The 60,948-nt window shown below is 41.9% G+C and overlaps 1 protein-coding gene and 2 long non-coding RNA genes across 10 annotated transcripts; 2 read left to right on the top strand and 1 right to left on the bottom strand.

The window, feature by feature from the left end:
* Positions 1-888: 888 nt before the first annotated feature.
* On the top strand, positions 889-4,733 carry LOC141373725 (uncharacterized). Its single transcript, XR_012380008.1, has 2 exons — positions 889-1,026; positions 4,422-4,733. It is a non-coding gene; the product is annotated as an uncharacterized lncRNA (long non-coding RNA).
* A 2,397-nt stretch (positions 4,734-7,130) lies between these two features.
* On the bottom strand, positions 7,131-36,630 carry MEX3C (mex-3 RNA binding family member C). 8 transcript variants are annotated; one of them, XM_073898176.1, is made up of 5 exons: positions 35,329-36,627; positions 17,770-18,974; positions 15,232-15,322; positions 15,063-15,096; positions 8,477-8,651 (listed from the first exon to the last, which is right to left on the bottom strand). In XM_073898176.1, the coding sequence occupies exons 1-5, from the start codon at positions 36,071-36,073 to the stop codon at positions 8,513-8,515; spliced, it is 2,214 nt and encodes a 737-aa protein (XP_073754277.1). In that variant the 5' UTR covers positions 36,074-36,627; the 3' UTR covers positions 8,477-8,512. The 8 variants fall into 8 exon arrangements, with proteins under 8 accessions (XP_073754275.1, XP_073754280.1, XP_073754276.1 ...); XM_073898177.1 differs by lacking the exon at positions 8,477-8,651 and adding an exon at positions 14,350-14,853; XM_073898174.1 differs by lacking the exons at positions 8,477-8,651; positions 15,063-15,096 and adding an exon at positions 7,131-7,574 and having other exon boundaries at positions 35,329-36,630.
* Positions 36,631-47,710: 11,080 nt separating this feature from the next.
* On the top strand, positions 47,711-53,515 carry LOC141373726 (uncharacterized). Its single transcript, XR_012380009.1, has 3 exons — positions 47,711-47,812; positions 50,342-50,477; positions 53,427-53,515. It is a non-coding gene; the product is annotated as an uncharacterized lncRNA (long non-coding RNA).
* Positions 53,516-60,948: the final 7,433 nt, after the last annotated feature.

Genomic DNA, 60,948 nt, shown 5'->3' with positions numbered 1-60,948 from the left:
TTAAGACATCGTTGAAAGGGAACCTGGGACTGGAGAGAACCGTGATATGGAAATCAGGGTGAGCAGCCCCTGGATGGCAGGGCTGACTTTTCTCACGTCAGCATGAGCTCGTTGTGAGCCAGGTTGTGAGGTACAAGTCACAGTGCTTCAAGCAGATCTGACCAAGAGATGGCCAAGTCTGAGATGGTCCGGAAGACCAAGCGACCTAGGACTTTACATCCATAGGCACTGGTGTTGACTGTTGCCTGGCTGACCAGAGAATAGCAAGACCTTTACAAATACTGTTAATTTCATCTTGATTTCACCCTTCTAAATCTTTTTTGTGGATGTTTTACCTTGTACGGAAAATGTAGTGTGTACGTAAATAGATAAAACTTACGAAATAAGATAACGAGAACTGGAGCGGAGGTGTGAACAGCACTTTGTCCCCAGGTAAGGGCGGGCGGGCGGGCAAACACTTGAGGATGGCTGATCTAGTTTTTCAAACTTGAGGTGCCTCAGAATTACCAGGAGGCTTGTTAAAACACAGGTCGCTTGGCCCACCTCCAAGGCCTCCGAGTCAATCCCTCTGGGGGTGGGACTTGAGAATCTGCGCTTCTAACAGGTCCCCAGGTGCTGTTGCTGCGTCTGGGGCCTGTGGGCTCTGTAGGAGCAGGCCCACCCGAGGGGAAGCAGACTGAGGGTGAGTGAGTCAGCCCTCCTCACGGTGAAAACCGGGGTCGCCCTGAAGACCAGGGAGAGCCACCTCCCAGCTGGCCACACACAGCCTGGAAGTCACCCTCAGGGACGGATTCCTTAGCCTGATGCCTGGCTTTGCAACCACATCTAGAAAGGGAGGAGCTAGAAACAGCGCTAAGGGAAGCTTCGGCTGCCTGGAGCAGGGGTGGGGGATGAGGGGCTTACAGCCCACCTACTTGCCTCACCTGAGGACACAGGGCTTGGAACTCTCGGGCTGTGCTGTCGCGGAGATCTGATGGCTTCCCTGCAGGGCCACTCGCTAGCTTTCGACTTCAAATCTTCAATAAGGTAAAGTACGGCAATGGGACAAAAATATCTTATTTTTCGCTCTCTTGCTGCCTTCTGAGAAGGGTGGGTATTGGCGGAGGAACTGAACTGCCCCTGGGGGAAGGGGCGGAGGCAGGACTTGGGTGGGGTGGACTGCTGGGTGGGGGGCAAAGGAGGAGGAAGCTGTGGTCGGCACTGGGGAGACTCGAGAAGGAAGCTGTGAGCAGTGTGTTGTGTGCATGGGGGGGGGTTCGGGCCCAGTACTACTCTTCTGTCCCCTCCATTCAACAGCAAGTAGGGCAGAGATGGGGCTGAGCCCCGCATCTCTCATCTGGTGGCAAAGGCCTGGTGCGGAGGTCCGGCCTGGCACAGTATGGTGGTTTTCCCCATCTCCCTCTGCTTTGGGCTCCCTCCCACAAACATTCACATCCAGTTTCTTTTTTATAAAACGCGTTTTTAATAGGGGGTCTCTCTTGAAAACTAGAAGCAGTAATACACCAAGGGATGTAGTTCCGATGACAGGATTTCAAGCTCAGGCTGCGTGGTAAAGAGTCAGTGTGCCTTATATTGGGCCCCCATCACATCCGTCCATAGGCCGTGTACTTCTGGGGGAAGGCCTACTGTCAGATCAGTTTTTTGCACCTGCCTACACTGGCTGCCAATGAAGAGTATTAGAATTCCAGCCCCAGGCATGCAGTCTGCGGGGAGAAGCCGAGCCCCCAGTGCAGCAGGGTGCTGGTGCTGACCTCTAGCCTGCTGACCAGCTAGGCGCTGGGGGGTGGGGGTGGGGTGGGGGCTGGGCTCCTTCCTTCCTCAGCACTCCTCATGGGGCCCAAGCTTTGTCTCTAGGGTAATTATGGAGCCTCCTTCACCCACAACGTAGTGCCCATAAGGAGCCAGTGAGAACAGTGTGGGATCCACGGGACCGGGGTCCAGATCCTCACCGCCACCCTCTTGTCCCAAGCCATGGGTGATGAAGGTGCCCACTGTGGATGGTGGTAAGGATGAGGTGAATGTGTGCAGAGTGCCAGGCCCTTTGAATGCTCCCTTGCAACCTTATTATGTGCTGATTCAATTTGACTAAATTCAAAAAGCCCTTGTGGATTACTGCATTGAAAGCTAAACTTGGAGGATCTTATCCCGGCTTCCTCAGAGTGACTGAAGGTGAGAGACATTAACTCATTCGTTGATTTGTTCGTGCACATGGAAATCTTTGAGTGCTGACTGCAGGTCAGACAATAAACTAATAAATGTATAAGACTAAAGAACAATAAAAGCCTCTCTGGGAGGGGCGCCTGGGTGGCTCAGTCGGTTAAGCATCTGCCTTCGGTTCAGGTCATGATCCCAGGGTCCTGGGATGGAGCGGGCACTACCAGTAGATGGAAGCCCATTTCCACCCATTTCCACCCCCAGGCAAAGCGGCAGAAGAATCACAAAGGGGCTGCCAGGCCTAAGGGCTCACAGTGAGACAGAGAAGAGGCTGAGGCTAGAGGTGTCTGAGTCGGGGTAAGGCTGCTGGTCCCTGCAGGAGCCCTTCTCTGCACACTTACCCCCTAGAGGCATCCTGGTGTGCTGAAGGCAGGGCTTTGGACTCAGCAGCATGCTCTCCGGCTTTGCGTTGGGAAAGTCATTTTATTTTATTTTATTTTATTAAGATTTTATTTATTTATTCAACAGAGAGAGAGAGAGAGACAGCGAGAGAGGGAACACAAGCAGGGGGAGTGGGAGAGGGAGAAGCAGGCTTCCCCGTGGAGCAGGGAGCCCGATGCGGGGCTCGATCCCAGGATCCTGGGATCATGACCGGAGCCGAAGGCAGCCGATTAACGACTGAGCCACCCAGGCGCCCCGGGAAAGTCATTTTAGTGCTCTGAGCCTCAGTTTTTCCATCTGTAAAATGGTGCTAATTACATCTCCTTATTCACTCTACTCGGGAGAACCAGATGAGATCATAAGAGGAAGTGCTTTTAGGACACCAGCATCTTCTACCCACTACCTACCCTGTGGCAGGTGGACGTGCCTGCGTCTTTTTAAAAACAACAAATCCTGGGTGGCTCAGTCGTTGGGCGTCTGCCTTCGGCTCAGGTCATGATCCCGGGGTCCTGGGATTGAGTCCTGCGTCGGGCTCCCTGCTTGGCGGGAAGCCTGCTTCTCCCTCTCCCACTCCCCCTGCTTGTGTTCCCTCTCTCGCTGTGTCTCTCTCTGTCAAATAAATAAATAAAATCTCTAAAAAAAAAAAAAAAAAACAACCAACAAATCAACAGCGAAACCCCTCAAATGTCACAGCAACATGGAGCAATCTGACCTTTCAGCCTCGTTACGGTGAGGCAAGGACCCCCACAGACGGATGGAGTGAGAGGAGAGCGCTGACTGTGGGTGAAGCTGGGTGTGCGCGGGTGGGGGGTGGACGCAGCTGGCTCACCTCACGCCAGCGTCAAAGCCACAGCTCCTGTGAGGCCTGAGAAGCTGCAGTGAGTGCCCCGGATGCAGTGGCTGCACAGGTGGCCAGTGGGCAACTTCCTTCCAGATGGGCCCAGGGGACGGCGGCAAGACAGCGAGGGCCAGACTGCAGAGGGGAGCACCTGCCTGCACCCCACCTCCCTGCCTGGGGTGCTAGGGGTTCTCCTGTGGTTTCCCCACCTCGTGCGTTCATCTGAGCCTTTACCCCGCCAAGTATAGCCACTGGCCCGAGGCACCTTGGAGCAGAGGTCTGGCCCTCTGCCTGCCTTTGCACGGCCTATGAGCTAAGGAGAGTTTTCACATGCTGAAACGGTGTGAAATTCTTTAAAAAAAAAAAAAAGAATAATATTTTGTGACATGCAGCAGTCATACAATTCAAATGTCAGTGTCCATAAATAGGGACTTGTTCCTTTGTTGTGTAGGCTTCAACCACTTTCACACTCCAGCGGCAGGGGTTGAGGAGGTGCGACAGGGGACACATGGCCTGCCAAACCGGAAATACTTACTATCTGGCCCTTTGCAGAGAAAGTGTGCCAACCTCTGACTTAGATCCTTCCTTCCAGGAGCATTTGAACTGTAATTGACTCTCCTGTCTTGAGCAGCCGAGGTGAAACTCTTAATGGTGGACTTTAGACGGCTATTTATGGCTAGTGGCTCCCTCCAGCTGAGTTTGCCAGGAGAAGGTGTGGGGAAAATTAGAGCCGCATAACAAAGAGGCAGCAGGATGGAAAAGAGAAGGCTGGAGTTTCTAATTCCGGCTTCAACTAACTAATAATTATGTGATCTGAGCAGAAAGGCTCCTCACGTCCTGGTGCTTTTCTCAGCCATTCAAAATCTGCCCTCTTGGCCTCAAACAGGAAGATAATAGCTGTGAAATGCTTTGCGATCTAAAGCAGCACTCAAATGCAAAGATCAGCCAGGCTCTAGAATCCTGATAAGGTACATTTCTTCCTCTCCAGGCGAAGGGGACAAAAGTGACTGCTCGAGTGTCGCAATCCTGTTCTCATCCATCCCAAGGCAAGATGCTTGGTTTGGCAACAAGACTATCATAGATCCTTGGCATCTGTGCAACTGACATTCAGTCATTCCCAAACCACCTGGAAGGCCCCCAACTGTCTACCTGTCATTTTGCTGAGACACAGAACTGAGCTACTCACTCGCTACTCACTGAGTGAATCTAGTGGATGGCCAAGCATCCTCATCCCAGGATGGCTCACCGTTCTCTTCTTGTTAGAACAGATGTAATAACTAATAAAGTGATTTAAAACTTCCTTTACAAATAAGTGCTCTGTATTCATGACGTTGGCCCTCTCAAAAGTCTGGGGAGGAACTCTCTAGGAGTGCTGTGGGTCCACAGTAAAGAGTTTATTTGCAATCAGGAGACTCTGGCCTGAGGCAGCCATGTCTAGATTTTGTCTACCATGCCTTTAAGAAAAACTCCAGGAAGTGGCTTCCTTTTATGGCAGTCCCACTTTCCGGTTCCTAGAAATAGCTGATTCCAACAGCACCTGATGATCACAAGTCACAAGTCACCTGAGGGGACCTGAGGCCAGGAATGGATGACAACCACATTTTATTCGGACACTGAAACACGTTGCAGTCCGAAGTGCAACCACACCCCACAACGGTCCCAAGTGTGCAACAGAATTTGCAGCTAATGTGTTCATTTCCATTCTGCTAACACACGTGTGCTCTTAAAAATGCAAACCCACACTGGAGCCCATGCCAAAGACAGTTGTGACAAATTTCATCACCTGGGTTTTCTCGTTTATAATAGCTAGCCCATGCTGGCGGGCGAATTGGCCAGTTGTGTGCTATTTTAAACCCTTCCTGCTCTTTTTCTCATTTGTGCCAAGGGCACACAAAGCTGCCCAGAAGGAAGGAATTCAATCAGCATTAGAAGAATGCACTGAAGTTCTGTTTCCTAAACCCCAGGGGAGATGTGAGTGGGAGGGGAGGACCCAGCTAGCCAAGGACAGAGTCCTTTTTATGTGTCTGTTTCCCCAGGCCAGGCGCTGGGCCCAGCTGACACATGCTAGTGGGAGGGAACCTTGAAGGGTGGCTGGTAGCAAGGAGAGGCCTGGGAAAGAGTGGGGACCCTGAGGGGGTGGAAACACTTCCTGAGGCTTCATCCTGGCCCAGAGTTTTCATCTGCTACCCTCAGAGTCCCATCCCTCTGCCTGGCCAGGTCCACCTGGTCCTGACAGAAAGGGCTGCAGGCAGGACTTGTCATCAGCCTGTCCTTACCTGGTCCTGACCCCCATCCAAGGCCAGAAACATTATGGAGCCATACTGTCTGTCTTGGGCCCTCCAGTCAAATACCTGGAGTGCTGGACTGAAGGTCACCCTTTTCTCTGATCCCCTTCCCTGGTCAGTCTCAGAATTAACACATTCTTTTCCCCTTTCCTCAGTCTCTTCCCCTTTTCTGAAATGATACACAGATACACTCAGGGAGCTGGCCGCACTCACCTCCGTGTGGCCAGCCCGCTGCCTGGGTTCATTCTGGAAGCTGAAGACTACACCGCCAGCCTGCCCTCAATTCTGAAGAGTGCTGTTCCTTAGCTCTGTATTGACGTGTGAGTGGGGATAGGAGTCGTCTACAGGCCCAAGTCCTCATAAGGCCCCAGGATGTCAAAGCACAGGGTTGCATTGTGGGAATGATAGGAGGGGAGGCAGCAATGTGGGATCAAGTCCACCCTAAAAGAGGCACCGCGTGGCGTTGTACCTGCTAAGGGGGTCAGGCTGGCCTTGCGGATAATAGGCTACTGTGTGTGAACCCCTGGTGCAGTGCCCACAAGTGCTAGAAGAAGATATACCAATGCCCAGGAGTGTCTGATTATTATGAACACCAGGGAATGGACCGGGATTTTTATGAAGTACTTTACACCCAGGGGACTTTGGGGGACCACAGTTCATATAAGCTATGAATTCAGAGACCTTTAAATGCTGAAACGTTTTGAGAAAAGGTAGGTTCCAGGTTGGCGCCATGGGAGGTTGTTCCAACCCCTTGGCCGGTGTGGGCTCAGCTTCCCCAGTCTGTTCTGGGATCAGAGTCTCCTGGGAGCCTCGTTTACGCCCTCATCTGCAAAATGGCGGAACTGCCCTACGTCATAGGATTGGTGGAAGCGTCAACTACAATCCTAGAAGGAACTCTTTCTAGAATGAAGTCATAAAAAAAAAGTGAGGCGTTGGACAGAGAGGCCAGAAGCCCCTCAAGTCTGAAGACTTGAGATGGAGAGAGTCTTTCCTTGGCTCGGGCTTCCCGTCCCCTGCTGTACTCCTCAGGGTCCTCCACCGTTTGTGCCATCTTTCCTGATCAAAACAGACTGTTACTCAAGTCCAAAGCTTTTTGTTCCTCTTTTGTGTTTAGAAGCAACGGCAGCTCGGCCGCTATGAAGCCCCTAAAGAGCCTGGCCACGGGGAAATCCACACACTGATTCCTATGAGAAGGGGTTCCCAGAGGCCCAAGGAAAATCATCTGTTGTGAAGCTGGAGGATTTCTTCTCACAACATAGTTTTGTAGACCATGAGAGCACAAAGGGTTCCTAAAGATCTCGATTCCACCTGCCTCGAACGAAAACACCAACCCGAGGGGTATGTGGTGAGAAACACCTAGGCGCATCGATTTCACTCTGCGAAGAGCATGTGGGGAGTTAAGTCATTTTAATATCAAATATGGATGTTGTTTTGGAAAATGCAAATTGCTCATTGATCAAGATTAAACACAAGGCTTCAAAGAAGTTTCGGACTTACAGCTTAAAGCAGTAATCCACAAGTCTGGCTTTGGAGGGTTCCACACCTCCTCACCCCCCACCACCTCAGCACACACAGGCCTGCTTCGCCCAGCCCCCAGGGTGAGGTCCGGGGCCTCAGTGCTTCTAAAAAGGCTCCCAGGTGGCTCTCATGTTCAGATGAAATTAAGCAGTGTAGGCTCGAGGGTGTGCTTGCTCTTGAAACTCTGGGTAGGAGGTGGAAAGGTCTGGAGCATACTCCCTCCACACTGGTTTCTGCTCCCTTTGTAGGTGAGCTACTGCTTTCTTCAAGATCCAAGTGATACAGAGACAGATCCATCAGGGAGCTTTGCTGTATCAGACGAGTGGTCGTATCGAGCCCTAGGATGAGGAAGCCCAGTGAGGTGAGCTCCAGATGGCCTTAGGGCAACGCAGCATGCCCTGTGACACCCGATATCCACCTGGCAAAAGGGACCAAGGAGTCACACTTAGGTGGCTTTTTCCATTTTTTGATGATGGGCAGTGAACTAAGAACATCTTACAATGCCCTGCAAAAGTAATATAGCAGCCCCTAACCCCTCCCAAGGTCTAGAAGTCGTGTTTCTGAAGACCTCTGCTTCCTTCATGGAACCAGGGTCAAATGGATAAACCACAGAAAAATGAGACTTCTCAGAAAGGTGCAGATGCCCTAACTTTTCAAGTAAAATCTTAGCACCCAGAATATAGATTTTTTTTTTTTTTTTTTTAGGCAGCTGAGTCCTTCATTGTTTGCTCCACAAACAGCATAGTATCTTTGACCAAATAGATTTTGAGGTGACTTGATGCGGCTCCCCGCCTCATGGACAGCCCATCCTAGGTGCCAGGTGAAACAGGGAGGACCTGGTGAGCTACAAAGCCAGCTGCTGGGGCACAGTGGTCTGGCATCTGTCAGCAGAGAGATCTCTGAGTCCCTGGAAAGGCCAAGAGAAGGCTTCATAAAGAAGGGGGCCTAAGGCTTATCCCAGTGGAAGGTAAACTGCTCGAGGGCAAGGAAGCAGTACAGAGCAGGGATGAAGGAGGGCCTCGGGGTCCCACCAATGGGGTGAACGCCAGTTCTGCCCCTCAGCATGTGACCTCAGGCAGGTGCATTCATCTGAGATGGTCTTCTCATCTGTAAAAGAGGGGGTACTCCCCTAGCAGAGTTTAAGGATTAAAGGCGACTATATAAATACTTCATAGCATGCTTCACTCAAATACTCATAAATGGTGGCTATTTTAACCATTTAAAAAGTTTTCCCGGGCTCCTGGGTGGCTCAGATGGTTGGGCGTCTGCCTTCGGCTCAGGTCGTGATCCCAGGGTCCTGGGATTGAGTCCCGCGTTGGGCTCCTTGCTCTGCAGGGAGTCTGCTTCTCCCTCTCCCTCTGCCTCTCCCCCTGCTTGTTCTCTCTCTGTCTCTCTCGCAAGTGAATAGATAAAATCTTAAAAAAAAAAAAAAGTTTTCCGTCATTGCGCATAGAATGTCTAGTACCTAGGATTTGCTCAGGTTGACTGGCTAAATGAGGGCTTGGTCGAATGTTTATCTAAAGCAATGCTTCTCCAATGGGGCAATTTTGCCCGTGTCTGAAGACATTTTGGATTGCTGCAATTGGGTGGATGTGTGCACGCGTGCGTGCTTTTGTACAACTAACAAGTAGGTAGAGAACAGGGATTTTCCTAAACATCCTACAATGCACAGGACAGCCCCAGCCTGCCCCACCCCCCAATTATTGCTCCAAATGTCAGTAGTGCTGAGGTGGAAACAAGGGAGAAGCTGGGGTTTGCCCACCCAGATGACGGGAAGGAGGGAAGCAAAGAGATTTACAAGTCTGGAATCTGGCAGCAAATGAAAACTCCTGCAAATATCGCTGGAAGAGGAATTCTCTTCTCAATAAGGGTTTAGCAGTCATGACATACATAGAGTTAAGTTAGAGAAACTGGATTCTGACTTAATACTCCGAGAGCAGTGGACTGACTTAAGCTCTTCGGTCAGATGTGAAAAAGCCATAGAAATAAGATGGGCAGAATGAGAAAGTAGTCGGAGGTGGCAGTGGGGTCGGAAAGAAAACAGGGCATCACATACTGTAATAGATGAGGTCCATCTGTCATTTTAAATCTTTTTAAAAAGATTTTGTTTTTAAGTTATCTCTCCACCCAGCGTGGGGCTCGAACTCAAAACCCCGAGATCAAAAGTTGCATGCTCCAACAACTGAGCTAGCCAGGCGCCCCGCATCCCTCTATTTTAATTTTTTTCCTGGGATAAGGCAAACTACATACTAAGAGACTATAAAGCACTAAGTAAAGGGAAGTTTCCATGATTCAGGAAAGACTAATTCCTTAGAACGTCAACAAAGGTATCTGGCGGATATCTACTCATCCTAGGGCCTTCAAGATGAAATTAAAAACCTAAGTAACAATCCTGACTTGAACACAGTTTCGGCCAATTTTTGATATTTCAATTGCTGGCAGAGCACTTTGGTGCTCAAGAGGAGTCCACACATCAATTCTGAAACTAGAATTGGTGCCTTAGCCCAGCCCAAGTCCCTCATGGTCATGATAGTTTGAGAATACAAAGTAACCCTATTGTATTAAGAAGTGCTATTGAAATCTTTGACTGGGGTGCCCAGGAATCCTGGAACCAGAGTTCAATGAAGAATGCTCACATCTCAGTTGTATAATCTTTCTGAAAATGCTTTTAGATTTGGGGATTTTTATCTTTACTTTAAGCTAGTTAAACTTTTAAGCTTCAGCTTTTTTCCCCTGCAAAATGGAAAGAAGCTTTTTTCCCCTGCACCCTAGGGCTGCAGGAAAGATGAAGTAAGATTACGCACCTGAGTTCACTTTGTACTGGATGGGTCACCCAACTAAAGGAAGTGTTTTTAAAACCCAAAGGTTTTTTACTTTTGGTTTACATCGCTCTTTAGCTGCACTTCCTATTTTCTCAGGGCTGTGCTGGGTTTTCAGAAGAAACAGAACAAAAGGGATGCTACTCAGGAATGCATTAGTCACCTCACAGCATCTCCAGAGCTTTGTTTCTGGAGTTTCATGCACTCCTCACAGCTTACTTATTCCCATTTTACAGATAAAGAAAATGAGACTCAAAGTATACAATCCACAAAATATGGGATGAGATGCCCTCTTATCAAAGCCAGAAAATAAGGGAACTTGAATTGAAACAGAATCCACAACTGAAAAATAAGCTTTGTGGGCCTAGTCCAGAAGCAGCTTCCAAGATGAAATGACCAGGAGAGCATGGGAAATGACTAAAAAATGAGATGTAGTCTACAAGGTGGCATGCTCAGTTCCTCTCAGTGTTCTACCGACAGACTTGGAGTCCATTTGATTCCATCTTTTACCTGGAAAGATCTACCTAAGGGTGTCCAAATGGTGATGGAAGGGATGGTGGAAGAATGTTATTCCTGGCAAAATTAAAAGAGGTAGGGTCAAGAGCTGAAGGAGGTCACCGAAAGGGTTGAGGAAATGGAATAACAGCAAGCAAGGCTGATCTACTAGTAAAGAAAGTAAAAGCGAAAGGACCATTTCTGTAATCCTTGACCACAATCTTTGACCTGAGGCTGTATTTTCCAGAAAGCACTTAGGAATCACCTGTTTGGGAAGAGAAAACATAAAATGTGATCCTGACTCGAGTCCTCACCGCAAGCTTCCAGGCATGAGAGTAAGATTTCTTTGGTTTTCATGTGGATCAAGAGAAGCCACTGGGATAGACCAGGAAAATGAGACACTTTTGGAGCTTGCTTCCTCAACTTCAAAATGAGATGGTGGCTTTCAGAATGCGAACCTTTTCCATGTACTGAAAAGACAAACCTGGGAAGGTATGTCTAGCTTCTAGACAACTGGGACTTCTAGAATTTTTTTTTTTTAATGCCAGTCATTTTTTTTTTTAAGATTTTATTTATTCATTCATGAGAGACAGAGGGAGAGAGAGAGAAGCAGAGGGAGAAGCAGGCTCCCAAGGAGCAGGGAGCCCGATGCGGGACCCGATCCCAGGACCCTGGGATCATGACCCGAGCCGAAGGCAGACACCCAACCATCTGAGCCACCCAGGCGCCCTGGGACTTCTAGAATTAAAAAGAAACATCCTAAGCCATACCACTGGTGACTTAACACGTGTGGAAAGAACGTACTTTCCAAGAAGTACAAATTTGGCAATGTATGGACTAACGGAGGAAAGCTCCACTGAACCCAAACCCAACCAAGAACCCATTCATAATCTATTTCTGGTTTTTATCAATAGTCAGATTCAGAAAAAAAGTCCCCAGCTGAGGTAGTAGAGACTGTTTTAAGAAAGTAGCTTTAAGAGCGGCTTTCAGACACCCACACAATTATTTTCACACATACGCAATTCTTAAAATTATTTCCAGCAAGTTCTTGCAGACTCCACCAACATGGAAGAAATGAACTGGCCTATCTCTCCTGTTTTTCTCTGTGGTTTTAAAGTCTTACTTTCAGAAGATTTTTCTTCACAAATGATATTAACCACTTCTTGATAATAAATAGGCCGGGCTATTTCTTATTAACTCTATTATCATATTCTTCTAATTGTCACCCAACAGTGAACCTTGAAGACTTTAAATAAAGGTTATTTACACATACATGGTCAGCATTAGTGAAATCCACAAGCTACCAATCCTTTTTGAAATCTTATTTTTCTAGTTGTAAATTTATCTTTAAAGTATGATGCCTAGTTTCCCTATTTCAGCACATTACATCTATGACTCAGGTAGATGTGAAATCACTACCCCATTCAGGTCACTTGTTATGATGTCTTGGTAAATCCCCTGAAATTGCAGCAACAGATAATGTCACAATTTCCAGTTTGCCTTTGATCTTGGGAAATGTCATGGAAGATACAAGCCTTGGCGCTTTGAAAGAGGAATACCTACAATTTAGTTCCCAGTTTCAAATACTAATTATTGCATTCTTACAGTGCCAGGATCACATTTTAAAAATCCTCTCGTTTCAATTAGTAGAGGCTAACTGCCATTGAGTTATCCAACAACATTCTAATTTAACAGCCCCTCCATCTGTCGCTGGGCATAGGTCATACCTATACTTTGAGGTTTTGTACAGCCGTTAAGCTGGTGAGAATGGCCTTCCCCACTTTGATATTCAATATTAATGTACGCAATAAATTATGCATAACACTGCTAGAGGCTTTGGGTAAACATTGAAATGTTGCTGGTAGGCACTGAACAAAGATTTATATAGTCTTGGCCAACTTCATGTCCCATTTCAAACTAGCAAGCGTCTTATTACCAAGCCAGTTCTTTTCAGTTTTTTGCTGTTGAATATTCAGCTATCATAGCTCCTTCTTAAGACTTTCATGTTTAAGACGTTTTATGCACACTCTGAGAGAGATTGGAGATTTATAATTTTAAAACACAAAAGCAGGGGCGCCTGGGTGGCTCAGTCGGTTAAGCGTCTGCCTTTGGCTCAGGTCATGATCCTGGAGTCCCGGGATCGAGTCCCGCATCGGGCTCCCTGCTCGGCGGGGAGTCTTCTCCCTCTGACCCTCTTCCCTCTCATGTGCTCTCTGTCTCTCATTCTCTCTCTCTCTCAAATAAATAAATAAAATCTTAAAAAAAAAAAAAACCACAAAGGCAGCAGGAACTCACTTAGGCGTCAGGTTTCAACACGTCCATTTTCCATTAGACCTTTTACAGAACACGCCAAAGGCCGAGAAATCTAGGGTTTCTCTTCAGCTGTTTTGTCCTACCAAGCCCCACCTCTCATCGGTGAACTCTACTTATTATCTGAAGTATCTAAACACTTACACTCCCTAAGGAAGTTCTCTTGCATTGGTGTACAAATGTGACCTTTAAAATGTAAAAGCAGACGAACATCACTACAGAGGGCGGCACAGAGAATCCCAAATGGCAAGAAAATAGAAGTCTCTCACAATTTTCAATTATTTTTCATGGTCAGCTTGAAGATCCTTTAAGGGAATAATTACGATATCCAAGAAGGAAAATATGGCAGTTTAAAGAAAACAGCTGTTCTTCTTTGGTGGGGGAGGGGCAGAGAGAGCATCTTAAGCAGGCTCTCCATCTCACAACTGAGATCATGACCTGAGCCAAAATCAAGAGTTGCACGCCTAACTGACTGAGCCACCCGGGCGCCCCAAGAAAACAGCTATTCTTAATCTTTGCTAACTGGAGTCTCATTAGGTTTTTCAATGTCCCTTCCTAATTCATCAGTGCTCCGCTGCCCAGTTACTCAATAACTAACAGGAAACGCTAAGTATGGACTAGCCATAAAACAGAAGGTTACTGCAGCTGAATTATGTTGTGGACGTATATTGTCATGAAAAAGATGCTCACTATATATTATAAACACCCCTCAATCCCCATTATTTACAAAAACTTTTGGAATGATAGAAGTAGAAATTTAAGTGGGACTGGGAATGGGGGGAGCATATTGAGAACCACTGTCTGGTTTTTAGGCGAAGAGAGCCACTGATAAGAATAACTGGGGAGGGTATGTGTTGTGGTGAGTGCTGGGTGTTAAGACTGATGAATCACAAATAATACATTATATGTTAATTAAAAAATAATTAAAAAAGGAATAATTTGGAGTGTAATAACATACCTGTACCTATTTTCAAAACCTAATTATTCTAGCCTTCTTTACTCTTGCTAAAAACCTGCTTTGCAAGGGAAACCCTTCGATAAAATCCCATATAGAAAGAATGACATGCCATTTTAACTGGGCTGCCAGCCAAACCAAGTACTTTCAGCTTAGCACCTACCCGGGGAAAATGGAAGCAGGTTACCTCCATTGTCCAAAAGTTTGCTTTGTACCACTTTACTTTTATGAAAGACCCACGTTACTATCCATTTTTGTTAACCAAAACAAATCTGAAGAGGATTTTCACTTTTTAACTGCTTCTTTGCTTTATGCCTTTTCAGCTTACAAAAGGTTTTATAGGAACATTTAATTTCAGATAATGGGGGAAACATGTAATGTCAAGTACTCAGCAGCTTTGCCTAATTCTTAACTATTCACACTGCAGATCATCCAGTGGTGTAGCAATTCCCTGGTAAGGCAGGTCCACAGGTTTCCTAGAGCCTCTCTACCCCAGTACTTCCCTATGCAAGAAAATGAACACAAAGGTCTGAGGAAAGGCCGCCCTAGACTTCGAACTTGGGGAAGTGCTTCTCAGTTTTGCTAATGTAAATTTCAGACAGTTTTGGCTTCCTCTGGCAAGGAAAGCCTCCAAAGTAAATTATTTCCAAGGTCCTCTGAAAGATCTTGACCTTATATTAGGTACAAGAAATTCATATTCATCGGTCATTCTATGTTGGAGTTGTATAAACACAGCAGCCCATCCTCTTGTCTGAGGAGGATGTTCCAAGACCCCCAGTGGATGCCTGAAACCATGATTAGTACCAAACCCTAAATGTACTGTTTTTCCCTATACATGCATCCTATGATAAAGTTGATTTATAAGAGTAAGAGATTTGTAAGAGATTAACAAGAATGATAAAATAAGGGGTGCCTGGGTGGCTCAGTCGTTGAGCGTCTGCCTTCGGCTCAGGTCATGATTCCCGGGTCCTGGGATCGAACCCCGCATCGGGCTTCTCCCCCACTCCTCCTGCTTGTGTTCCCTCTCTCGCTGTGTCTCTGTCAAATAAATAAATAAAATCTTAAAAAAAAAAGAATATAAAACAATTATAACAATATGCTGTAAAACAAATTATGTAAATGTGGTCTCTCTCTTTCTCTCTCAAAATATCACCCTTCTTGTGATGAGAAAATGCCTACATGATGAGATGAAGTGAGGGGAAGGACGCAGGTGTGGTGAAGCTGTTAGGCTACAGAGGGTCACCTACCTCCACACCGGACAGCAGCCGACCGTGTGGGTAACTGAAATGGCAGAAAGAAAAACTGCAGATCAGAGGGGCCGGATGACAGTCCTGTACCACACCCAAACATTTCTCCTTCATACTTGTGGGGGTTAATCCTAAAGCTAGCAAAGCAATTCTAGGGCAGCTATCTTACCCATCCTCAAATCTCTCCAGTCTTCTGGCGCAGCCGAGGAATTTCTGTCCAGCACCACCATGAAAAGACTCATTGTGGCTGTGTAACATCTCTAAGAATGAACAGAATTTTCGTTTCTTTAAAACATCTTAGAAAGGTCTTTATTCTTGCTTTGTAACAAATGGCAGTGATTTACTCCAATCAGTATCAAATCATTTCATTAATGGAGTAATACTTTTATCAACCACAAACCTTTCAGAAGGTACTTCATGACTGAAAGTTAAAAACTTGTACCTTCGCATCGGAAAGAAGTTCGTTTTCTAGATTTAATGATTAAAAAGACAAAAACCTGTAACAAACGGTAGAAACTGAGTCTATAAGGATTCAGGATTTTAGTTAACATAAATGTATAAAAAGTCATTATTTACAATTAGGTTAATAGTAATTGTGGTCGACTACACACACAAGCAACTAAACAATCTAAAACTAGCTAAATCTCTAATTTTACACTCATTTAAAGGAAAAGCTAAATTTGGATAGGAGCATAAGTGACCCATTTAACACTAAGAATACACTAAAAAAAAAAAAAAAAAAAAAATCACTCCAAGAATGAACACAGGGAGCTGGCTTAGGAGAGGGGAAACTTTGTAAAAGAAAATGTTCAAATTCTAGCAAATGGCTATCTTCCAGTCTAAACTAATGATTGCATGAAAAACACCAAGGAGAATACATTCAAGTTAATGGAAACAAGTCTTTATTAAGTAACTTTTAATATCAGAAAAATAAAACTCTTATAATTCTCTTTACAGCAAATATATAATATCAGTGCTTTGGCCATCTTAAGTTAAAGGCCCTTTATCATAAAATATATGGTTTTAAACTTTACTCAAATTGAATTTATAATCCCTATGACTTCCCTACATATACATAACAAAAGAGTGTAGTAAAATTAGCAAATACTAAACTATATTGATAATTTATCATTCTTAGTTTGTGGTTTTTAGAAACAGTACACGCACCTAATATATGTCGATTCCTTGGCTTATTAGTTGCAGTGTACAATGCAACAAAATACAAAATACATGCTTGGTGAACATTCGTTCATATCTACAAGACGGCAGCTAAAGATTAGGTTTCAATACTGACATTTAACTATCCTACAAGCAATTAGCATTACATCATAATATGCCATCAAGGCAATTTTTATACTGAAAAAAATCAAAATAAAAACCGTTATTTGTAAACTTTTATACGAAATGTAACTCTTCAAGTGGAAATAAAAAATAAAATTTGTCTATTTACTATTCAATACACATAGGATTTTCAATTTTTTGTTATATTGAGAAAAAAAGCTCTTTTGTGTTGGGAAAATAACGCTTCAAAAAATAATTAGTAGAAAAACCCACCAGTATATTGTTTTGTCCTTTCAATGCCAGCACAGATTTGGGAACATACTGAGGATGAAGTTATAGACATCCACAGGTGAAATGTAAAAGTGTTTCTTAGAGAAATCTTTCCTTGTGATTGGAAATAGTTTTGAAATGAAGTAAACTGATGGAAGGTCGTCACAGCGGCTTTTGTAAATTATGCTAAGGGCATTATTATCCCTCTCTCCCTCCCCCTCCCCTAAATTACTAAAAAATAAAAATATATTTCTAATGTGCAAGACATATGGATTGAACATAAAATGTTTCACATTTTGATCTATAGTCTAAAAATTAACAGCTTGATCAGACTAATGAATGGAATGTTCGCATCCTCAATTATTAGCCAATATAGGTGCATCCCAAAGCCCTTCCTGAAATGGGAAAACCCAGGTGGCCGTTTCCACATTCACCAAGGGAGGCAATGGGTAGGAATTCACAATCGACACAATTGCATTCCTGATCCACTGATCATACCAGCCGTGAGCATTCTGGGCGAGATGAAGGTCAATGTAGCAGTTTTTTGTCCCAAATTATAACCAGTGATCGAGTAAACTGCCATCAGCCCTATTATTACCAATAAGTAATCACAATGCATTAAAAAGTTACTTGCAATCCTGCAGAATTAGGCATAAGTTGTTGTAAAATAAAAAACGAACCTGTTTTGTCAAAACTGGCAGTGTAAAGAAGGCAGCACTGGAAGTGTCTGAATCATCTGTAATGCCAAGTACCCTCCATAAACTCTTAATGTGGCTAGGCTTTGGGACCCACGGTTTTGAAATCTAGACGTATAAACTTTTCTCATAGGCTCACACAACCTATGATTATCTTCACTCAGCCAAGCTGAACTTCAGTTTTAACGATTCTTACACAAGCTATGTCTCTGGGTCTACAGGATAGTATTAATAATTCAAACCAAACTAATAGACAAGAGACCACTTAGGTTTAGTGTTACCATAGCAGCCTTTTATAAGTTTACTAACAACTTTAGCCTAATCCCAATAAAGCCTGATAACAGTCATAAGAATTCATTAGGAAGTTTACTGGGGGTACCATTATACCCATGCCTTTACGAGTCCATATAGAGATATAGTATTTATGTATATATATATAGTTAAGAGTGAATTTGGATTGCCTGAGTAACAGCTGTCTGGCAAACTGGACATGATGGCGTTCTCTTTTCACAGATCTTGTTGGCACATTCCATGCAGAAGAGGTTGTGGCCACATGGAACTAGGGCAGCAATAACTTCATTCTCAAAGCAAATCACACAATCGTGCTTTCGTCTTGATTCTGGAGGTGAGCTAGAGGTGGAACCACCATTGGAAGAGGAGTAACTATTGGTACCATTAGAAAAAGCAGGGATGTATATCGGAAGGCCAACATGGTTGCCTGTACTAGGTGGGTCGCTCCTAACCCTCCGAGCAAGTGGGTGTTCAATGCTCTCAGGAAATGTAGGAGACAGACGAGGAGTAGATGGCTGACTTCCTCTACGCTGAGTCTTCATGTTACCAGAGGGATCACTCCCAAAGCCAGAGAGTGGGTTAACTGGTTCAAACGGAGTCCAGATAGTTTGAGCAGATGTTGGTAAAGAGTCAAAGGCAGGAGAATCAACTGCAAGATCTTCTGAGCCTACAGATGGTAGTGTATCTCCAAACCAAAAGTTTCCTGTGCTAAATGGGCTTGTTGGACTAAAGTCAGCCAGCCTATTGCTTCCAAAGTAGGAATCTGTGGAACCACTTCCCAGAGAACTGGAACTATCATTTCGATAATTGGATATCATTCTTGCGCGGCTGGGAGGAACTGGATTGGAGGAAAGCCACGCGGAGCCAAGAGTGCCACCTTCAAAGCTTACGTCGGTACCATTGTAATGGAAATCATTTTCTTCATTGAGTTCAATATAGTTTCCTGTACGCATGGCAATATGCATTTCTATTTCTTCTCGTGCTCGGTCAACATTTTCGGGCATCCCTGTCACTTCAAAGACAGGCTCCTTATCTCTGCTTGGAGTTACTATGTATGTGTGGGTCTGCTGCTGAATTCTCTTTATAGTTGCTCCTTTGGGCCCAACGACCAATCCTACCACGCGATAGGGGACCCTCACTTGAACGGTGGTTTGACCTGGAAGATTTGGACTACATGACAACCCTCCCAGGGCAGGACCATTTTTATTTCGAGATGCACGGATCATGGAGAAGTGTTCTGCAGCTGAGAGAATTTCTCTTTTGGCCATGGCAACATCTTCTTTCCGTCCAGTGACAACAAAAATGGGCTCTTCACCACGAACAGGTGTCTTGATATATGTGTTTGTCTTGGCTCTCAATGCTTTAATTTTACAACCTGTTAGAAAGAAAATATTTCACAAGAATCAACATCTATGTCAATAATTTTGATAAAGACAACTCACAGAAAGCTCCTTTCAAGCTAAATGTCTGCTTGTGGGCAGTTCTTTTTCTTTATCATAAAAACCTGTCACTAGATCATGAGAAAGCTTTCCTAACTCCACAAATGCTCCCCCATCCTCAGGCATATTTGTCTGCTGGTCTTTCACTTAGGAATAGGCGGCACCTCTACTGGGAGATCTTAGAAGTCACGCCTATTGTTTCCGTCTTGTTATTAGTCACTGCAAATGATGCACGGAATACTCTGTACAGGCAAGCTATACCATATGCAGGTCTGGCATTCAGAACAGTAATAATTAACTCCCTTGCAGGATGTTGGTGGCAAAGAAAAACCACTAATGCACATATAAGACATTGAATACCTACTGTCTCATTCAATCTATACAATAACCCTAAGAACTAGGTTACTTCACTCCTTTTATTGCTAAGGAAAGGGAAGCTTACAAGAACAGTTAAACCTACTCTAACTCCAAAATCTATGGTATTTTTGTCAGTCCGAGAACCTCAAATTTTGCACAACTCTAAGACAGAAGTTGTTTAATGGACTTCCACCTAATTGTCATATTTTAACATTACTCTTTCCTCTATAAAATTCATGATGAGCAAAATGCTCATGGCTCAAAGGCCATCTCACATCTGCTCACATCAACTGAATTTCAGGCTTACTAAGATATCCCCATATCTGGTTATTCTAGTCATACTCATGCATTAACTAAATTAACTTTGACATAAATCAGTGAAATATGAATGCAAAAAGACACTGTACTTGTATGAAAATGAAGCTGATTATTTTTGAAAATCTCAATAAAGGGGTGCCTGGGTGGCTCAGTCAGTTAAGCATCTGACTTTGGCTCAAGTCATGATCTCAGGGTCCTGGGATCAGCCCTGTGTCTGGGCTCCACGCTTGGTGGGGAGTCTGCTTGTCCCTCTGCCCCTCCCCCTGCTCATGCTCTCTCTCTCTCTCAAATAAATAAATACAATCTTAAAAAAAAAAAAAAAGAAAAGAAAATCTCAATAAAAGATATATCTTAAAAGAAAAAAAAGGTTGTTGCTGAATTATGTATGGGTGAGACAACTGTAAAGGCCTGGGGTAAAAAACTAACACAGAATGACTCTGCATTCACTGTAAAATTCTTGCTAAATTCAAAAGAAACATATTGGAAATTGTATGGAACATGGGCATTGGATGTGATTTTATTAAAAGACTACTCAGATTGGCAGACCCATTCTCAATAAAAGCTTTTGGCCCAAATCCTAACTGTATTTAAATTAAAATAAGATATCTGAGATGCATATTCATGACTATCCATAATTCTACAATTAACTTTTTAGAGTAATCACCTATTATCAGTGCCAACTATGTGAGATTAGAGGGCTTCAAAGTGTAACTTAAAATGTCAAATAGACAACTAAGGCATAGAATTCTGGGGTTATACTTTTCAAAGATCTTAATGTGAAGCTTGCTAGAATAGATTTGTTCTCATGAATATATCATGTTATTCCTAGGTTCCTCAAAATGAAGAGGCCAGGTGCTCTTAAAGACACATGTCACATTTTGGGTGGTCTTTTTTCTTTTAACCCCCCCTTTTTTGCCCCCAATAATTTAATAACATATAAAAACTAAGTCTTTATATACATCGTTTCTAATCTGTATAACTGCAACCCCCACCCCCCACAGGTCTCCCTGCCTCCAGTCCCAACTTACTCCAACCCATTCTCTATATTCATTTTAGTCAAATGATGGTTTCTTTTTTTTTTTTTTTTAAGATTTTATTTATTTATTTGACAGAGAGAGACACAGTGAGAGAGGGAACACAAGCAGGGGGAGCGGGAGAAGTAGGTTTCCAGCAGAGCAGGAAGCCCGATGCGGGGCTCGATCCCAGGACCCTGGCATCATGACCTGGCATCAGCCGAAGGTAGATGCTTAAGGACTGAGCCACCCAGACACCCCCCAAATGATGGTTTCTAAATAAAACACAGATCACATGATCATTTCTTTGCATAAAGTGCTTTAATGGCTCCCTTTTACCATAAGGATAAAGTCCAAACAATGTAGCACACAAGGCCCCTCTTTACCTGTCTCCTTTTCCCCTTCCTCACTTCTTTTTTTTTTAAGATTTATTTGAGAGAGACAGCACGTGAGTGCCTGGAGTGGGGGAGAGGCAGAGGGAAAAGCAGACTCTCTGCTGAGCAGGGAGTTCCATGCAGGGCTCTTCTCGGGATCATGCCCACTCAACCCCCCAGGTGCTCCTCCCCTTCCTCACTTCTTAAACTCTGCAGTGTGCTTCTACCATATTAAACTCCTATCCATGCTCCCTTGCTTCCATGGCTAGAATGTTCCTTTGTCCTTGCCTCTTGACTCCCACCTCTGCTTGCTTAATTCCTGCTGGCCATTCAGATTTTAGTTTAGATGTCTCATCCTCTGCGAAGGTTCTTATCCCTCAGGACTGCTTTGTGGGCCCTTCCTAAACATTCCCAAACCACTGGGTGGTTGACTAGAAGTATAGGCATTTGGGGTGTCCATATGACATGTGTTGAAACAAAGATCAGTTTTCTGTATAAAAACACTGGCCTTTCTTATACATATTGCTTTGCATCTAAGCTTTTTTTGCTGAGCTTTTCAAGACCTTCATATTCTAGCCCCATACTGCTAATACAACTTTGTTGAAAGGAGCTGATTATGCTAACTTCAATTATAACATATTCAACATAACTTTATTCAACCTGTCATTGGACTTACAGATCTTAACCCAGATCTATTCACCCTTCCAACAAAATGTAAAACTTACAAAGAAATGGTTTTTTTTCCCCTTATTGCTGGATCCTAGGTACCTATCATGAAAACACTTTTAGAGTCAGGTTTACTCGAATCTGAGGTTATATTCATTTGAGAAGACTTGGTGGGGAGTGGTTAAAAGCAAAACTGCAAGGAAAGCACTTAGTGCAGTAACTGGATGAGGTAAGAAGGGCCAAGGGGAGAGGGGGTGGCTTGTGGCTATCAAGATATTACTACAATGAGTTGAATTTATGCTACTGTAAAACTCAGAAGTTTTAACTATAAAGAGTGCTGCTGTAAGTTTACATCTATAATGAACCATAAGATTAAGTTGATGGTGTAACTTTTGACTATAAGACAATGTTATTGCTTTTGCTCCAAAATAGAAGGTGAGTTAGAAGATGAGAGCATGAAAACTTTTACATCTACTTATTTATATAGACTGAATCTCCAGGAGAGTCCATCAATTCAGCACAGGTGTTGCTTGGGGCTGTGAATGGAGAGTACTTCCCATCGGCCAATCAACATGTGACTGACGGAGAGCGGCCTAAGAAATTCTGAAAGGCTAATGTGAACAAATAACTAACTGTTCACCCTATACATTCAGAGGAGTTATTGTTATTATTCAGATATTCTGGGCTACAACTTAACAAGAAGGCAGTCTGTTGGCATCACATTTCTAACAAAGAGGGTCCAGTTCATCCCGTAGAAAGCACTGGGCAATTTCTATTAAGGACAAAGGGAGAAATAACCAAAGGGTCTGGGGTTAGCCCCTCTCAACCTTTACTAATATTGACCACTAGAAAGTTGAATTGAGTAAACTTCTCCAAATAAATACTTTCGAGACTATAAGCAACAGTTGACCTTAGTAGAATACTTTTTGTTTAATACCTAGTAGGTATATTATTAACTAAGAAAATATGCCTAAAGGTACACAAAACACACTATGGCCTATGGTTGGTACTAACAAAGAGGTGTTTAATAATTGGCTCAATAGGAAGACAGAAGACAAACAATTTGAGCAGGAACCACTTCTGAGATAGGAGCGTTAAGAGGCCTATCCTGCCCCCCAAAGGACAGTGTCTGTAGGTTTTGCAGATCAGGGTTAGAGGTAATGTGAAGATTGCAAAGCCAACCCCTTTAAGCCACTACCAACAAAAACAGAAGAATGTATTTGTTCTCTCTCCTAAATTTTGTAAGACAAGTTTTAATACAGTAGCCTCAGCTCAGATTAGGACTCCAGGAAACCTCATCAATCGTAATACTGTTTCTATAGAAACATATATATTCTGAGTTTCAAACAATTAACACATGTTGGGGACAATTTGAATAGGGAAAGTTCTAAATAGGCAACACAAACTAAAGAAAACAAACTTGTTTTATTATTTCACAGGTGAAGAAGGTTAAAAAGATTAAAAAGTTTTTTGGAGTATTTTAGATTGAGTTTTGATTTGAAAAGTCTAAGACAGTTAAAAAATCATGGAAGAATTTATAATCTCAGAGCAGCACAAAACTCAGATGCCATAAGAATAAAGACAAATTAGATTGCACTTTAAAAAAAATTGCTGCATGGCAAAAGTCACCAGAAACAATGTGAAGAAATAATTATTTACAACTTACACCACAAATGGCTAATTTCTCTCTTAGACACATAACCCTGGCCCTATGTATCAAAACACCAAAACCCAATTAAAAAATAGGTAAAAGAAACAGCTCATAGAAAAGTAAATATATAAATGGCTACGAACCATGAAAACTCCCATTTTCACGTCAACTGAAGTATCTTTTTCCACCTATAAGACTATCAAATATCAAAACCAGAGTTAGTAAGAACAGGGAAAAGGACTTTCATATTTAACTGCTGAGAGTAGGAACTGCTCGAGGGCACTTTGCATTAATCAAAATTACAACTGCATGGATCCTTCTACCCCTACAATCCCACTCATAGAGTTGATTCTGTAAAAATACTTGCACAGGTGCAAAATGACCTTTGTACTATATTACTTAATTGTTTGTATTAGCGTGCGGCCAATATAGCTATATAATGGAATACAATGCAGTCATAAAACTGGTTGATTTAGGGGGACAGGATAGGAGGGAGACTTAATTTTCCTTTACACTCTAATTTTTTATAATTTTGAACAAAACAAATGCATTAGCCTTTTCCAAGAAATATATAATTAAATCAGAAAAGCTTTTTAAAAATATAAAGAAATGACACATTTTACTAGACTTAGCATATTAATTAGACTTTGGCTAGAACTGACATTATTTTAAAATTGTATGAACAGCAGGGCAAATGATATCATAACTTCAAATGTGAACAAGGCTTTGTAATTCTAAGAGGTGAGGACTAGCAATTTTTTAAAAAATATTTTATTTTTATTTTTTTTAAAGATTTTATTTGAGAGAGAGAGAATGAGAGATAGAGAGCACAAGAGGGAAGAGGGTCAGAGGGAGAAGCAGACTCCCTGCCGAGCAGGGAGCCCGATGCGGGACTCGATCCCGGGACTCCAGGATCATGACCTGAGCCGAAGGCAGTCGCTTAACCAACTGAGCCACCCGGGCGCCCTATAAATATTTTATTTATTTGACAGAGAGAGAGAGGGGGAGAGAGCACAAGCAGGGGGAGCGGCAGACAGAGGGAGAAGTAGGCTCCCAGCTGAGCAGGGAGCCTTACGTGGGACTCCGTCCCAGGACTCTGGGATCAAAGCCTGAGCTGAAGGCAGATGCCCAAAGGACTGAGCCATCCAGGTGCCCTAACAATTGTTTTCTTATAGCTATAGACCAAAACCAACCTATGGCAAGCTGTGTACCAGAAAGTGTAGAGGTTAAGAACTAGGATAGCACCAACTTTCATAGTTGTAATTTTATTTTGATTTGGAAGTAAATTCCCCAAATAAAAAGTCTCCAACTTACCCCTGGTATAAGGACCTATTTCCTCTTTCTACATCACTGTGGCTAGAGCTGTGTTTAGCTGCAGCCAGAATTATGGGCCCTGCACTCCCTGGTACAGCAAAGGTCCTGTCTTGTTTCTCTAGAGTAAAGAGAACCTCTCCCACCAGATGCCTCAGCGATTAAGAGGGAGAGATCCCCTGTTGCTGGGAGAGGAGTTAGTTAAAGGGAAGAAAAGGACCCAAAATGATGGGATCTTCAGTGTTTCTCAAACCATGGGTTACAATATCAATTTAGCAGGTTGCAATCAACATTTAAAAAGAAAAAAAATGCAAAATTCAACATGTTCCAAATATGTGTACAAAGGGCTGAAATGCCAAATGTTCTTTTACTGGGGAGTGGGGTGGTGGTATCACAGAAAAGTTTAAAAGTAGTAGTCAGTAGCCCCAAATATTATGTGAAATGTTGCTGATTTTTGACAGAGTATTTCATTTTCCAGAAATTCACTGTATTTTCTATTCATTCCATAAATTATATATATCTTACATATAAGGTGACTGGAGAAAGTTAAAACCCTTACAAACACCAAAACTGTGTTATGTGTATATTTTCACTTTGGGTCATCCTTGGCATGTACCTTTCTTCAAAAATTCCCCCCAAGAGTTTTGTTTTGAGGGAAAAGGATCCTACTAGGGTATCAGTGTATATATACACTTACATTAAATAAGGAGGGGGAGTGAAAACTCCTTGAGTAGTTCTTTACCTTTGAGAAAATTAGAACTCCTTGGCTTGACATTAAAATCTTCCCCCCACCAACTCTCTCCTATCAAGTAGCCAGAACCTACCTTCTTCCAGACTTTATTATCTCCTAAACATGTCTTGTTCCTCTTCTATCTCTGCTCAGATATTTCCCTAAATAACATGGAAAACCCTCCTGGTACTTCCCCTCCACACCTTATACCTTCTGAGTCACAAACATGGCCATCTGGAAGATGAGGCTGTATATGTGAAGGGCTCTATGAACTCAATAATAGTACAGATAAAGGTACTGACTCTTATTATTATGGCTACTGCATATAAATCTTCCAAGGCACAGTTTAAAGGAAACAATGTAAGAAGCAGAAAACTGATCATCTGCAGGCCTTGGTTCTAATCCATCACCAATTACTCCTGGTTTCAATGTTAGGTCACTCAACCTCTAGGTTCTTTCCAATGCTTAAATTTTTTGACCAAGTCCCTCTTCTGCTAGGAAATACTGTCACTGCTTCTTTTTTGGTCTTAAAAGCACTTGGGACAATCAGATACCACCTTCTCTCTCTCTCTCTCTCTCTCTCTCTCTCTCTCACACACACACACACACACACACACACACACCCCTATTCTTCCTCTCCTCAAGGAAAGGTAGGTTGAGTAATGGTTGGGAACACAGACTTTGGATCATCACTAACCTGCTTTGTGAACTTTAGCAAGTCACTAAACCTTTATCTCTCCTTCATGGGTGAGACTGATTAAAGATACTTCTCTCACTTGGTTTTTGCGAGGATTAAATGAAATCATGTATTAAAAATGCTTATTACTATGCCCATTATTCAAGTAGGTATCTCAGTATAGGGTAATCTTTCAGACTACCCAACCACCCCCCGAAACACTTCTTCAAGTATTTCCTGAGTAAAATGATCCAATACCCTTAGCTTTGAAATAATAAAAATTTGTAGCACACTTTTCAGTTTTCCCAACTCTTCTAGATATATTCTCATTTAATCATCATAATAGTGTTTTAAGCAGGGCAGGAAAGAGCTTAACTGAATTGCTCAAGATCTCCCAGCTGGAAAGTCAGACCTCAAACCCATGTTGTCTTAATAACCCCAAACTCCTCTTACTACTCCATACTATTTTTCTTTAAAAGCACTAAAGAAACACAGTATTTCATGTTCCATGGTATATTAGAATGAGGGAGGTCCTTTTCCTCATGGGATAGTCTAGACACATTATTCAAAAGCTCCTTTAAACTTTACAGGGACTTAATTTCAGTATTATATCTTCAAACTGATGAATATCAGCTAAATCCCAGTAAGGGAGTGTTTCTTATGTACACAAACTTAACTCAACATTTAACAAACTGTTTAGATTAGCAATGCAAACTATCCATAAACACACACTATAGAATTAATAGGTGTTCTTTCTAGGGTTCAAGTGTCCTTGTAGCTCTTCTAGTCAAAATCCTCTGAAATTTTTTTGTGAAGAATACAGTCTCATTGTAGACATCACTGACAACATTTCAAATAGCTTCATTTATGTGATTTTAGTTTTGTTGTTATCAGTATTCATACTGACATCTAATGCCTTAAGTCAAGTACATGTCTACTGCCCTTAAAACAAAGTCAATCTCAGGTTGACTGGCTCCTTACATAAAGGGTTGGGGATAAAGGCAAGAGAGAAGAAAATCCCAATTACTGCAATATGGAAACTAAAACAGTAATAGTAAAATGGCAAGTCTAATCCAATAATCCAGTTCAATAAAATAAACATCAAGTATTTACTTTGCTTCAGGTACTTTAATTCACATCAAGGATGCAAAGATGACTAAGATTCAGTGCTTGCGTTCACTGACTTGTATCGACTCCAAGCACCAGAATGATTTGATGTCTACACATATTCATGTACAGATATCAATCTCTTATTTTCTTTTCTTATATTGTTGGTGGTGTTCAAACCTTCTATATCCTTGCTGATCTTTTGTCTGCTTGTTCTACCACTTACTGAGATAGGAGTGTTGAAGTCTTTAATTCTATTAGCTTGAGGCCCTGGGTAAGTTACTGATATCCCTACAGATCTATTTCCTTATCTGTATGGTGGAACTGAGAATGGATCAAATGAGATAAACTGTTTTACACACTTGAAGGTTTATCATTGAAAAAAAAAAAATCAAACAAATCAATTTTCTATAGGAAGTTGAAAAACACTTAAGGAATTTATTTCCTAAAGATAAAACTTGTATTTAGATTGTACAAAACATGTTAAAATATTATCAACTTCACAAAACTTGGAGGAGATATGTTAAAGTCAATCTAACTGGGAATTTGAAATCTGGTGTAGTTTTGCATGATTTTAGGGATTCTTTTTGGACAAAAATCAGAATGTAAGAGTTATAAGAAATAATCTAGCTCAATCTCATTTTATACATGAAGGAAACTGAAGCCCAGAATTGCCAAAATTACAAACTGATGACTCCTAAATATACCATTCTCTCAATCTGCCTTATTTTTCTAGTTGATTCTTAAACTAAATTTAAAATGCCCCCTCTTTTTTCACTTAGAAAAGGGAAAACTAAAATAGTTAATAAAAAAAAAGGCTCATATTTGGTTTTTCACTAGGAAACACCTAGAAGGGGGTGTAAATTAGAGATGAAAGGTCAAACAATTTTCCTAATTGGGGATTTTAAAATTAGGTTCATGCCCTTTAGAGGACATTAATAGAAACCTTAGAATTACTTCTGTTTGTATACCATGTAATAGAATCAGATTCATTTGTAAACTTTAAAAAATGTACTGTGCATCATTTAGTTAGTGGTATACCCTGGGAAAACTTAATAAAGTGACAATTTTTACTTTCAACTAGCATTTGCTCAGAGTACAAATCTAGCAGTAAAAAAAATGATAAACTTTATCCTACCCCACATATAATTTATTATCTCTACACTTTCAGTTGTGCCATGAATTTGTACTAATGACATCTTCTCAAACTTGATTCCCACAACAAATGCGGTATGGGAAGGGGCAAGGAAGAACAAGTAGATGGACCAGGTTTTTTTTCCCCACAAGAATAGAGTCCGCAAGGTTAAGTGATGTGTCCAAGGTCACAGGCAACAAATGGTGAAACCAAGTCTCTAACAAGTTTTTTAACTCCAAGTTCCAAGGACCTTTCCTACAGTATACTAAAATGGTACTGACGGAAAGGTAGAAGTCAAAGGGAAGAAGAATGGTACAGAAGAAGGAACAGTAATAAAAAGGTCAGTCCAAAATGCAAATACTTTTACAACAGTAACCCTTTTGGGAAACTTTTTAGTTGTTGGAACTATTCCCTCCCCACTCTTGTCCAACCATGTTCAAAAGACCAACTACTTCATGCTAATCTTCAACTACACCTGTAGTTTTTGCCGAAGAACTGTCTTTACCATTTCAAGTCTTAGTGTTATTATTCCATGATACGACTTTAATTGTAGACAAATCAGGCTTCCCTGTGTACAATGAATTGCAATTTTTGCTTACTGGACAAAGGAAACAAACCATGTCCACATGAATTGTTCTTAAATCCCAAACACTGGCATCAAAGAGGTTCTAATGTTATGCAGTGCAACTTAAAATTCTCAAAATCAGTCATGGAATAAAGACTTGATCTAACCCAATAGCATTAGGCTGTGCAAACATTCAATTTAGTGTAGTTGGGCTTGGTAACATTAATACTGGAAAATTATTTTAAAAGTTTAAATATCAGATTTAATCTTTAAAAATGTCCATATGATACCTAATGGTGGCATGGGGAAAAAAATTAAAAGTAAACCCACAAATTATGGCATATAAGCCACCTGGGAGGCATTAAGATGCAGTTTAATTTAAAAAAAAATTATCACTTTAGAATCACCTGAGCATCAATGGGGTTTTAAAATAGATTTTCCATAATTTATTTGGAGTTTTCTAAAGGAGTTTTCAAACTGCAAATACACTTATCTATTTAGCATCTTATGAACATTATTACCTATTTTTTTCACTTGGGAGTTCAACTTTAAATTACAAATTCTACATGACATAAATCACATTTAAAAACTCTGTAATAATCCCTTTGATCATAAAATAATACTGTGGCACTCATCACAGCCATTCACTAATATTCTAGTGCTCTTCTGTGGGCACATGGTTGTAATGGACTTTCGCACCTACTTGAAGGTAGGCGTGGTCAGATGACTTGCTCTGATTAATGAAATGTGAACAGATGTAATCATTATTTCCGGGTTTAACATTTAAAGACCAGCATGTCCTATTCCACAGTCTCTTATCCTGCGGGCACGTGGGAAGACCGGCCAACACTTGAAATGGTGGCCGCTGCGTTGGCCTATGTCCTTGAATGACTGAAATGAACAGAGTCCCTGAGAATAATAAACCTTTATTGTTTTAATATTGAGATGTTGAGCTTTGTTATCACAACATAATTTAAACCTATCTGGACAGAAGTGCACTGTAGCCAACAGGTGTTCAGACATCAGTTGGGTTTAGTTCTTTCACATTAGAAGAATATAATGTGTGAAACTGCTAAAGCCAAGAAAGGTAAATGAAAGCATGGTTCAACTGAATTTTAGATTTAACTTAACGAAAATATGTGCTTATCACTTAAAGTTTCATGTGTTTCAATTTATTTGTGAATCATTCAGTGTCTAGAGGTATTACAGATAAGATTACATCCAGCTGAGGAGGCTATCTGTAAAGCCTAGGGAGTTTAAGAGACTTGTCCAAGATCAGAAGGTGAGTTACTGGCAGAGTAATCAAATTTAGAAATTTTAATTTCTGATTGCTGATTCTTTCCAATATACCACAGTTGAGCGAGACTGTTAAGGGAATTTGGGGTAGTTTTTACATTAAAACATATACTCTGAAACATTTTTGTATTCAGTTTAAGGCAAAAGTATTAAATCCTTCAATACATACAAGTACCAAATTCATTCAAAACCAAACCCACAGAATATTAAGCACTGTCTTATAACTAAATGCTACCTTTCCTTGAAAACTTAAGGTGTAAGATGAGCTACTTAGAATTCCAACCCATAAACTCTGTTGAAAAATTTCTAAAGAGAAATCTCTAACAGAGTAACACTTTTCAAATACTTGACACTCTGGATCATTTTTAGATCTCTGGTAACCAGGGGATAGAAAATACACCCTTATATTACCACTTTATTTTCCATTTCCTCCTAAATGAATCAAAACAGTTCATTAGCTGAATAAGGCAGGAAGAACAGGCAGTAGATTCCCCATCCATTTATAAAACAATAATCATTGAACCTTTCCCAGTGGTCCCAGAGCTAATACAAACTATTATCAACTACATTTAAATTTTAAAGTCTAGAAGTAACAACATCTGCTTCTTAAAGCTAGCATGTATATAACACAAACTAAGTTTCCGAACTATAAATGACAGAGCATTTTTAGTTAAGCGTAGGAGAATAAGAATATTAGAATGATAACTGTGCCTTCTGGGTAGCAGAGACATCAAAATTTTATTAAGTGAATTAATTTGGATAGTGAAGATATTAAATTATCCACTAGAAATACAATATCCCAAAGCTCATGATTAGGGCAGAAATTAACCCAAATATCATTAACCTTCCCGAGCAGGATGCTTGAATACAGAGGCAGCAAGTTAAAATCTTCTGATGTCAAACTGGTCTAAATCCAAGTTCCACTTTTTGAAGAAGTTATCTTTTGGACCTTCAGTTTCTACATCTTAAAATGGGGATAGGGGCCTAGCAGGATTGTAGTACCTGGCAAAGAGAAGGCCACCAATCCCCCCTCCTCCATAAAAGAAAAAGACATTGTATTTTAGCATTGTTCTGAAACAGTTTGTCCTCATGAAATGTATTTCTTCTTGAATAGGGAACTTATGAATGGCAAGACCAAAGTTTCTCTTTTTCTCCTGGACATCCATACACAAATAAGCATACACCTTATTTCAGTTGTGTTAAAACTTGGAAGACTCGTTCCACCCTAAGAAAACTGGGGAAAAATGTCACAAGGATGCATTTATGACAACTTGAAACACTGTAACATATTCATTATTTAAAAAGTGACCACGTACACAACCCCTGGGAATCAGTGGAGACAGAGTAGCTCACTAAAGAAGAAAACAATTTCCAAAGGGTCTAGCTCAATGATAGCCAAAGTAGGGTACAAGAAACTCTGCTGGAGTGCAGGAAAAAAAATTAGAGGACTCCAATTTCCATTTTTACCCCATTCTTTAAGTTTTTTACATGTTTTATAGTGCATACATATCATTCAAACATAAATATCAGACATTGGGGATACAAGCTTGATTTTTTTTGACAAGGCGTACAATCAAAAAAAGCTGGAGATGACTTTTCCAGACTATGAGACTAGAGAACACACATATAAAGTCACTAATGAAAATAGTTGAAGACCCACATTAAGCTTAAACAGTAACATTAAACCTTGAGTTACAAGTTTTTAAAACAACTGAATTTATGACATTCAATATTTACTTATAATGTAGTTAAGAATGGGTATAGAGTTCTACTTTAGTTTGCTTTTTAGTCTAACTGGATATCAATGGCTACACAAAGTAGAACAAAGTCCATTGCCTTAAACCTCCAGTTAACCACTGTGAATGTGTCCTGCAGGTAGTACATTTAACAAAAGTTAAGTCTTAAGTCTGTTGTCAGGTTTATCCTCAATGTCCATATTCTAAAACTTCTACAAAAAGCCTCTTTTAGTTCCTAGCTTTATTTTACAGTATGGTTGGTTTCAATATGAGATGCAAAGCTTAAAAGAAGGGGCCAATTTAACATTTGCAAACGACCATATGCTGCTGGGGAGTACAAATATGAGGTCAACACTGCCAACTTTCATCACTATCAAAAGCAGTGGTTTGTTTTTTTTTTTTGAAAGATACTGGAACCAGAGGCCATTTACGTGAGTTCTAGTCTATATGACTCAGAATTCCATTTGTCCTACCCTTTGCTTCAGAGCTGAAGTCAGAAATGTCTCCATCTGTGTCATAATTATTTCCAAAACCAATTAAGAGATGGCAAACAGAAAATTATGACTTCAGGTAATGAATAAAATGGCAAGAATGGATAATTCTTTAGAATCAAAATTTAGTTCATCCAAAGCAAACAAGTAAATTAAGTGATTTGCCCTGTTTATTCACTTAGAGAAAAGACAAATTATCACACTTTGAAAGGATGCAGGGGGGCCTGGGTGGCTCAGTCAGTTAAGCATCCGACTCAGGTCATGGTCTTGGCTCAGGTCACAGTCTTGTGGTCATGGGATCCAGCCCCCGCCCCTCTCCACTCATGTGCTCTCTCTCTCAAATAAATAAAATCTTTAAAAACAAAAAAATAAAAGGATGCAAACGTTGTAAGTTGCCTTGTCCCCCATAGGAGTGGGAAAACACTTCACAGGTTTTATTATGGTGCTGCTAAGGGGTGGAGGTAGCAAAGGGGTCAATGATCCACTAGAGGCAGGGAAAGAGGGGCAAGACTGCTCTTAAGAGAAGATAGAGGATGATGACATACTTTTAACAATACTGTCAACTCTGGGAAATATTAAGTGTAAGAGGAATAGTCAGCAATTTGTCTCTATGTCCTGAGACATAAATAGAACCACATTTCCTTATTAACCAATAAACAGCCCAATAAGCACAGAAAAACTAAAGACTTTATCTCATTTGCTATTAAATTATAAAATGTTAAATTATTTTAATAGCTGGTACAAAATAAAAACTCAGAATGAATTCTGTTTACTTTTAAGTAAATGGATTTGTATAAAGACAACAGTTTGTGCAATTAGGGACCATTTTTTGTGCTTTAAAGGGTACAATATAGGTAAGGACAAAAGTTTGTATTAAACTAAATATACAAAAGATTTCATTATCTTGTCCCTCAGTCAAACCGGCAAGTAAATGTTCTTTTCTTTTGTTACCATAAACTGGCACCATAAGCACACTGAAGCAACTTGTGCTGAGGAAGTGCCATCCTAGTATAGCATTAAGGGTTTTTCATGTTCTGGCTTGAATGCACACCTTTCCAGCCCCTTTTCTTTGCCACACCCCTTTAAAGACCCCAAGTATCAAAAAAAAAAAAATCACAACTTTCTAATTATACTAGAGATTATTCCCCCACACCTTTCCCCACATTGTTCCTCAGTCATTCTTCATCTCCATTTGTTAAAGTCCTATCCATTCTCCAAGTCCCTCCAGGGTTGACGTTCTCACATGTATGACTATCACACACTATGGAGAGTGCCATTAACTACACATTCGTTTAGTGACATTCCACCGTTGATTAGACTGTTAGTTTCTTAAGGGCAGCAAGTTTGTCTGAATCAATCTCACATTTCCAACTGCCATAAACTCAACATCTGGCAAAATAGAAGCTTGAAACACAGCAATTCCTCGATGTTCTTAATTGAATGGCCAACTCATTCTGGATTTATAAATTGAGATATTACAATTTTATCCTATGTAAGGTGAAACAGTGGTCTCCTGGATTAGTATCATTAAGTATTGCAAAACAAAACCCCCCAAGCCCCCAAAGATAAAACAAAAAACAAGGCATCTGAATCTTATTTACTAACTATAGGTATAAACTCAGTTGAATGGTACCAGCTTTGAACTGTGCCTTTAAAGTACCAGTCATAAGGCAGTCTGAAATAAGCTATCTCCTTTATCCAGATTTCAGACGGGTTTTTCTTATTAAAATCCGAGAGGTAAGAAATGAGCCAACTCTGATATTTGAAGCCACCATTTCCACAAACCTCTTATTTATGTGTACTTTAGACCACTTGGGAAAGATGAGATCATTTAAGCAGCAGCGCCATTATTTCTCTTTATTTGACCCCAACAATGCTCTCAACCTCACAGTAAAGAGACATGCATCAACCGGGCCAAGCTATAGTGTAACAAGGTAGTTCAGGGGGAAAAAGCTATGCTAAAGAGCAGAGGACCGTCCCTAAAAATGTCGGATACTGAGGTACTCTGGGCATCCCCTTCCCCCACCTTCACAAATCTACTCCTGGAATCTGAGACATAGGTCCTTTGTCTGAACAATGTGGGAGGAGTCTGTCTGCAGTGCTGGTGTGCTGGCAAGTGAAGAGAATTTACTGAAAACTGTATAAACGCATAAAGTTCCTTAACTCAATTACCTTACTGTCCATTTTTTTTTCTTCATCGTGTACACTACAGTGTTCTAAAAGATAGCCAATGCGCTTTTTCGAGAGTTAAAATGTATCAAAAGAGAATACAAAAAGATGAACAGAGAGTTAGGCTGCTCTTCAAAAGCTAAGTTTCTGAACAGCGGAGGGGTGGAGGGGGGTGATGGTGTTACCCACCACTTGAACATTCCCTTCCCTCTCGAATGAGCTCTTTATACAAAGCCTCCATTTCTGTCAATTTCTTCATCTGAACAAGCTGCTGTAAGGTAAGCTGAGTGCCTTTTATAAGACAGTCGGCTGCGCAAACTTGCAGTCTCGCAGCTTTCCGTGCACAACACCGAATCCACAACCGACCCGACCTTTTACCACCTCACTGAGGTTTTTGGTGCCACGCCAGCCTACTGTTCCACGAATACAGCCCGGGTAAAGTGAACACCACCGGATTGGGTGGCTCGAGAAACTTAACACCTTTTACCATGCAAAAACCAGCGGAATACCGTGGGTTTTCGCAAGGTGACCCATCTTCTCATCTCATCTACCACGGTTCCTCGCAGACCCCTTCGCGATGGACTTGGGGGACTCGCCGGGTTCAATGTTGCTGCCCAGAGCTCCTTTCTTTCGTCTCCCCACCCACGCCCGGGGGCCAAGCCCAGCTGGACTCCCCTCCTCCCTGCCGCACTCACCCTGGCGACCGACAATCTCGGCGACATGCTCGGAGCTGGGCACCGGGACGCACTCAGTGGTGTTGACACTCTTCCTCCGGAGCAGGGCCGCCTGCTCCCCGTTTAGGGCGGCCGCCGCCGCCGCCCCGCAGCCGCCGGGGCCGTAGGCGTGGGACAGCATCGCCGCCATCATGCCCTGGGCATCGTCCCCTCCGTAGAGCACCCCCGCCGCCGCGGCCGCCGCGGCCGCCTCCCGGGCATCGAAGCTGGCGGCGGGCAGCAGCACCGACCCCAGGGACCCGCCCGGGATCGGCTGGGTCTGGGAGGCGGCGGCCGCGGGCGGCGACAGCAGCAGCAGCGACGGCCGGTCCTCCTCCTCTGCCTCCTCCAGCTCCTCCTCCTCCAGCAGGTCTCCGTCCAGCTCCGCTTCCTCCCCCTCCTCCTCCTCGTCCTCCTCCAGCTCCAGCTCGGCTGCCTCCGGGACCCCGGGCCGGCCGTGCGGAGCCCGCTCCTCCGGAGACAGCCCCGCCGCCCGCCGGGCCTGGCCCTGCGCCGCCGCCGCCGCGGCCCGAAGCGCCGGGGTACCGGGCTCCGCCGGGCTGGGGTCGTCGAGGCCTAGCGCGGCCAGGCGCTCCCTCAGCAGGAGCCCGTCCCCCTCCAGCTCCGGGCCGCTCGCGGGCGGCGGCAGCGGCGGCGGTGGCGGCGGCTGCGGCAGGGGGGCCGGGGCCGCCGCCAGGGCCAGGGCCGCGGAGCTGCCGCTCGGCATCGCGGCGGCGCGCTGTCAATGGCGGCGGCGGCGGCGGCGGCCGGGTCAGGCGCGGCGGGCGGCGAGCCCCATGGCGGACAGGGCTCGGGCCCTGCTCAGCGCGCAAACACCTTTCCTCTGGGGAGGCGGCGGGGCTGGCGACCCGGGCCGAGCAGCGCCAGGGCCGCCCGGAGACTGGAGAGGGCGGGGTGGAGGGGCAGAGGAAGGAGGCAGAGGCAGGTAACTAGGTGGGTGGGTGGGGACGGCAGCGGGGCGGGCTGCTGGAGGTGGCAGCGGCTCCCCTCTCAGGGTTTCTTTTGTTTCATGGCCTTAACCAGCCCCCGGCGCGCGCGGCGGCGGCGACGCCCCACGCCGCTCTCCGAATGAAGCCGGCGCGCTCTGATTGGCTGCTTTTAATCTCTGGGAGCCCGCCCTCTCCTCCCCGCAGCCTTCTAATTCCTTTCCCTAGCCCCACCTCCCACCCTCTTCTCGGGCCCCGCCCCGCTCCTCCCCAGAGCTCTCTGATTGGGTGATCGGGACAAGCCAGTCCCCGAAGCCTTCTCCTTCCGTCCTCTCCCCTCCCCCCTCCCCCCTCCCCTCTCCCTCCTGGCTCACGAGGAGAGGGACTGTGATTGTTTGCTTTACACGTCACTCTTTGTGACGTACCCAGGTGGGGGCGGGGAAAAGTAGGAGGGACGAAGGCGCTGTAACAGGCTGAAACTGGGGCCGACTAGGGGTTTTCGCGCAGGCGCGTGCAGTTGAAGCACACACCTGGATATCTCCTTTTGTCCTCCTCCCTCTCGCCTACCCGGGTCGGGTCTTTTAGGGCGCTGTGTGAGCGGCCTTGGAGTGGAACGTAGGCATGGGCCCGGAGGGCGTTGTTCCCCCAGGCTGAGGACTAGATTTCCTCCTTTCGGGGTAGGGGCCTGGGGAGAGTCAGCGGAGGAGGGGCCAGTGCGGTGTCCTCCTATCCGGCCGCGGGGGTGGTTTCCTGAGCCGCGTGGCTCCTGGGCCTTCCCTGCACAATCCGAGAACGTTCCTCCCTCCGGGCAGGGTCCTCCCACGCCCGGCTGGCTGGGCTTCCAGTGCCAGGAGGCCGCTGGGTTACAGCGGGAGCCCTGATGGGCTGAACTTTAGTTCTCTGGGGCTCTTCAAGGAAATTAAGTCATTGTTTTCTTCTCCAAGGCGCTCCTCCCACAGTATGGCCTGGGTGATCCCGCACAGTGCTCTCTTTTCTGGAGGCTTATTTTTAAACGGCTTGTTAAAAACAAAGCCTGTTGCTTTCCAACATCTTAGGCTATGACATAACCCCCACCCCTACCCCCGCTTTAGTACCAGTTAGTCTCCCCAGGTTAATCTTAACTCACGTCGTCCTACAGAGATACAGAATGCGAGCAACATAGTGGAATTTTAAGGTTTCTAGTGGCGCCATTAGAAAAAATAAGAAAAGGTAATAGATTTGATTCATTATATTTAAAACATCATTTCAACATGCAATCAATATAAAGTTATTAGTGATAGATTTTATAGTTTTTTCAGTCTTTGGAAATGGTGTGTATTTTACACTTATACTCAGCATGTCTCAATTCAGTTCGCTTCACGCCAGCCATATTTCAAGTACTCAATTACATATTTCAAGCAGCTCTAGACCTCTTGATTTTTGAGTTATAACTTGGGACCTTTTTATATTGAATTTATTTATTATATCTTGCTGCCTCAAATTCATGAGTGAATTTTAATTGAGCTCCTACTCTTCTAAATTGTCTAGAATGTTACAAAGCCAGTAGTTCAAGAGGAAGCTAAACTATGTCTTTTTCTCCAGTTTGTGGCTTTACAGTGAGGTGCAGAATCCTTATTTCAATTTACTTCACCTCTTCAATCAAAGGCCTAGAGAATTTTCACTAACACTACAACTTTCCTGTTACTCCAAGGTTTCCCTAGACCTCAAATAAACCTGTGTGTTGCTTCTCTAACAACTTATTTGTAGATACAATCTGCGGAGCAGGGATTTCAACCCTGACAGCAAAGTCAAGAAGGGCTTTAAGAAAAAGCTAAATGCAGAGCAAGGAGAGGCAAACTCTGGATATTTGGATTTAGTGGGAAACTTGGAGTGGGAACCTGGACATGTTTTTAAAAAGCCACACAGGTTGTTCTGAAGCTCAGCTAGGGTTGAGAACACTGATCTAGGGTGTGGTTTTGGGTTTACAGAAGGAATTTGCTACTGAAGAATGATCTTTTTCTCCCCTACCTTCCCAATGAGGTACAATTTTCACTGATTTACTACATCTACACCCTTTCTGTGATATGCTCCAAGGACATATTATTTCACAACATCTTAACAAAGGTGCTGAAACTTTTAATGTACCAGTGAATAGCTTGTATAACAACATTTACTTATAGAATATACAAATACTGTATGTTTGCTGTCTGATATTTCAGTTTAAACAATAACCATTATTTGAAGGGTAGATCTTCTAGCAAAGCAAATCTCATCAAGGGAGAAAATCAAAGCATGCAGTGGCCACTCCCAGGATACAGTGGTCATTGGGAGGAAATTCTGAGAAATTCATTTTGCCATCTCTTTTCATGATTTGTCATTTAATGCTCGCATCTTGGTCCCAAGACCAAAGGAAGAGTAGGAGTGATAGTTCGCCATTTTTCTTTTGAGAGGGAGAGATGTAAAGAATAGAGACCCATTCAGCTAAGGTTTTTTAAAAAGCTAAATGGATTAACCCAGGTGTTCTTAATATAAAAATTGCTTTCTGCTTCATTCTCACATAATAAATGAGGTTTCATAAGTTCCCATACACAAATGTATATATTCATGCATTAATTTATACTTGATCAATATTGTGATTTATGAACAAGGTGGGAAATATTGAAGCTTACGGACCTTCCCATTTGGGTCTAAATTTGTCTTGTATTAAATTTTGTTTATGAAGCAAATTTAAGATTTGCTTTTGCTCTAAATATATGCTTGGGATTCCTTCATTTAAATTCATTAACAACACCATCTTTTCTACCCCAGCCACACAACACCCTAATTTGTACCTGGGTAGGGTTTCTCTTTCATTCCTCCGCGTCTGTTTATGACGTAGGTAGATACACTGGGGCAAAAGAGTTGCCTTAGGGATCTCAGGACAAAAAGAAAACTACAGAGTTGGCTACATTTTATCAACTCACGGGCTGACTGCTGAACTAGCTTTTTAAACCTGTGTAATTGTAATGATTTTAAGGTTGGAACAACTGCAAATTAAACAAAGCTTAACAAAGATGTTGGTCCTAGCAAGTAAACAGATTATTAGGGGTGCCTGGGTGGCTCAGTCGGTTAAGTGTCTGCCTTAGGCTCAGGTCGTGATCCCAGGGTCCTGGGATGGAGTCCTGCATCAGGTTCCTTGCTCAGCAGGGAGCCTGCTTCTCCCTCTGCCTGCTGCCCCCCTGCCTGTGCTCTCTCTCTCTCTCTCTCTATATATATATATCTCTGACAAATAAATAAATAAATTCTTAATTTTATTTATTACCACTATCTTCTCCTATCACCACTTTCTTCTCCAAATCCACTGCTCCAATAGCTATCTGCTCCCCTTCTTTAGGGCACACTGCAATGCACCCATGGGCTCTGGCAGCTTCCTTGAAATCATCCTCATCTTGTCACTGAATCCCATGAGCACTGCTTATCCTTATTCAACTTAACCTTTTCCTGGCAGGATTTGACACCACTGACTGCTCCTAAAGCACTCTCTCCTAGGGTGCTGGGGGGCTCAGTCAGTTAAGCATCAACTCTTGATTTCGGCTCAGGTCAAGATCTTAGGGTCCTGAGATTGAGCCTCGAATCAGGCACGGTGTGGAGACTGCTTAGGATTCTCTTTCTCCCTCTCCCCTTCCCACTTGCTCTCTCTAAAATAAATAAATAAACCTTTAAAAAATAAATGTAAGGATGTCCATTTTTTAAAAAATCCACTTTTTAGCTTAGTATTCAATATCACCCCTGTCTACTTAGTTCCTATGACCAAAAGCCTGGTAGACATTCTTGACTTCTCCTTTAAGCTGCAAATCCAGTAAAGACCAAGTCCTGGGGGTCATACCGCTCAACTCTCAAGTCCGTCTATCATTCTGCATTTTTGCTACCATTCCCGTAGTCAAGGCCACCATCATTTACAACATGGACTATCCCAGTAGTTCCCAACCGTATTCTTATATCCAGGCTTGCTCTCCTCCAATTCATTTTCCATGCTGCTGAAATGATTGTAATTCAGGTTTATGCCTTCCACTGCCCTGCTTAAAATCCTTGTTGTCCTTAGAATAACATCCCAGTTTGTTAATATAATTTACAAGGTCTTCTGTATCTGAGTCCTGCCTTCCGCTTTAGCCTGATTTCATGCCATTCTTCCTCTTGCATTCTTTGCCTCTTCCACAGAGGCCTTCCAGCAGCCATTCCTGGGTATATTGTATATACTTTATTATGCTTTCAGGCCTAGAATACAGTTCTCCTCTGCCCACTCTTAGCAAACACCCACTTGTCCTTCAGGGCTCAGCTTGTATATCACTTCCACTAATCTTCTAGGGGTAAGGCATGTGTCCTTGCAGCAGGGTCTCACTGCAACCTCCATGTCTGTAGCAGTATTATCCACATCTAGTTGTTCAAGTATCTCTCTTCCTCTGTTTGCACCCTCATACAGCCAGTGTCTACTATAGGTCCTGGCACATAGATGAGCCAGTGTCAACTTGCTGACTCAATCCTTCAGCTAGTCTGAGCTTTTGGCCATTTTTCAAACACACATTATAATCTCCCATCTGTGCCTCTGCTTGTGATGTTTTCGTGCCCAGATTCCCCTTGCCTTCTATGCCAACCTCTTCTCTCTCTACCTATTGTTAAGCCTCAGCTTAAATTCAACTTCTCCCAGCATGCTCTCCTAATTGATATGGTCAGTCTTTCCCTTACCCTAGGAAAATGCATTGAAGGCAACATTTTGCATATATCTTCTGAACGCTTATACAACCTCCTGAAGTCTATCCATGGACCCCTTTAGGTTCCATAGAGCTGGACACAGACTGGCGGGGTGGTCACAGACTGGTGAGGTGGTCACTAAGCCAGTTTTCTCTTCTTCCTGAGCACATAGCTGGCCTACATTTCCTGGCCTCCACTGCAGTTAGGAGTAGCTGTAAGACTGAGTTTTACACCATTTCCAGATCAAACCTTTAAAAATCCCTCACGTTATCTTCTGCGTTCCTTTCCCATCTGTGATGTAGATGAGTACGATGCCCATAGAAGCCACATGTTAAAGATGTCCAAGCCACAAGATGAAGGGAGTCTGGATCACCATGTGGAGGAGAGGCGCCCTCCAATCAGATAAGAGATAAGGCTTATGTGAGAGGAAAAATATTTTTGTTGAGTTTGAAATATTATATATTTTTGTGTACATTTATTACAGCAGTTAACCTGTTTTAACTACTATACTATAAAAGGCCAGATTAAAAACGTCTGGTTTGTAAAGAGATAGTAGAATGATCAGTGGTATCAGGGGTTAAGGGGAAGGGGGAGATAAATAGGAGAAGCACAGAGGATTTTTAGGGCTGTGAAACTATTCTGTATGTAACTATGATAGTGGATATATGTCATCATACATTCATCAAGACCCATAAAATATACACCACCAAGAGTGAACTCTAATGTGAACTGTATAGGCTTTGGGTGATAATGATGTGTCAATGCAGGTTCATCAGTTGTAACAAATGTACCACTCTGGTGCAGGGTGATAGAGGGGGAAGCCGTATGTGTGTAGAGTCAGGGCATATATGGGAACTCTCTGTACTTTCTGCTCAGTTTTGTTGTAATCTAAAACTGATTTAAAAAATAAAGTGTATTAAAAATGTTTTTAAACCTGTTTGCCCTTCAGCAATATTTAGTTTGAATTTGCTTTGGTCACCAACTGCCTGGGATGTTCCCACGTAGCATGGAATCTAATAATATATATATATTTAAGATTTTATTTATTTGCTTTAGAGAGAGAGCGAGAGCATGAGCTGGGGGAGGGGTAGACAGAGAGAGCCCCAAGCAGGCTCCATGAAAAGCATGGAACCCGACATGGGTCTCCATCCCATGACCCCAAGATCATGACCTGAGTTGAAACCAAGAGTCAGACGCCTAACCGACTGAGCTAACCAGGCGCCCCTGGAATCTGATAGTATTTATTTACACAAGGAACAATCCACTAAGTGACACAGCAATCCTCAAACTGCATGCACCAAACAACAGAGCTTCAAAATATATGCAAAACAAAAAAACAGATAAAGCTGAAAGGAGAATTAGACAAATCCACAATTATATCTGGGGCCTTCAACACCCATTTTTCAGCAATTGCTAAAACTGTTAGATTAAAAAAAAATCAGAAAAAATGTAGAAGAACTAAATAATACTATCAGCCAAGAGGGATCTAATTGATATTTATAGAGTATTCTACCCAGCAACAGCAGAATACACATTTTTGTTAACTGCCCATGCATCTTTCATATTCTGAGCTGTGAAACAAATCTTAACAAATTTAGAAGAATTGAAATCATATAGAGTATGCTCTCTGACCATAACAGAATCAGACTAGAAATCAATAACAGAAAGAGAACAAAAAAATTTTGAAATACATGGAAATTATATGACACACTTTTAAATAATTCATAGATCAATGAGAAAGTCTCAAGGGAAATTTAAAAAAATACATTGAATGGAATGAAAATGAAAATAAAATACATCAAAATTTGTGGGACCCAGCTGAAGCAGAGCTGAGAGTAATTTATGGCATGAAATGCATTTGTTAGAAAAGAGGAAAGGTCTCAAATCAGTAATCTAAGTGCCTATCTAAGAAAAAAAAAAGAGCAAAATAAACCCAAATAAAATTGATACACCTTTAGTAAGACTGACAAAGATAAGAGAGAAGACACAGATCACCAATATTAGTAATGAAACAGTGGATATCACTACAGATCCTGCAGCCATTAAGAGAATAAAAGGAGAATACTACAAACATTGTTATGTTCATAAATTTGACAACTTAAAAGAAATGAACCAACTCCTCAAAAATCACAAACTACTAACCGACATGAAATAGACATTTTGAATATCCTATAATGATTAAGAAAAAGGAAAATGTTTTTTCGTTTTTATTTAAATTCCAGTTAGTTAACAGTGTAATATTAGTTTCAGGTGTATAAATTAGTGATTCAACAGTTCCATGCAACACCCAGTGCTCATCATGACAAGGGCAGTCCTTAATCCCCATCGCCTATTTTTTTAAAGATTTATTTATTTATTTATTTATTTGACAGAGAGAGAGAGAGAGAGAGACACACACACACACACACACACAGCGAGAGAGGGAACACAAGCAGGGGGAGTGGGAGCGGGAGAAGCAGGCTTCCCGCGGAGCAGGGAGCCCGACGACTCAGGGCTCGATCCCAGGAGCCTGGGATCATGACTTGAGCCAAAGGCAGAAGCTTAACGACTGAGCCACCCAGGCGCCCCCCCATCACCTATTTAACCCATCCCTCCACCTACCTCCCCACCAGTATCCATCAGTTTGTTCTCTATAGTTAAGAGCAAAGTTAAGAGTTGGTGTCTTGGTAAGAAAATTGAATTTGTAATTGAAAACCTCCTGAAAAAGAAATCTCCATGACCAGATGGTTTCACTGGAGAATTCTACTAAATGTTTAAAGAGGACTTAAGACCAGTTTTATACAGTCTTTTCCAAAAAAATAGAAGAGGAAGGAATATTTCACAGTCATTTTATTTATTTTATTATTATTTTTTATTTTTTTAAAGATTTTATTTATTTATTTGACAGAGAGAGAGACAGCAAGAACAGAAACACAAGCAGGGGGAGTGGGAGAGGGAGAAGCAGGCTTCCTGCCGAGCAGGGAGCCTGATGCGGGGCTCCGTTCCAGGACCCCGGGATCATGACCTGAGCTGAAGGCAGACGCTTAACAACTGAGCCACCCAGGTGCCCCTTCACAGTCACTTTATGATGGCAGCACAGATACTAAAACCAGACAAAGACAATGGAAGGAAAACAAAATAAAACTACAGACCAAAATCTCATGAATATAGACACAAAAATCTCAGTAACATTTTATCAAATCAAACCTAGCAACATATAAAAAGAAGCATACGTACATCACCACCAAGTGAAATTTGCTTCAGATACTTAAAGCTAGCTCAATATTTAAAAGTTCATCAGTGGAATACATATGTTCATAGAAAAACTTGCTAGGAATGTTCATTGCAGCATTATTCATAATGACCAAAAAGTGGAAACAACCCAAGTATTATCAACCGGTGAATGGATAAACAAAATATGCTATATCCATCCAATAGAATATTATTCAGCCATAAAAATGAATGAAGTACTGATATATGCTACAACATACATGAGCCTTGAAAACATTATGTGAAAGGAGTCAGTCACAAAAGGCCACATATTGTATGATTCCATTATACGAATATCCAGAATAGGCAAATACATAAAATCGGAAAGCAGATTAGCAGCTGCCAAGGACTAGGGAGTGAGGAGAAAGGTGGTGACTGCTGAAGGGTATGGAGTTTCTTTTTGGGTTGATGAAATATTTTGGAATTAGTGGTGATGGTTTAAAATCTTGGGAATATATTAAAAGCCATGGAATTGTATGCTTTAAATATGTGCATTATGTTGTATGTTAATTATATCTCAATTAAAAAGCCAATAAATGTACTCTACCATATCAAAGTCTAAATAAAAATCTTATTATCCTCTCAATTGATGCATAAACAGCATATCACAGAATTCAATACCCATTTGTGATAAAAACTCTTAGAAAGCTAGGCATAATGGGACATTTCCTCAACCTGATAAAGAAAATCTACCAAAAATCCTATAGCTAACATTATACTTAATGGTGAAAGACTGAATGCTTTTCCCCTAAGATTGAGAACAAGGTAAAGATAGCTACTCTTCACGTTCTTGTTCAGCATAGTACTGGGGGTTTCAACCAGAGCAATAAAGCAAGAGAAAGAAACAAAAGACAGGCAGATTGGAAAGGAAGAATATTTAGATGGAATTATCAAATATAAACAGAAAGTTAGTTGAAAACCCAAAAGGAAAGACCATTTCAATAAGAAATTTCTGGTTTCAAAATAAAAGAGAAATCAGCAGAATTGATCCCCAAATTTATATCGAACTGGCTTGAAAGCCTCACTATAAAGGAGTAGTTATCATGAATAACTACAGTCAGAAAAAGTGACATATGGCACCAAAATGTGGAAAAAGGAAGGGAGAGTTTAATTAGCTAGCTAAAGAGTTAAGCTAACTAAGAGTTAATACTGGCAGATATCACATAATATATATAATAGTAAAAATTGATAAAAGAGAAAATGAGAATACCAAAGAAGGAAATGAAATACAAGTTGTAGACAAGAAAGAAAAAATACTGAAATGAATATGGAATAGGTAAGTAAATATTAGTTGATAGGAGATGCTAAAGAAAATGTCTTTATAAAACTGTAAAGGAAATCTGATTGTACAATCACGTTGCAAGTAAAAACCATTATTTTAATACATTATAAAGTTATGTTTAAGAAATATTCAAACTATGTAAAGAAGTTTGATGGATGAACATGTAAATAATTACATTCTTCTTTAATTTTTGGCCTTATTTTGGATGATATCAGCATCCAGGAGGATTCTTCACTCTCTTGTATTCTACTCCACCTCTACTTATCTGCCTATCTTTAAAATTTATTGTGTAATATTGGTGTTCCTAACTTTGGGAGTTCATCCATTCAAAACTCAGCTTCTCTACCAAGTTCTAACCCATGGAGTATAGGTCTTCTGAAGACAGTGGGAAACATGAACCAAACAAAGGGGAGTTTGCTACTTTTCATCTTGACAAATGCTTATTCTGTCTTGCTTCAATTTCTTTTTTTTTTAAGATTTTTTTTTTTTTGAGAGAGAGAGAATGAGAGATAGCACGAGAGGGAAGAGGGTCAGAGGGAGAAGCAGACTCCCTGCTGAGCAGGGAGCCCGATGTGGGACTCGATCCCAGGACTCCAGGATCATGACCTGAGCTGAAGGCAGTTGCTCAACCAACTGAGCCACCCAGGTGCCCATCCTCAGTTTCTTGACAGATAAAATATGGAGCCATTTATTCATTCATTCAAAAGATAATTATTTAGCTTCTACTATATCCCAGGTACTTGAAAGTATCTGGAATGCATTAGTGAACAAAAGAAAAATCTCTTCCTGGGGGACTCACACATTTTATGGGGGGGCGCATAAAAACATAAACAACAAATGTAATACATAAATTACATAGTATGTTAGAAGGTGATCATACCATAAAAAGGAAATGAGTGCAACAGATAAGGATGGTATGGACTGCAGGGTTCTGGGGCATGGTGCAGTTTTAAATTGGGTGGTCAGGGTAGGCATAATTGAGAAGGAGATGTCTGAGCAAACACTCGTAGGTTAAGATTAGCCAAGTGGAAATGTGGGGGAAGAACGAGCCAGGAAGAGCAACACATCTAGAGTGAAGGTCTAAGTTGGGAGCAGATGATGCCAAAGGTTTGTGGGCCATTTTAAGGACTTCAGCTTCACTTTATATGGAATGGAGGCCATTGCTGGGTTTTAAGCAAGGAAGTGATGTTTTCAAAGGTGCTGAGAATTTTCGGTAGGAGGCACAGATGAGAGCAATGTGATAAGATGCAGTAGGATTTAAGACATATTTTTGAGGACAGTGCCAGCTGGCTCCATGGTTTTGACCTGAGCAATCAGAATGATAATGATGCCATCAGTGGGCAGAGCTGCAGTCAGAGCAAGTCCGGGGCACGTATTTTTGGATTACATGATCATTGGTAGCCTTTTTTGTGGCTCTTCTCAGATTTGGTGTTTCTCACCATCCCTGCTGCTCATCCTGCTCCTCAGCTTTGCAACCCTCTAAGTCTTAGCTTTACAGGAGGTAGATCAACCTAATTTTCCAGGCAGCCTATTGGCTGGTTCCTCTCACACTTTGTGGTTAATTGTAAATCTCTCTGCTAAACCTTCTCCCGCAGGACACTGGTCCTCGAGGGAATGGGAATGATTCCTAGTTGGAAAACACAGAAACAAAAACAAAACCGAAACTTCCTAATACTTTCATTCTTCCTCTTTTTTTTCTAAAGATTTTATTTATTCATGAAAGACAGAGAGAGAGAGAGAGAGAGAGAGAGAGAGAGAGAGGCAGAGGGAGAAGGAGGCTCCCAAGGAGCAGGGAGCCCGATGCGGGACTCGATCCCAGGACCCTGGGACCATGACCTGAGCCGAAGGCAGACGCTCAACCATCTGAGCCACCCAGGCGCCCTTCATTCTTCCTCTTAACATTTTTTCATAAGATTAATATTTTCTTAAAATTTTTTGTAAAATTGTATTTTATAATAATTCAATTTTTGGAAGCAAATTTGATGCTCATTTTGCAATACTGGATGGTTAATTTCTCTAGATAAGGAGGATATGGAAGCATTTACTCTTCCAGTTTTTAGTAGAATGTTTGGACCTTGATCAGGAGAAATTCCTCTTTTTTTTTTTTTTAAAGACTCTATTTATTTATTTGACAGAGAGAGACAGCGAGAGAGGGAACACAAGCAGGGGGAGTGGGAGAGGGAGAAGCAGGCTTCCTGCTGAGTGGGGAGCAAGACCTGAGCTGAAGGCAGATGCTTAACGACTGAACCACCCAGGCACCCGGGAGAAACTCCTCTTAAGGGTGAGCATGACGTATACTTTCCATATCAATCTAATCTCTGACTTCTTTATTCTGGGTCATGTGTAGGAGTTGCTGAGTTTGCAGTGGATAGGGTGAGTTGTAAAATATGCCAACTGTCCACTAGGACTTAGGTTGAAATGATAAACTTATTTTATTTTGGTCCCCGCATAATTGTGATAGAGGCATTGGTCCCTGTGGTCAGGTTTGCACTAAAGTCATTGCACAGCAAAACTTTCCCAAGCCTACGTTTTTATGCTTCATTTTCAGACTGTTGGTGCCATAGGAGCAATTAAAATTTGTGAATAATGTCTGTTTCCCTCTTGGTAAATAACGTGGATGGCCTGCAGTCTGTTCATATTCATGGCAAAGGATTTAACAGGCTATTGTGTTAGTAACAATGTGGATACAAATTGTAAACATTTATCATCTCCAAAGTTTCTTGCAATTTCCAAAGTAATGCCAGTTGAAACAGATGCTCTAAATCTCCATCAAATAAAACAATCTTTAGATGATTTCTCCACATTCTTCAAAAATATCGTCTCCCCAAAACAGCTAATTTATTATATCAAATAATATTGTAAAACCTACTAGGAAGTGAATCGTAATGGATGAAAAGTTTAATGCAGTGTCCTTTAAAATTGATTTCCTGTCTCTTTAGATGCTATGAACCATTATTAAGATATATCAATAACTTGTGGTAGCAGGTTCCCTTTGCATGTTTATGAGAAGGTAAACTACATATATGCTAGTTAAAATTTCCCGATATATTTATCTACAATCTCAGAATTTTATAATTGATATTCTCTTCACTCATGACAATCACTGATCCTAATAGGAAAGGTCAAAGATTTGAAAGGCTTAACATTAAACTAAGGGGAGAGGAAGAAGAGGAAAATCCTTCAGAATTATTATGTCTCCTAATACAGCAGGTTGGAGGAGACAGCCATGGATCAACAAGTACGGACTCACTTCTTCTTATAAGTCCTTGAACTAAGCATGTGGGAATGCAAAGAAATATGAGGCATGGGCTTGATGCCAAGAGGCTCACAATCTAGCTGGCAGGATGGTCAAAAGTTAAAAAGCACATGGGCAAAAAGGCAATTAAGTGGGTATCAGAGAAGCATAGTTTAGGCATTTTGAAAAAGAACTATTTTTGTGCGATAATCAGGAAAGACTTTATGGAAGAAGTGAAATTAAACCGAGATTTCAGGGGAGGTGAACTCTCAATAGGTGAGGAGTGGGGCGGGGGTGTGGGGGTGGGTAGGCAGAGCGTTGGTGAGAAAGTACTTCTTTACCCCAAGTAAAGAGAGGAAGGCAAAAGAGAAGCTGGCAGACTTGGGGGTAGTGCTGGTGGGACTGGGAGGCAAATAGGTTTGATGAAAGTGAGAGATAGAGGTATGGCAACAAAAGGAAGCAAAGCCTGGAAATTTGAAAAAGTTTGAGCTGTTTAGACTCTACTTGGAGACCCGTCCACTATGAGGAGCTTGGTTTCTGGGGTAAGGATTTGGGCAGCATAGATTAAGTCCCAGCTTTGCCACCTCCAAACAACATGTTACTTAGTGATTTTGCTTCTCTGAGCCTCAGTTTCCCCACTGTCCCATGGAGATTTTATCTACCAAGCAGAGTTCTGAAGACTGCATGAGACATTTTCATGGTCACACTAGCCGTCACCTCCTCTCTAGTAAATGGGTGGGGCACAGAGAGGCTTGGCCGGGGAAAGTGACGTCATTAAAGGGATGGATGTGGTATTTGGGGACCATCGATTTTGTGATGGCATGCAGGATGAACTGAAGAAGGGGAGCCTGTGTGTGGGGAGAGGTGCGGGGTTTTGGGAAAGTGAGCTCAGTCGACCATGCACAAAGGCCCAGGGCCCCGAACGAGGCCACGGCCAAGCCAGTGGAAATGATGAAGTGAGTATCAGGAGGAGGGACGAGGATTTGGTGAAGATAGAGGCAAATGTAAAAAATGGAATCCAGAAGAGAAACTTGTTGATTTCAGGATGAAGAAGGAAGTATCAAACTAGGAGAAGAAAGTACGAAGGACACATCTCTAATGGACATTTGGTTTTTCATATTTTTCCGCTTTATTTTGCTTTGTCCGCCTAGTGCTTTAACCCATTCTTCCCTTCAGGTTAGCTGCTCTAGTCTCTCTTGATATACCCTCTCTCTGGCAAATCAGAGTCCTTTATTTTCTTGGCACAATGACTGGTCTGGAGGTGAGCTTGGCACACGGCGGAGCCAGCCAGAGTCCTTCTTTAGGATTTTTCTACCTGAAGATAAGTCCTCATGGCCTCTCTGGGTATAGAAGCTAAAAGGATATCAATCTGGAGAGAGCTGATGGTGGGAATATATGAAGCCAAATGGAGACCAGAGGAAATGAGAGAAACAGAAGGGCAGATTTATAAGTTTGATAATGTGAGATTAGTTTCATTTCCTAAAATCCACAGAGGTGCTCTGATTTCTGTAGGATTTCTTTTTAAATTTCTGTGAGCTAACTACTATCCTTCTAACAAACCCTTTTCCATTTAAGCTAGGTTATATGAAAAGACACCAACAGATTTGATTGAACAGAAGTTAAATGTTTCTGCAAGTAAAAAAATTATAAACAAAATGAAACTCAACACTTGGGAAACATTTGCAACAAATACAACATGACAGAAAAAAAGGTAACTATTCTTATTACATGGAGAGAGTTTACATATCAGTAAGAATTTCATTTCATGAAAAAAATTCCATTTCAAGAAAAAAAGTGAGCAGAGGCCATGTACCACTTGTAGGAGAAAAAATACAAAGAGTCAATAAATAAGAATCTGCCTCAGTAACAATCCAAAAAAAATATAGATCAAAACCATTAGGTATGCTATTTCACTAATCAAATTGCAAATGTGCAAAAAGCACAAGTGCAAAGGTGAAAAATACGGTAAAACTGCTCAGGCACAATGTGTGTGAAGGGTATTCCAGGTCTCTTAAAGGTGCTCTATGTATCAAGGGCCTTAAAAATCTCCATAACTTTTTTTTTTTTAAAGATTTTATTTATTTATTTGACAGAGAAAGAGACAGCGAGAGCGGGAACACAAGCAGGGGGAGTGGGAGAGGGAGAAGCAGGCTTCCTGTGGAGCAGGGAGCCCGATGTGGGACTCGATCCCAGGACCCTGGGATCATGACCTGAGCCAAAGGCAGACGCTTAATGACTGAGCCACCCAGGCACCCTCCATAACTTTTGATTGAAACATTTTCCTTCTAAGGGAATTATCCTAAGGATATAATCAAAGATGTGAACAAGGTTACATGCAAGGATGTTTATTGCAGAGATGATTATATTAGTCTAATTGTAAATGTCTAATTGGGTGATGGTCGAATAATTAAGGAGAAATGGACGGTTGTATAATGAAAAATTATGAGCCAATAAAAACCACGTTTTTGGAAAATACTTGACATGGGAAATGCTTACCCTATGATACTAATGGAACTCAAGTAGGATGCAAAATGATGTGATGTGGTTCCAATTATTATTATTATTATTATTTTGTGTGTGTATATATATGTACTAGGATGTGAAATGGAACTTTTTCTTTTGTCTATTATTGAATAGACAGAAGCTGAGAATAATTGATAAGAGTATCCTCATATTCTCAAGAAAGTGTCCCATAGTATTTAGTATACATTTTAAAAATAAAAAGAAAAATTAAAGAAGCCTAGTACTCACCACTCCCACCAGGAACAATCTCTATAAGAGGTTTTATTTGAAGTGAATTTATAGGTTAGAGTGTGCTTGTAGGGATCCGAGTGTGCCGGATGCTGCCCTTGGAGGTATCTGAAGGTGGGAAGCTGGCTTGGCAGATGGAGTAGGGGCAGCAGTGGGACCCAGGACTTGCTTTTACCTTTGGGGTAAATGCATGTGGATTTTCCCGTGGGATCTGTGGGGTGGGACAAAGAGTAGGAAGGACCAGGGCCATTGCCTCCTTCTCAGCTCCCAGTCCCCGAGCTCCAGAAAGGACTGGGCTCACAAAAGAGAGGAGCATTGCCTTGATGTAGATCACAGGGGACTTTTTCATTTCTGCACATGCAAGGGTTCTAGTATGTGAAAGTGACGGACCAGCTGTGGCTCAGCCTGCATCATGGCATAGGGCCGAGCAGGGAGAACTGAGGAAGGACGCTTGAAGGCAGTGGTAGGGGGAAAAAATCAAGCTGTTTTATCTTTGTACTCTACCTCACTCACCCTGTTTAATAATTGCTCTTAAAGCACCAGTTGCGGCTGGGGAAAAAAAAAATACACGAAAATGGTTATCTTTAGATCATCTCTGGGCGGTGAGAGGACAGGTGCTTTTCAATGCCTTCTTGATATTGTCTCTGTACTTTTCAAATTTTCCAAAATAAAACATATGCACTTTTATAATAATTTAAACGACATAAAAAAGAAAGGTGGAGAAGAAATGGCTCAAGAGAAAAGACCCAAGATTAGAGCTTTAGAAGGGAAATAGACTGTCTCCTTCTTGGTCTAGTGAGCTGTGCCTTAGATCATTGTTCCCTGTTTGACGCGCCTTTTGCGTGACTCCCTCCATTTTCACGCCACCACGCCAGTGCTGACCCTCCCACCTCCCTCATAGAGACTGCAGTGAGCTCATAATTAGTGACTTGCCTCCTATTCACCCCCACACCTCTGGCAGGACCATCTTTCCAAACACCATCTCTTCTCTCGCATTGTTTCCCAATCCATTCCCCAACGACCCACACCCTCCTGCTTCAAAAGCAGTCCAGTTTCTTCACAGTCTCTTATGAGGGCAAGGCTTAACCTCCGTGGGCTTTGCAAAGTGACCGTTCAATCCATTCAAATAATAACCATTTCCTGGAGCTCACCTGGGTTCCTGCCCCTTCTCTCAGAGAGCAAGAGGCACTTGGTGTGGGAGTTGGTTCCATGTGAAATAGAGATCTCTACTTTTTCAGGCATGTAAATTGAATAAAGATATATAAACTCCACAGGTGATGGGGCCATGCAGTGTGTTTTTGTCTGTATATCTCCATGTCACACACTACATTGCTTAGCACATAATTGTCTCAAAAACTATTGTGGAATTGATTGAATCTAAGAAGTTATGGAACTATTTATCTGTTCAATCATTACCAAAGCTTCTAGGATTCTGGCACACAAAATAGCCCATTGGATCCAACCTTTCCCGAATCTGGTAAATTTTCTAAATCATCTTTCTCTTTTTTCACTTCTGGTATGTGGTCGTGTGAAAGTAGTTTGACATCAGAATATCTAACATGTAGAATTAGAGAGCGGACTTAGATAAAACAATCCTTATTTACATCCATTCAGTGGGTAGGGGGATGGGTGAAATTCGTGATGGGGATCAAAGAGTACACTTATGATGATGAGCACTGAGGAATGTATGGAATTGTCGAATCACTATCTCCTACCCCTGAAACTAATATAACACTGTATCCTGGAATTAAAATAAAAAAAACTAAAAAAAATTAAAAAATCCATTGGTACTTGCAATGAAAAACCCCCACATATTACTATTGTCATTTAAAATGTACTTTTTTGAGCTTCCAAACAGGTATTATTAAACATACAGCAGTCCCCCTTTATTCGCGGTTTTGCTTTCCAGGGTTTTGCTTCCCTTGATTTCAGCCCCATCAATAGCCAACTGGAGGCAGGTGCTCCTCCTGCTGACGCATGGTCAGAAGGTTCGTAGTCGCCCACCCTTACGTCAAAGCGCCTGCATCATCATGTCACTTCATCTCATCACGTAGACATGTTCTCATCTCGGATCGTCTCAAGAAGGGTGAGTACAGCACAGTAAGATATTTTGAGAGACAGAGATCACAGTCTCGTAACTTTTATTACATTAATTTATAATGGTTCTTTTTATTATTGTTATTCTTAATCTGTTTCTGTGCCGAAGTTATAAGTAAGACTTTATCATAGGTATATATGTATAGGAAAAACCTGTATAGGGTTCAGTACTATCTGCGGTTTCAGGCATTCACGGAGAGTTTTGGAACCTATTCCCTGTGGATAAGGGGGGGGCGGGGCGGAAACTACTGTACGGAAAACATCTCCCTCCTCCACAACCTAGGAAAACATTTTTTTCTTGACCTTTCAAACAGATCCAAGGAAATAAAATAGAGGCTCATACTTGTTTTCTCCACAATTAAATTTTTTTCTTTGTAAGTAAATTTACCGAGTCCACACAAGCAAAGTATTAATTAAAGTGCAAATAAGAGAGAGAGATTGGACATAGAAGTCAAATGTTCTCGCATGTCTGCAAAAGGGTCATGTCCAAGGGGACTTACCAACACTAAATGTTTCTGTGAGCTGCGTGTTTCAGAAGGCTATGATATAGTGTATTAAATTTGAATTTGACCTCCTTACCAGACATAGTGCTGATCCTAGTACTGATCTAGCTTTAGTTTTTAAGTTTTTTTTTTTAACTCCTTATTTGACCTCACATAGAAACCCACAGACACATTTTCCTTAGTTCCCACCCCTCTCCCACTGGAACCCCCCCACCTTGTTCTTTGTAGCAGCAATGCTGTAGTGCAGACCAGGCTTGTCTTCTGGGTTAAAGCTCAGAGGAGCAGCCTGCATCTCTGGAAGACCCTAAAACCCAGAGGCAGCTGGGATCTTCCACCCTGAACCCAACTCTCCATTCTCCACAGCCTGGTTCTACCTCCCCTCACCCTAAGCCCTTTCTTAAAAATAAAACACTCTAGGCTTCTGGCGTTTCCCTACCATTGGGTTGGCAGGCTGTGGAAGGTGAATGCTGGACTGTTCCTGTTGATGGCAGAGGCAGAGGTATGTTCACAGCTGGAATTCAGAACTCATTTTTCCATAGAAACCATAGGAACTGTGGTGTATTGTTAGGTAGGTTCTAGAGTACAGTTAGAACCCCAGATGAGGTATGTGAGTCAAGTGGACTTTTATGAGTTCTTCTGGGCACCTACATACTCCTTTTAGGTTGTTTCCTTAGGAAAATGGCTCTGAATTCCAAACAATTGACCATATATTATCTTTGTGTAGAGGGAACCCCAGGGGCGGAGGCCTAAATTGTTTGCTGTGAATCCAGACCGGTGTGGGCCCCTTTGAGGGGCATAGCCCACCCTGCCCTCACTCCAGGCCCCAGACTTCTGAGCTGTTAGAGAAACCACAAACCCCCTTAGAGTGAGTGCCCCAAAGGGAAATAATAGACCTGAGTGGGGAGAGGGTGTGTTAAGGCAGGAAAGCAGGAGGCTCAGAGATGGTAGGGGTGAAGGTTTCCAGAGGGTCTTCTGGCCCAGTTCCTAGAGATTTTAACAGTGTTATACTGTTTTGTTTTTTTTTTTTTTTGCTTGTTTGTTTCTTTGTTTTTAGAGAGGGAGGAGGTGAGGGGCAGAGAGAGAGAGAGAATCTTAAGTAGGCTCCATGCCCAGCATGGAGCCCGACTCGGGGCTCAATCTCACAACGCTGAGATCATGACTTGAGCCAAAATCAAGATTCTGAGTCACAGGTGCCCCAACAGTGTTAACTGTTGAGGTAGTTTCTATAGACAAGTTCCAGAGTCGTTGGCAGGAGGGTTATAATAAAAAAGTGGAATGAAGAATTAAATCTTTAGAGTTTTCTGTGAAATAGAGTCTGGGAGTAGAGTTATTTTGTGGTCTGGTAATAGAGTCCATCACAGGTGTGTGTGTGTGTGTGTGGGGGGGGACATTGCACTGTTCAGGTGGAACAAAATTATGGCTATAGTGAAGGTCACAACAACCTAGTGATGACAGGAGGTGTGACAGTAGCAGCAGGGAAAGCAGATATGCTTTTAAAATGATGAATGAACTGGAAGCCACCATAAAGTAGGAGAAAAATTATCATGGCCATTTATGAATCTGTGTGGGGTCCCATAGGATCAGAAGGAAGAGATTCAGCGGCACCAGAATCTAGACACTGAGACGAAGGGGTCTGATCTAGATTTAGCAAATAATTACTGTTCTTGTCACTCTTTGGATTGTGCCCTGGGAAGACCTGGCTGCTTTTATATATCTTTTAGTGTTTAGCATGGTATCATGCATAATAGAGTAGCCCTCAGTAAGTGTTACTGACAGCCTAAGCAAATAAAACTAAGTAAAAGAAACACATTGAGGTTCAGACAAAAGGCAATACTGAAGACTGTAGGTCTGGAAGCTGATTTCCATTTATAACTGTTGAGTGTTCCCACCCAGTCTTTGCCTTCAAAGGAACTCAATTATGAAGAGAAACCAGCTTTTACTGTGATAGTTTAAAGTTTGTTTTATGGTGTTTAAAAGTGGTCTGCTAGGGCTCTGAGCTTTCTCTCCTAACTGGTAAGTAATAATGTCGAGGGGAAGTTGGGAAAATCTCAATGGTGATGGCAGCAGTGATGGTGATGGTGGGTAGGAAGGAATTTTTGTTGAGAAGCATAACACGTTATGCCGGCTCCTGTAGCCAGAAGGAGCTCTCCCAGGCATTGTGAGTGGAGGATGACTGCAGATAGAAAGTGGCCTTTCCATCAGAAAAATCCCACCTAGGAGGAAGCGCCTGGGTGGCTCAGTCAGTTAAGTGTCTGCCTTTAGCTCAGGTCATGATCCCAGGGTCCTGGGATTGAGCCCCATGGGCTCTCTGCTCAATGGGGAGCCTGCTTCTCCCTCTCCCTCTCCTTCTGCCTGCCACTCCCCCTTCTTTTGCTCTCTCTCTCAAATGAATAAATAAAATCTTAAAAAAAAAGAAAATTCCATCAACGTGTTACATTTTGATGCATGAGTTAGGTGTGGGGACAGAGGACTGCCTTGCTCTAGTCTACCTAATAGACAAAATATATGCAACCAAACTATTTCATAAATGCCAAATGATCTTACTCATGAGAAGTGCCATTAATCATCTTTTGATTTAACAAGCATAATATTGAACTCCTAATATGTACCAGGTTTCAGCCTTCCGGAGGTACTGGAGATGGCCTCAAGTTTCTGTGCTTTTATGACTATAATTCCTCAAGACCAGCGACTTAGACTATTTCATTCATTCTTTTATTCCTTGGGGTCTCTTTTCTGGGATTTTTCAATGTGGCAGTGGAAGCTGTAGCTCTCTTTCTTCTTAGATTCCAGGACAGAGGCAGACATGTCCCTTGTCACTTGGAGGGCCTTGAGAGAATGAGCCCTAAGTACAGGTGGAAGCCAAGTGGAGAGAGAGAGATGGGGCAGGACAGGGAGCATGTCCTGATGGTTTTAGATTTAGTTATGAAGTCTTTGCTACTTCTACCTTTTCATCATCCAGTTTTATGAACCGTGAAATTGCCTAAGGTAGTTTGACATGGGTTTCCATGGCTTGCTGCCAGGGAGTCCTGATTTACACAGTATGCAACAACTGAACCCATCATCTTTCTCTCCCAAAGCTGTACCTTGTCCTGTATCCTGGTTAATGGTTCCACTTCCCACCTTGTCCCCTCAGGTCAGAAACCTGGGGGTCATTCTAGAATCCTCCCTTCCCATCACCCCTGACAGTCAGGGACGGTCATCAAGTCCTAATGATGTTGCTTTTAACTGTCCCTCGAACCCATTTCCTTCTCCCCAATCCCATGGTCCCACCTTCAGATAGGCCCTCAGGAACTCTTGCCTAGGGCTTTGCAATGGCCTTCTACCTGGGCTCCTTTTAGTCTCATCCTTGTAAAATCCATCCTCCACATAGCAGCTAACAGTAAGAAGCAAAGCTAGCTTTGTTGGTACAATGCCCCAATTTCCTATGACCCAGTCCTAACCTCCAATATCTCACTTTTCATTTTACACTGTATTGATCAACAAAAAAGTTTATTTCACATACAAACCAAGTCCAGGCTCTCATGTTCGTAGCTATGATGGCTTTGATACTGAGGAAGAGAGAATGGTCTGTTTCCATGGACTTAGTCTTCAGCAGCCTTTAGTACTTCATTTCCTACAAGATAGAGCCTAAATTTTATAGGTTGTCATTTAATGACTTCCCAATCTCTTCAAGCCACCTCCCTCCAACTAAAAGTCTGTAAAAATCATTGCTTCAGCAGACTGCTCTATAATACAGTTACCTACCAACATCTTTCCCTCTGCTTGTTTGTTAATACAAAGCTTTCTCCTGTGGAGTTCTTTACTTCTGCCCATTCACTTGTGCCTACCCTCAAGGCATTCTACCTCATGGTGATTTCTTGTTCTTCCAGCATCTAAGTTCTTATTGTTTGCACAATTCTTTTTATCACCTATTATATACTGCTTTATATTGATATTTGACTCTTCATGAGTATGTCCTACTTCTGCCACAGGTTTTCAAGCTCTGTGAGAACAAGGACAATGCCTCAAGTCTCAGAGTGTGCCTAGCATATTGTCTTGTATATGGTGGGTACTCAGTAGATGTTCATAGATTTTCTTCTACTGGATCCATTCTCTTGAGTCGTGGCAGACCCATACTTTGGTGAATTTTTAATAAATGGGTTCAGAGTAGATAAGGGGTTAGTATCCAAAAAATATAAAGAACTTATACAACTCAACACACCCCCAAAATAATTCAGTTAAAAAATGGGCAGAAAACATGAACAGACATTTCTCCAAAGAAGATGTACAGATGGACAACAGACACATTGAAAAGATGCTCAACATTACTCATCATCAGGGAAATGCAAATCAAAACTACAATGAGATATCATCTCACATCTGTCAGAATGTCTAAAATAAAAAACACAAGAAACAACAGGCTTTGGTAAGGATGTGGAGAAAAAGGAGCCCTCTTGCACTATTGGTGGGAAAGCAAACAAGTGCAACCACTGTGGAAAACAGTATGGAGGTTCCTCAAAAAGTTAGAAATAGAATGAGAACTACCCTATGATCCAGTACTGGGTATTTATCCAAAGAATACAAAAACACTAATTCAGAGGGATTCATGCACCACAGTGTTTATAGCAGCATTATTTATAATAGCCAAATATGGAAGCAGCCCAACTGTCCATTGATAGATGAATGGATAAAGAAGATATGGTACACACACACACACTGGAATATTATTCAGCCATAAAAAAGAATGAAATCTTTCCATTTGCAACAACATGGTTGGAGCTGGAAAGTATAATGCTAAGTGAAATAAGTCAGAGAAAGACAAATGCCATATGATTTCACTCATATGAGGAATTTAAGACATAAAACAAAGAAAAAAAGAGACAAACCAAGAAACAGCCTCAACTATAGAGAACAAACTAGTGGTTAGTTACCAAGAGGGAAGGTCGGGGGAGGTTGGCTGAAATAGATGGTGGGGATTAAGGAGTGCACTTGCGATGATGAGCACCGGGTACTAATATAGCACTGTATGTTAACTATACTGGAATTAAAATTAAAAAAAAATAAATGGGTTCAGAGAAGCCAAGGCCAGTACATTTTAACTTTCCAATGTAAAAGTTATTCAAGGTCAAAATCCTCAATTCCCACAAAGGGGATAATCACTTTTGTGAGGTGCCTAGCAACAGTCTTAAGTTCTACTGAGCAAGTCTCAGGAGTCTGTAACTTTTGTGTCAATGAAAATTATAATTACTGAGTACAATTACAATGCCATGGAAATCATGAATATTATAATTCATGCATCTGTAAAATTGCCATTTCAGGGCTCATGAAAGATACAAGCTCAAGACAAAAGAGAACAAGAAAACCTTGGAACCAGATTTCTGGTCACAATAAAGAAATTACTTTAAGACAGTCTGGGACTATAATTTTTTACTCTAATTTAATATATTTCTATTTCTGAGTGCTTCACAAATTGGAGCTCATGAATATAGAAACTCTTCTGGTATTTCTATCTATTTTATTTTCTTGCTCTCAAATTCTCTTATCTGCTTTCATAATCTCTTATGATTATGATGAGAATTTTAGTCAACATCTGATCATCGTAATATATAAGGCAGTTTCTCTAAAGGTCTTAAACATAAATTACATTTCATTTATCTTCCCATAGAATTTAGCATTCTTCTATTGTAAGTGACATTTTGTATTTAATTGGCTGATTCAAAAAAATAATTTATTGGCTCATGTAGGTTGAAAGTGTAGGGCTAGATCAAGCTTCAGGTACAGCTGGAGTTAGAACCAAAAAGATGTCATAAATATTTGGTTTCTCATCATCTTTTTTTTCTGCCAAGTGTTGTTTCTAGTCCTAGACTAGTAGCAAAATGGTAGCAACTGCTTCAGGCTCTATATCTCCTCAAGTTTCAAGACAGTGGGAAAGAGTGATATTCTCTTTCCTTGAAATACCAACAAATGGATCTCATTAGCTCTCTGTGTTCATGTGCCCACCTCTAAACCAGTTACCGTGGCCATGATTTACTTAAACCTGGTGGGGAGGCATGGTAGGCACTCTTGGCCTCACAGGTGTAAACTGCTCCACTAGAAGTTTATGGACTAATAGTGTAGGTGAATTGATATTGGTCTTGCAGAAATCCACTTACTGAATTCTCAGGAGCAATCAGCCTTATTGACCACATCCTCTTTTAATAATATTTTCTTGGCTTTTGTGGTGCTCTAGGCTCTTGGTCCCTTTTTTATCTGGACATTGAAAGTTCAACTCTCTCAAGGCTATGTCCTAGGCATTCTTCTTACTGGCTTCTATTCTAGGTGATTTCATTCATACACAAGGCTTTAATAACCACCTAAAAACCAAAGCTTTGCAATTCCTCCGCAACCCAGGGGAAACTCTGCACTTCTGTCTCCAACTGCCCACTGTCTTTTCTATTTTGTTCTCTTAAAGTCACTTCAGACTCAACATGTTCAAAAACCACATCCCTTGTCCCCCAAACAAACCTAGTCTGAGCAGTGTTTTTTTGTTGTGGTGAACTGAACCATTATCTATCTAGTTCAGCAAGTTGGAAACCTACATACCATCTTTAACATGGCCTTACACTTACTCCCCATTGCTTAGCTTATCTATTGCCAAATCCTACAAAATTTACTTCCTCAATATCTCTCAAATATTTCCATTTCTCTCCACCTTTACAGCCACCTCCTTAGTCCAAGCCATTACCTTCAATCATCATTACTACCCAAGGTCTCAACTAATTTTCAGTGTTTTTTTTTTTTTTTTCCTTTTTTTCTGTATTTTTTTTTTTTTTTTTTTATTTTTAACTTTTTTTTTTTCAAAATACAAATTCA

This window comes from Callorhinus ursinus, unplaced genomic scaffold, assembly GCF_003265705.2.
Source record: "Callorhinus ursinus isolate GAN/ISIS: 27379988/994484 unplaced genomic scaffold, GSC_fseal_2.0 scaffold11, whole genome shotgun sequence".
NCBI lineage: Eukaryota > Metazoa > Chordata > Mammalia > Carnivora > Otariidae > Callorhinus > Callorhinus ursinus.
Note: the sequence above shows the minus strand (reverse complement) of the source record. Positions and strands in the feature narration are given on the sequence as shown.

Bases quoted from the DNA above. Each gene is read 5' to 3' on its own strand.
- MEX3C (XM_073898174.1), bottom strand. From the start codon at position 36,073: ATGCCGAGCGGCAGCTCCGCGGCCCTGGCCCTGGCGGCGGCCCCGGCC. The intron at 15,323-17,769 runs GCAATCCAAATT...GTTCATTCTTAG, and splicing joins GCCAGACAGCTGTTACTCAG to AGATGTTACACAGCCACAAT. The intron at 7,575-15,231 runs GTAAGATAGCTG...TCCTCATCCTAG, and splicing joins CTGGAGAGATTTGAGGATGG to GGCTCGATACGACCACTCGT.